At 52.4% G+C, this 56330-nt stretch overlaps 1 protein-coding gene across 5 annotated transcripts; it reads left to right on the top strand.

Moving 5' to 3' along the window:
• Positions 1–5013: 5013 nt before the first annotated feature.
• On the top strand, positions 5014–53086 carry CREB3L1 (cAMP responsive element binding protein 3 like 1). Of its 5 annotated transcripts, none has more exons than XM_075426642.1 (12): positions 5014–5184; positions 29597–29825; positions 34594–34754; positions 36983–37061; positions 37990–38147; positions 38755–38904; positions 39713–39771; positions 41474–41542; positions 43950–44049; positions 49590–49710; positions 50173–50419; positions 50820–53086. In XM_075426642.1, the coding sequence occupies exons 1-12, from the start codon at positions 5077–5079 to the stop codon at positions 50854–50856; spliced, it is 1518 nt and encodes a 505-aa protein (XP_075282757.1). In that variant the 5' UTR covers positions 5014–5076; the 3' UTR covers positions 50857–53086. The 5 variants fall into 5 exon arrangements, with proteins under 5 accessions (XP_075282757.1, XP_075282758.1, XP_075282755.1 ...); XM_075426643.1 differs by having other exon boundaries at positions 37987–38147; positions 49590–49704; XM_075426640.1 differs by having other exon boundaries at positions 37987–38147.
• The last annotated feature ends 3244 nt before the right edge of the window (positions 53087–56330 follow it).

Raw genomic sequence — 56330 nt, 5'->3', positions numbered from 1 at the left:
GAGCAACATGCACAACACAATTCATTCCCTCATTCAGCTGTGGCAGCAGATTTATGAAGATTTCACAGGTTTCCCCCCTTTCTCCGGCTTTAGCAGGGAGCTGAGATAGGTGTGATTTCCTTGCTGGCTCCCCTCCCTGTCCCACTGCTGCTGGCTGGCGGCGGGAGCAGGTGTGCTGGGTACCTGGCTGGGAGACAGCACCCAGGAGGAAGGAGGAAATGGAAAGCAGCTGAAGCTGCCTGCAAGGAGAAGCGTGTATGTGTGGGTGTGTGTGTGAGAGAGAGAGTTTAAACCAGCCGCTGGAAAGAAATCAAAGGGGAGCCGGATTTCCCGGATGAGGTGGGGCTGTGGAGGAGAGAGGGCAGAGAAAGGCTCCAGCATCTGAAAATCCTTCCTCGAAAGTTACCTTTTGCTAGAGGATGTTTTGCTGGATTCCTCCCCTTCTATCTTGACTTTTTAATGGGTTTTGAATTGTTCCCACAAAACCGAAATGAAGAAATTGCAGCCCGAGTGTTGGATATGTAACTACTTGTGCCATCACACACGGCCTGACTCCTAAGGGACTGTCTGGGGACTGCAGTGCCTCTGCTCTGAACTAGGTTGAAAGTCCTGTTCCCATCCTCACCTTGTTCTCAGTGGGACTTCAGGAGCAGAGGGGATCTACAATGCAGCAGTCGCTTCCTCTGCATCACACAAAACAGCGAGCAAAACCACCCCCGAGCAATACACCAAGAAGTAATAGAATCCACAGAAAAGCCGGAAAGAAATAAAGGCAGGACTGCTATAAAGAGCTACCAAAGGGCCTAAGTATGGAGACTGCACAGCTCCAGAAAGCTTCTGTGGCTAGGAAGATGGCTTGTGGCAGAAAGCAGCTATTCCATCCATATGAACACCAAAGCTGGAAAAATAAACAGGACAAATGGTATCTCTCGCCAGACATGAACTAAAAGCTCTTGTTTGTGGTGGCAATCCTAAAGAGCCAGCCTGACCCCCAAAGCAAGCAGCTCTAACAGCGCCAGTCATTTCCAAATTGGATCTCCAGGCTGCAAATGAGGGCAAACCCCAGGCAGACAACCCCTCCTGTAATGACGGAGCCTGCATGTGGCAAACCAAAAATCACTGACACGGGCAATTCTCCCCACATTCCTCAAGAAAGATTCATCCTCGATGAGTTTGTGAAACCTCCTGGCTCGGTCTGGTGGGGGGGAAACAAAAGCTTCAGCTTTGCAGGCCGCAAAATGGCGTGGATTGCTGTGCATGTGTCCAAGCCCAGGGGCTGCTTCCCTTGTCTCGCACGTCTTTCTCACAACGGCGCAGGGTGAGGGCAAGGTGAGGGCAAAGCGAGTGCAAGGTGGCGTGATGAGGGACTTGCAGTTCTCTCTCCATGGGTATAAAGGCAGGCAGCGGCAGCAAGACCAGGCAGGATGGAGCACAGGAGAGTGGGATCCCTTCCTCATGAGGACTGGGTTCATGATTCACTTCTCAGCACTGACAAAATGAGCTTGGTCATACACGTGCATTGGCAGTGTCAAATGTGAGGCTGGGAAGGCTTATCTGCTGTCAGTTTGAGACTTGTCCAGTCTAAACGTACTTGGTTGCTGTTTCGGTCTCCTGCTGTGAGCAGATTGCAAATAAACCTACATATAAAATCAGAGAAAATATGGCCAAAAAGGAATTTGAGTGATCATGTGATTTGGCCCCTGCCCCAAGGTTGCCTCCTGACCAGACATATGCGTGTCCCAGGAGATGGCTGCAGAACGTGGGTTTATAGACACTCCAGTGAAGGTGGCATTGCCACTTCTCAGGCACCTCATCACTCTTTGCCATTATGTAGGTTTTTCTATGACCTGCTCAAAAGTTTTCTTACTAAGGAGCAAGTCTGTTACTGCTGCTCCCCTCCAGTGTGGCGATGGAGAGCAATTCTTGCCTTCCTTTTTCCTGCAGCTCTTCGAATGCCTGAAGACTGTTGGCATGAAAGTCACCTCTTTAGACCAAAGAAGTCCAGTTCCCTCAGTCCCCCAGTTTAGGGTCCGCCTTTTCTCCAGTCATTGCCGCTGCCCTCCTCTGGACACAGGCCAGTTAGTCCCGGTCTCGCTCGAGGGGTGGCACCCCAGACGGCCATGGTGTTTTGGCTAGCACCATGTTCTGCACCGCTTCTCTGCAGAGCAGAAGGGGAACTTCACATCATAAAGGTTTTCTGGGAGGATTCTACGTTCATATCCCAGCGTGGCGTCTGCCTGTCTCACAGCCCAGTGACGCTGCTAACACCGCTCAAGTGTCGCAAGCGCTGTAGTGGCCAGGCCTCTTCTGCAGCAGTGCTGCTCAGCCCGTCCCTTCCCTCCTGCTGCAGGCAGCCCCTGCCAGCTGCAGCAGCTCGTCCAAGTCTTCCCGAATTGTGGTCACCTCCCCTCACCGCAGCAGCACTTTCCCTGTCCCTGGGTCTCCTTTGGAGCACAGAACTGGTCGCCTGCAGGAATACCTCTCCTTTTCGGCTCCAGAGGGTCAGCAGCGACGCTTGCTGAACACACAGGTAACGTTTGCATTGCCTTTAGTGGGCTGCACTCGTGCCTGACGTGGGGAAGATGTCTGTTTCAAAGCTCTACACAAGTGCTAGGGATGGGGGTCCCTGTCAGAGCTCTCTAAGACGGGACAGAGCAGCTTTGCAGTGCGATACCAAGAAGGGACATTTGTTACAATCCTTCCTTGCCTGCAGAGGTGCAGCAGTGACAGGCAGGGGAGCTGCGTCCACGGCAGTTATGTTCAGTACTAAAAGTATTAAATAGAAGCAGGGTCTCACAGCAGGCAGCTTTATTTTTTTTGAGATATTTTAATCTTCCAAATAGACTTCATAATCCCTATCTGAATGTGCCAAAGCATTTTTCCTTCAGAGTGCGGACAAACAAGGGAGGTTTGCTTTGCTTGACCTTTTCTGATGACACTGCCACCCATGCTGTGCAAACAGTCGCTGGAGCTGACACCATCTCAGGTTCCTCGGAGGACAGATGCGGCATGTGTCCTGCGAAGAGGCTGCCTTGTGTTAACGTGGGCCACGCACTGAACCAGAAACTCTTGGTTTCATCAGCGGGTCTTCGCAGTGAGGGCAGCGATACCCATGTCTGACCAGCAGCGGGAGGTGGAAGCTGCCCCTGTTGTGGCTCCATGACCCTGGGCTGTCACCCCATCGCTGTCGCAGGGCTCAGTCCTTCCACCAGCTGAGAGCCCCGCTGACTGGGATGTTAAAGGAAATACAGAATCACAGAACCACAGAATGGTAGGGGTTGGAAGGGACCTCTGTGGGTCATCTAGTCCAACCCCCCTGACGAAGCAGGGTCACCTACAGCAGGCTGCACAGGACCTTGTCCAGGCAGGTCTTGAATATCTCCAGAGAAGGAGACTCCACCACCTCCCTGGGCAGCCTGTTCCAGTGCTCCGTCACCCTCAGAGGGAAGAAGTTCTTCCTTACGTTCAGACGGAACTTCCTCTGCTTCAGTTTCTGCCCATTGCCCCTTGTCCTGTCACTGGGCACCACTGAAAAGAGTCTGGACCCATCCTCCTGACACCCACCCTTCAGATATTCATAGGCATTTACAAGGTCCCCTCTCAGCCTTCTCTTCAGGCTAAACAAGCCCAGCTCCCTCAGCCTCTCCTCATAGGAGAGATGCTCCAGTCCCCTCATCATCTTCGTAGTCCTTACGTCTTTCCCTTTGCTTGGGGATAGAGGTTTCCTTCTTGCTGCAGGGTCTGGACGTATTTCTTCTCCCCATCTCACAGTGGCGAAGGTTTCTGTGTTCCGCCCGTTAAACCTGCTGGCACCCACATCTACAGAGAGGTCTCTTCACTGTTAAGAAAGGAGTAACAGCACTGTTTTCTCAGCACAGCCCCATCCTGGCTGAATTTATGTCTCTGACCCTTTTACTCAAAGGCTCTTTACACTTGACTGAAACGTAAGGTAAAAGTAAATGTGACTGAAAGAGCCCATTGTGTGTGCAAGTATAAAGGCTTTTGTGTGCTGGAGGTAGCGGGCGGCTGCTTGTGCAATGAGCGGCCGAGGAGCGCCTCGGGTTGTGCGGCTAGTCCTGAGACTGGTGGGGAGCCTGAGGCAAGAGCCTGTGGTGGACGCACAGGTGGGAAGCCAGGCCCTGGTTCAAGCACGGGCTCCAGCCAGCCTCACGTCTGCACCTCCCCACCAGGACCCTCACTGCTGGTAACTTTCAGCTAGATTTCTTCCAGGAGAGATCCACTGCTGTTTTGTTTTTGTTTTGCTCTGAATGCCCGTGACCAAGGCGGGCACTGCTGGGCGCTGGGACTCCAGTCCGTCGCTCTGTGGAGTCATGAAAGCAGGGGCAGATTAACAAAACGTCAGGGCGTCTTCGACAGGATTATTGTAAGTGGTTTTCCTAAGTGTTGGCTGGGGTCAGGATCAGAGAGGACAGGGATCCATAATCCTGTTTATCTGAAGCCATATAATCTTCCCGAAGCTCTTTAATGGTGCCCAACTCTTTAATCGCGCAACAGCCGCGGGGGCTGCCGCGGCCGGGCCGGAGCAGGGACAGGGGGCTCTCCCGCGGCCTGCGGCTCCCCTTCGGCCGCCGACCCCTCGCACCGCCCGGACCTCCCTCCCGGCTCCGCTCCCCGCGGGCTGCGGAGGGGTCACCGCCACCCCCCTTCCGCCGGCTCCGGGCCTGGGCCCGCCGCACCGACCCCGCTCTCCCGGGGGTCACCGCCGCCCTCGGGTCCCCGCCGCGCCGGTGCCGGGGGCTGCCCGGGAGGCGGCCGCGCTGCCTTAAGGGGGTGTCGGCGAGGGAAGCCCCGCCCCGCCGGCTCCCGGTGCGCGGGCGGGGGCGTGCCGCGGGCGGCGGCTGCTGCCCGGCCCCTCGGCGGCGGGGCAGCGACAGCCTCCCGGAGCGGGCACCCGGCGCGGCGCTCCCGTCCCGGCAGGCGGCTCGCTGCCCGCTGCCGCCCCCTGGGCCGCCGCCGCCGGGGGCCGGGCCGCAGCGCGCCGGGCCGCAGCGAGCCGCCGCAGTGAGCCCGGCGGCGGAGCGGGGGGGGCGGCCGGGGCCCCGCGCCGCGGGCACCATGGACAGTATCCTGGAGCCCTTCCCCGCCGAGCGGCTCTTCCCGGCCGCCGGCACCGGCTTCTTCGACCTCGGCGACTTCAGCGAGGCGGACTTCCTCAGCAATGTGGTAAGGGACCGGCGGCAGCACCTCCCACCCTGCCCCCGCCCCGGCTGCGGGCTCGCCGCGGCCCCGGGGCTGCGGGTGCCCCGCGCCGCACCCGGCCGGCGACACCCAGGACCCCGAGGAGACCCTGCTGGGGAATCACGGCGGGCGCGGTTCGTACGATGCGCTTTTTGGAGACCGATGGCTGGGGGCGAGCGTGCGGTCCCGGCCGGGCAGTGCACAGCCTGTCGTGGCCCGGCGCAGGCAGCCCCGAGGCACGGCCGGGTGCCACCGGGAGACCTTTGGGCTCGGCGCCTCCGCTCTCCTTCGCTTTAACTCGTCCTCAGAGAGGCGTTTGGGAGGTGAAGCGTCTCCCGCTCGGCGTTAGGGCTGGCCTGGTTTACTTTGGAGAGAAGGGTGAGGGGGAAGAGTGACTTGGGAGGAAAATGTGCTGCCAGTCCCAAGAAACCAAAGGGGCATTGTCCACCTCTAGGGAACCTGCCCAGCCTCCCTGAGGAGCCGGGCGAGCCCCGACTCAGCAGCTCTCCCTGGGCAGCGAGCACGGGCTCTTTGCTCTCCTGCCCAAGCTTTCCGTGGGTGCCATGACTCCTGCAGCCCCTCCGCCAGGGAGGACCCTGCCCCGAGGCAGAAGGGGAAGGGCCCCACCACACAGGTGGTTTGGGGTGAGAGCATCACCTGGCACTGGGCAGCGGGGCACTGCCGGCACTGGAGGCTCCACCGGCCTCGGAGCAGCTGCAGCCGTGGGACAGTGTGCCTGCCCCGGACAGAGAGATCTCAGCCACAGCTTGTTACTCCCCTGTCATAGTACTGGCACCTCCTGCGTTCCCAGTGCGAGGGTCTCTGAGGACTGCCCTTGCAATGGGAGCAGGGGGGATGCCAGCGCCTTGACACAGAAGCAGGGGACAGAGAGAGGAGGGCTGTAGCCATTAAACACCTGGTGATCCCACTTCTGCTTTGCTACACCGAAGACATCCTAAGCCTTTCATGCTGCCTCCCTTGTGGAGAAGAAAGTAGAGATGCAGAATTTGCCTATGTGTTAAGTGCAGCACACTCGGTGCGCAGAGGCACACCGGGTCTGGGAAAGAGACTGTGCAGGCAGTCCCATCTCTCACAAATCTCACCAGCTCCTAATTTCCAAGATAACCGCACCTCAAGGACTGACTCTGGTCAGGCTCTACGGGAGGTAGCAGAGTCCCTCTGCGCTCAGGCAGACCTTCCAAAGGCATGTCACCCCGAGACTGAGCACCCATGCGCACTGCGAGGCCTTGCCTGCTCATATCTGAGAGACCTGTTGTTAGGAGTCTTCTGCTTTCCCTAATTCTATATACGTCCAGTGTGGATGAAGCTGTGCTGATATGAAGTGCTATATGCCAGGACCGTTTATTCCCTTACCAAAGTGAAAACTGTATGTATTGGCACCAGCCCTTTTACCTACGTGCAGCGTGGGCTGCAAGTCAGAAGTCAGGGAACCCCTAACCGATATAGGTGGTACCTCTTTATAGCTAAGTACAACTTCTGCCTGCAAGCACACCCTGTGAGAAAGAAGCTTTTGTGTAAGAGTGCCATCTGGTGCCACCTGCCAGGACAGTGTGTGTGAAGTGTGCGGTGGCCGTGTGCATGCTGGCTCCATCCTGCCTCATTTAAATGGCCTTTCTGCTTGGAAAGCTGCTTCTCAAAGTAGCCTACCCTTGCCTTCACATTAACTAGGTTGCAGTGACTCAGGCATTGTTGTGCTCAGCTTACAAGTAGAAAAAGAAATGCTTTTGTGGATTTTTTTCCCAACTGCCAGCACCACAAACTTCTGCTGGAGTGCGAGAGTCAAGCTGATACCTTCTCTTCTTGCAGATGGTAAATAGAAGAGATTCTGTAGAAACTTCTTGCCTACCAAATCTATTTGCGGTACAAGAGCCAGAACATACTACATCACCCTCTTTGTTCTCACTCCGCATGACAACATGGGGGGAAGGAATACACTTAGATTTTCTTACTAAATCCAGAAAATCCCCTGGGATCTTGAGATTTGTTAAGAAGCTCTTTTTACATGGAACTGTGCAAAGCATCACCGTGCACAATAGCTCACAAAGTTGTCAGTGCCTTTTCTTCAAAGATGGGCAAACTTTTCCAGATATTGTTCAGCAAGATTTTTTCTTAGAGCAGGCCAGGAGTTTTGGCCATAAAATACCAGTATGAAACTTCTTCTGAGGATGATTTCTTCTGTTCAGAAAGGAAGCGAAAAGAAAAGATGGATGAACCTTACTGCAGAGGCTGTGCTCCTCCAGAATTACGTGTTTCTAAACTACTCTCCTTTCCTGAACCTTGGCACTCTTCATGAGTCATCTTGGTCTTTAAAAAACAGTTCCCTGTATTATTCGTCTAAAGTTGTGGCAAAGAAGTAATGAAGGCAGATCTGTAGATGCATCTTCAAAAAGGTCTGTGTGCTTGAAACAGAAAAAAAAATTAATTAGTGTGGGGGTGCCATTCAGAAGGACCTAGACATGTGGGAGGAATGAGTCACCAGAAACCTCATGAAATTCGGCAAGGCCAAATACCATCTCCTGCCCCTGCGATGGATGGACTGACCCACCAGGGGCTCATGGAACAGTACTGTGTCCCAGTCACAAAGGTAACTAGCAGCTAGCAACAGGAGGGTGGCGTTAGATAGAGGGATGTGATCATCCCCCTTCTCTTTACAATCATAAAACTGTGTCTGAAATATAGTGTCCAGTTTTGGACTGCCTGGTATCTGAAGGACGATGATAAATCTAAGTGTGTGAAGAGGATGGTCACCAAGACATCTGGGGGCTGGAGCACTTCTCCTGTGAGGAGAGGCTGAGGGAGCTGGTCTTGTTCTGCTGGAGGAGAGGTCCTCTCTCCTTCTCCAGGAGGACCTAGCAGCAGCCTGCCTGCACTGCTGAGGAAGGTACTGAGAAGATGGAGCCAGGCTCTTTCCATAAGTGCATGGCAGGAGGATGAGTGGTCATGAATTGGAACGTGGAAGGTTTAGGCTGGGTATAAGGAAACAATTTCTCACTGTGAAGGCAATTACAAGTGGATGAGGCTGCCCAGAGACACTGTGGAAGCTCCTTGGATGTTTCCAAGACTTATCTGGACAAAGCCCTGAGCAACCTGATTTAGTGTTTGCTCTGCTCTGAGCAGGAGGTGGGGATTCGAGACCTCCTGAGATCCCACCCAGCCTGCATGAGTCTGTGATTATAGGATGGGATTGGGTTTTTTTGGAAAATCTTAAGGAGAGTGATGTCTGCTTTGTACTTGGAGGGGAAATCTCCAAGGGAAACAAAATACTTCTTTTTACTTCACTTAGCTTCTGCTAACCAGACTTACCTACAATGACTACTAACGACATTATCAGTCTCCTTTTCCTCAGGAGGCCGCCTACTGCCCTTGAACTTTGGCAACTTTGCTCATCTTTTTCTGCCAGAAAGACCCACCATAAATGAGGCTAATATTTCATGCAGTGCATGCTTATCAGTTTCACCTGTCTGTCTCCTGCCCAGTCCAGCATTTCTGGTCGTTCCTGTGAGTACTCATCTGTTCACTTACAGTCTATTACAGCTGAGAGCTCTTACTTTCTCTCTCAGCTCTTATCAGCGCTGTGAAAATTTTCAAAAGCCTTATCTTCTGAGTCAGATTCACCACTGTGCTTCACTGTATTTGTGACACTCTAGTGTCAGACTGAAGCAAGAATAAACCAGAAAAACAGGAGGCATGTGTTTCTTCTTAACCTAGTACCCCAGTGGTTTGTTTCTTCCCTATGTTTCTATATTTTATAGCATGAAAAATATCTTCAAAGATTACTTTGGGTGTTCATGTAAACACAGCTCTATTTTGACTCTATGCTTTTCAAAGCAAAATCTTTACCTCTTTCTAAAAGGGAGATATCAAGGCAAAAAAATAGCCTACATGCTAGTCGAGGTCTCCACTGTTAGAAATCGAAAAATGGCAATTCAGGCTGTCCCAGTAGTGCTAACCCAGCTCCTCTGGGGAATGCACAGTAACGTGCTCTTTCACTGTGTGATCCTATGTGCCTGGGCAACGCAACAAGCAGCATCTTCTGGAACCTACTGGGGGACTGCAGAATGGGAGAGGAACAGCTTGTCCTTGTGGGATGCTCCTTAAGTGGAGACTGGGTTTTGTGTCTACCGTGTGCTCTTTCCTTTAATATCATCCTGGCCCGCAGAAAGGATGGGAGCAGCAGGACTGTATGTGGTGAGCAGGCTGAGAGCGGTGCTGGTGCACTCATAAGGGGAGCTTCCCCTGAGGGTTAAGAGAGGTTATTCACCATGGATGACTGTTGCTCTTGCAAGAAGCCTGTACACACTTCTATTCCTCTTATGCCTACTACAGGGACATAAATAGCACTTAAGTGGTGCTTAGGTCTTTGACTGACCTTTGCTCTGAATGAGCTTCATGCTGTGTAAGATCCCTCCCACCATCTCCGCACACAGCGAGGACGAAGAGCTCAGGCAGATTTGGTCATCCACTTCTCATGCCTGGTAAAATTTGGTCAGTGACACATCCCTGGTTAGTCAGCCAAGTACTGGGCAAGGCAAGACCTTTTTCTTTAAACTTCCCTTGGAACTTGCTGGTCAGAGATTCCTGTGGGATCTGGAGCACAGATGCAGAGCGACCTGGTGGGGCCATCAGACCTGGCCTGATGGAAATGAATCCTAAAATAATAGTTCCTAGATTTCCTGTTTCATTAGTCTCTTTGGATCCATCTTGTGGTTCCTCCACTTCATGTCCATGCTGCTCCTTATCGTCTCATAGCACGACTTACAGCTGCAGAAGTGCTGGCAGCAGGATGAAACCAGAGCTGAACACAGCAGTGCACATGTCTCTGAGACTACAGCATGATCCCTGCAGGGTCATCACCAGGAAACATATTTCCATTTTGGTAACAAAGAGAGGGAGAGACTTGAACTTCCTTTGGAAGACTCTAGGTGAATACTTTATCCAGAGAGACTGGGGATCATTTGTGTGTCCCATCTAGCTGCCAAGAAACTGATAAACATTTGGGATACTCTTCCTAAATAAAAACGTTCATCTGTTGGACAACTGCCTGCACGTGCTCGGGATCCACTGGCCTAAAACTCATCTTGGCTGAAGTGGGAGAACCTTTTAACTGTGCTGGTAGGCCAGAGCTAGGGCAGTGGTTACCACTCAGAGCAGGAGCGCAGGAAGGCATGCATCCAAAACAGGGTTAAACCGTGGAGACAGAGCCATCGTCTTGGTGGGGAGCAGCAGGAAGGACTTTGGTGAAGTGCTTGCAGAGTAAACAAAGGGAGGGTTTGGCACGGGGTGGAAGCACATCTGTGCATACAGTCCGCTCCCACTGAGGGAGGGTGTCAGCAGCACCAGCTGGGAGCCGCTGGAGTCATGTACAGCTCAGTCCATGTCTGCCAGGTGATTCCCATCCCCTCTGTCATAAGGCAGTCATTCAGTGCCACCACCACTTTCAGAAAGGAGGAAACCTAAGGGTCTCATCTGTACACACCAGGCTGTAGAAGGCCTCTGAGACTCTTCCACTGGACCTCCTCCTGGCACCAGCGCAAATGCCTAAGCATGGTGCCTGTTGGCTTCTGAATCCCGTGACAAGTGTTGGGTTCGTCAATACAAAGTGCCTTCTGCTGCCCAGGAGCCCATCCCATGCTGCGCTGGTCTCGTCCGGCACTGCACTGGTCCCATCTGGCACTGTGCTGCTCTTGCTGAAGCCTGGAAAGGAGCTGTCTCTGGTGGAGAGGGGAATTTGGAAAGAACAGTGTTTTCTGAAGCAGCCCCTTAAATGGAAATTTTAAAACTAGGGATTTCATAGCCACAGATGCAGCCCCGCTACTCAAAATGTGGCCAGACTGACACCTCTGTGACATACTGCTGTGTTTCCTCTGAGAACAGTCTACTCCTGGGCTTGCTCCTTTTTTTTCTCAGCACTTCCCTGTAGGTTTTCAGACTGTAGTATTTAATTAGCCGTTAGTATATTATTTATTTACTACTTTAAAATTTCTTAGTGTTAAAGGAAGTGAATGAAAACACTTCACTCTCTGGAGTTGCCCCTGTGACGGCCACGTGGCATGTTCTCTTCTCATAGCCACAGGCAGGATTGTGCTCAATATGAAGACTTGATTCTCAAACCTGGCTTGTACCTGTGCATTTTAGGGAAGAGATGAATCAAGTCTCTGCAGCCTGTGCATCCTTGTCCTGTTTTGGACAGTCCACTGCAGGAAACCAAAAGGGACGCAAAAGCCAGTTGGTGACTCTCCTTGCTGCAGAGTTACAGGGGAACAGGTAGGGCACCAGGGATGAAGCAGACCATTACAGCTCAACTAAGAAATGGCCAAGAGCTGTCTCTTGGCCTGATTTGGCTGGGAGATATCCCAGGGAAATTCCAGGTATGTACTGCAAGGTCAGATGCAGTCACCAATGCTCCACAGGCAACCTTGTGGCCGGCGCTGTTCTTCTTCAGGAGAATTGTCTGTTGGAAAAGCCAAGTGTGTTAGTCCTTACTTCTAGGCCGGTCTCAGTCCTGGGATTACTACGTCCCACCGATCCCAGCTTTCCACTGGGGACTGTATTTATCCTCCTTTACACGTCTGAACTGCTGGGACTTCATGTCTCCACATGGGAGACGAGAAGTGAGAGCAAGGGTGGAGCCAAAGCTGTGTTTCTTAGCTGACTCCCATGCTGACACCGTGGCTGTCCCGCTGCAGCAGGTGACTTCTGGATGTGCCACTTTAATGTAGTTTAGTATCCTCTGTCTGAAATCATCGACTGTGTTTTCAGCCTGGCAATAGGACAGGGGGAGTGCTTGCATGGAGCCCTTTTCTTACTCCTTCCTGTCTTTGTAGCTCAACTTGGAAGTCGTTAGGTGTTTTCTCGGGTTAGTGCCTGCATGTTTTGCATCATCCCTCAGAGCAGAAATAGCTGAAAGGGTGTGAGGAGATGAGGGCAAGGCCAGAGCAGCAGGGGACTGCAGGTAGCGTGCTGAAAGGCAGGCTGTGTCTTTCGACGCAGTTGCTCCCCACATGTCTGCCATGCAGTGTTTACATCTGTCTAACTTATTCCTAGCTGCTCAAGAAAACTTTTTTTTTTTTAGCTTATGCTTTCCTGTAGGGTCACATCATTTAAGGTTTTGCTTTCCTGTAGTCTCCTGAGCCGATCTGAATGGTCCAGCCTTCTCCTCTCACCCATCCCTTTCTGACTTCTTTACCCATCTTCTCTTCTCTTTCTTCACATGTCTCCTTTTACTCCTGTTTTCTTAAATCTCTCCAGTGCTATCTGCCTTTGAAATCATGTGGAGCTGCTCTGCTCTGGTCAGTGTCCAGGTGATAAATGCTTGACACTGATCTTGACACGTTGTTCAGCCAGAACAAGGTCTCATGAAGATTGGAACTGCAGATATCCACACACTCTTCCACTGCTTTATTTGTCTTTGTGTTTTATCTTCTCGCTTTCTAAGATTGCAGAAATTCCTTGTACAGGATGGAAGCAACGTGCATGGCTATTCTCCCTGAAATTAGTATGTAATTTAGACTAGTGCTGGGGTAATTAGTACCATCTTTAGGGCTCAAAGGTGATGCCTTATGTGAGGTCATTCATTATGATCACTGTCCAGCCTGTTCCAGAGGAAACTCACCCCTGACTACCTCAGCAAAGTTGCTTTTGGCTTCTTTACACTGTAACTTTGTCTTGATTAGGAAAAATGTTCGTTTAGGTCAGTCTGGCTGACCTGATTAGCAAAGCCTGCTCAAAACACAGTTAACATTTTTCCTAGAATAGATGCAACGTAATGCGTTCAGCTCAGCGATTTGTGTCAGGAGTTCCCCTGCAACAGGAATGTCAGGGCTCCCTTGGGAGGAACCTGGCAGCCGAGGCTGGAGGAGAAATACAACTTGGACCTGACACCAAGCACGTTACACAGGAGGGAGCTGGATACAACATTGGTTTTGGACACTCATACTGGATTGTCAGCATCCCTCCTGCAGGTGAATTTCCTCAGACCAGTGCCCAGAGAACTTCCCCCATGCTGAGCTCCCCACCAGTGTCACGAGGGCACTGGCTTCTCCTCCCGATGCCATGGCGTGTCCAGGTGGGAGCACTGCAGCTCAAGAATAACATGTCTCTGCTGGCTGAGCACAGGGGGTCTACCTTGTGAACCTGCTCCTGGCTCTGCAGGATTTGCAGCCCTCCCTCTCCTGGGAGGAGAGCTTTTCCTTCCAGAAGGGGCAGCTGAGGCAGAGGGAGGCCAGGATGAAGACGAGGACCCAGGTCCAGAGCCTCAATAGTTAGCTGCTGCACATCAGAGCAGCTTGATGTTAAGTGAGTGCTGTAACTTCATGACAGTTGAAGGAAGGAGCTGGGCAGGTGCTTTTGGAGGAGCTCACTGCTGCCCTGGGGGAGGGACTGCAAGCCAGGCAGCTCAGGGAGGAGGAAACCAGCCCTGACATTTGTAAAGACTGTTGATGGAAGGTTTCTTTCAAAGCCTTTTCAGTCTCTCGATCTGAGAGCTCTTTGCCCAGGGAATGCTGGAAATCTGGCTCTTCTTTCCAAGCAAATGTGGCAGACGCTGAGAGTTGATGAGGTGCTGTTGAGCCGCAAATATTGAATTGCCAATTGAATGATGTTGGGTTTGGTTTTGTTGTGTTTTTTCTCTCCTTATGGACAGTGGTGCAGTGAGGTTGTCGGGAATGGGAGAACTGTATTTTAGTCCCAGCTCTGCCAGTTACTTAGCCTGTGATCTTCAGGGTGTCACTTGCGGTGATGCAGCTTTTGCTGTCTATAAAATAGTGCACATCCTTATTCTTACTGGCATGGGGCAGTGCCATCAATGGGTGAAGCATATTAATGAAACGTTAGACTGGGGCAGGGTTTTGCTAGCAGATAACTGCCCGGAAAGGTCCATAGGAGCTATTCCTTTGCTTCCCCAGTTAGAGTCTCATTGAATTACTTTGCAGCTATAGATGATATTTGCAATGTTTTCAGTTTGACAGATCCACCCTCCACTGATGTCCCAGCTATCCTTTGCCCCTCTCCTGTTCATTACCCCGGGGAACTGCACGTGTCTGATTCTGACCTCAGATACTTAAAGCTAATTCAGAGTAATCTTTCTGTGTCAGTCTGAATGGCTGTGTCGGTCAGCATCAGGTTTTAAACTGAAGTACTTGGCCCGTGCTGTTGCTGGCTTGACCTCTTTGGGCCTTACTGAAAACCAAACAATTTGCGCTTTACAAATCCATTGAATGGGCTGTACTCATACCTTATCCTCCACTGCACAACCAGATCCTGGCTGAGTTGCAAAACCTAACTTCTCCCTAGGTTTGGTGCAACTTGCTGAGAGCACCCTGTTACATTTCTGCCCGAAATTGCTGCGTAGTCAGGGCTGTGCTGAGTTCCCAGGCTCCCAAAGTATGTCGCGCCTGGTTTGCATCTGAGAAGGAGGTAACAAGCTGAAGGTACCAGCGTGCCGTGGCTTTATCAGTCCACTAGCAGGGCATTCAAGACCCATGCGAGTGCCTCCTGCTGCTCGCGCATGGTTTTGTGCTTTCCCTTCCTCTTCGGAGGTGCCTTTTCCCCACAGTAAGTTGGCCTGACCTGTTGTAAAGTTAGGATCACCAACGTCTACTGGGAAGAGCAATGCAAACGTTGCTTTCCCGTTCTCTGATGCCTCTCCTGCTCTGCAAGTTTTGTCAAATACAGTTGGCAGCAGTCCAGCAGCTGGATTAGCATTAAATAATGAGCAAATGGCCTGCAGCCCTTTTTCAGACCCAGCAAAGCACACACCTTTCATTATTTTCTTACATGTCTTTGAGCCCTGCTTTTATCACACTGGGAGACAGCTGAGCTCTGGTCAGCGCTGGGGACAGAACAGAGGGTGCTGCACTCCTTTCTTTGTTGCTAATTAGTACCAGGGTGTTAGCTAAAGGCTACTAGCTGTGACAGCAAAATGGTTTTCTCCCTCCCCCTGTAACTGCAGCCACGGCGAGCAGTCAGTGGCAGCTGTAAGCAGCTGGGGTGAGCTGCAGCAGAGCGGGAGCATTGCTCATTTCTTATTTTTTCAGCGTGTTTCAGGCTCCAGGGGAGCAGCGCTGGCAGCCTTCTCCTTTGTAGCCAAGGGCTGAAGTCCCAGGTGAGATGAAGGCACACATTACTGTGTCAACCCCAGCAGCTACACAGTGTGGTGAGGTCACCCAGCAGCCTCCATATCTATGAGTAAGTGCCAGAGACCCGTGTCCAGACCAGTGCCCCATCCACTGGTCTCAGATGCCTTTCTGATATTTGATGAAATTGGATTATGTAGAGTTGCCAGAGGATTTATTTATTTATTCTGTGAAAGGGAAGAGGGAAGGAGGCCAGAAGGGACGGAGAATAGGGAAAGAACGAGGGAAGAAAAAGCAAAGACAAGAGAGAGGTAGCTATGCAGTTAGCATTCCTGAGCCATCTGGACCTGTTGGCATGGCCCCAGCTGGACGGGCTCACAGGTTTATCCACAGCATGATGTAATCTCCATCGTCCAGCGTTTGATTTTTCTCTTTGCGCTGGATGGCCTCGTATCTGGTGCATGTCTGGAGCGGGCATTTTGATTTCCTGTTGCTATTTGAGGACTTTTCCTGGCCGATCCTCAAGAGCAGCTCGGGCAGTTTGCATTCCTCAAGCTGAAGAAGCAATGCCACCGAGCTGGCGTGGAGTCGAGGCCGGCCGTGGCCAGCCTGCCAGCCGGGGAGGGGCAGCCCGCACGGGAGGCTGGCTGTGGTTTGCACCGTGCAGTGGCTGGAAAGAGGGTGACACCTCTGCCTGGTGCTTGGGCTGCTGCAGCTGAGCTCAGGAGTCGGCTCAGCCTTCAACACCAGCACAGAGAGGGCTGGTGGGACCCCCCTTTCCGGCCACTCATGGATTTCCCTGCCCTGCTGGGCCTTGCAGCAGAACAGGAGGAAGGAGAATTTTATTTGGCCCAAGACTTAGTCCTTCCTTTGGTAGATGTGAGCAAAAAGCAACTGAAGATCTCAGTCCCTCTCCCTTGCCAGTGCGGGCACCAGGGAGCACTGGGGCTCTTGGCTGCCTGGTGAAGCAGGTGGGCGTCCCAGCACGTGGGAAGGGGAGCTGGGGAGGACGTGGTCCAACGCTGCCAAGTGCCCATTCTTGCTAGGGCAAGGCCTGTGATCTCCTGCCCTCCATCACTCAGTACCATTTCCAGGATGCAGTGTAGCCTAATGGGAGGGATTTAGACTCACATTCCCTCCATGGTCTGTGGGAGATGGCTGTGCCTCACCGAGACCAGACACCTCTTTTTTCCTGAATCCTTCCCAGCACACAAAATGGAGAGAGTTTGCATGTCCGCCTCCATAAAAGCATACTCTTTGAACATCTTTAAGCTACAGGAGCCACACAGCAGCAAAGTGGTCTTCTTCACTGCATAAATCCAGTGTGTGGAGGGACAAACCGCAGAGCGATAGGTCCCTTCCTGCCTTCAGAAACAGAGCAACCCCCACCCTCCTGCATGGCTGGAAAGGTCTGAGAATCCCAGAGGATAAAGATGGGATTTCTCTACAGTGTACCACTACTGCAAGCAAACCTTAAACCCAGCGATATGAGACGCCTGCTTCAGAGTACGCTGTTCTCCGCTCTGACTCAAGAGATGTGGGCAGCTGTGTGATAAGCCATTAGGCAACAGTTTGACATGAGCACACAGTACTCCCTCCCTCACAATGCCTCATCCTGCCCACATGCCTCTCTTTGCTTTGTTTCCTCCAAGGGCCTGGGAACGGGGAAGTTGAGTGCAGTGACCCCCAGGGAGCAAAATCTTGTTCTGCGGAGAATCCCACCGCCGGGTTCAGAAGTTGCCCTGGTTGCACCCAGAGGGAGCAGGGCTCTGCTTTTGTAATACCCCAGGGATGGTCTGTCCACCACGGATGGACTCACTGGAACCACAGAGCTGAGCTTTTCCACCCGACTCAGCTCTGCTGAGCGAGAGAGCAGCTGGGGAAAACGATGGCCTCTTTATAAACCGACTGGCAAAACTCTTGCATCTCTCCTGGGAGCGGGCCAGGGATTCTGAGTCACTGCTCAAGTGGGTCGCAGCCAAGGTAGTCTTACCCAAGGCATTAAGCGAGAGCGGAGAGATCCACCCAGCAGTGCCAGCAGAAAGAGAAATAGTCATCACCATAATTAATAATAATATAATGATGAAAAGATTCAGAAACACACTGCCCACTCCAAAAATAAAGTATGAGGACAATTCAAATGTTGTACAGAAAACAGAAGAGAGGAAAGAGTCGAGAAAGACCGCCAAAGCCTGCATGTCAGCTGCAATGCAAGGAGTCCCATCCAGCTGGCCTGGGTTCAAAGAGCTCCTATTGTCCAACAGCATTTCCAAGACACCATTCAAAACTTTCAGAAAATGAACCCAAGATGCAGGGTGAGATTTATCACACAGTAAAGGCAAGCCAGATGTGTGCACCGTTTCAGAGAGAGGAGACGGGAGGAAGGCAATGCAGGAGTGAAGCAGGGGAGAATCGGGCCGCAGAGGCGTGAGGGAAGAGGGTGGCATGAGAAGGTCTGATTTCGTATGTACAGAGAACTCCATACTTCGGAAAAGTCGTTCAGCATTGGGATTAAGGATGGAAGGGGAAGATCTCACTGATGCTTTTTCTCTTTTGTTGCACATAAAACCACAACAGATACTAAGAATTTATTGTTGCTTTTGGTCCTGGAACATGTACCTGCATAATAAGGCCTTGTCTGAAAGGATGCCCAGAAGCCAAACCTCTATGGATTTTATCTTGATTTTCTCGGGCTCCCACAGCCTTCAGTATCTCTTTGTAGCACTGGCCACCATGGCAGGGCTGTAACTTCTTTTGCTACAGGAATCACTCACTTCCACCTGTGATTTTATTGTGTTAAAATCTAGCAATTAATTACACAGAAAGATAAATTAATCTTTGAATCTGCCGCTAACATGGAGTTACATGACTGCAACCTGCCCTCATTGAATAAATCCTCAAGTTCTCCCTGCCTGCAATGAGGCCGATGTTGTGTCTGCTGTCTGCAGAACAACCTACCCAGTAGAGCCGCCATGCCGTGCCACACTCCAGAGGTTATAACGTGACTTTGTTTTGTTCTCAGGAAAACCTCTGGTAGTAAGGACTTGTTCATCTAAGAGCAAAAAGCCTGAGAAAACACTTTGGAGGCTTAAGCTAGAGAGTCCCTCTTTGTCATGACTCATATGTTTGGTGACTGTAATTAGCTTCTACGATGGTTGGGGATTTTTTAGAAATGAGCGGATTTAACTGAAGCCTTTAAACAGAGGTAAGATGTTTCTTTCTGTGAAGCTCAGTTGCAGCTGACGAGTCTGGAGCAGGAGGCATGAATATAGCTCTTGCACTCAGCTATGTAAGGAACCATATTTGATTACCAGACTGGTTCCTCCAGGCCCTAAACCCCATTAAACCATCCATCGTCTCCTTGCACCGTGCCAGGGATGTCCAGAGAATGGATTCCCAAATGCACTGGTTTCTGCAGACACCCCTCCGATGCTGGGGTACAGATGCCTGCTTCATCTCAGACACAGGAGCCTTCAGGGCAGGTTTTCAGGGCATGATAGGTTTCCTGTCTTCAAATGAACATGGGATCTTTTTTTCCCAGAAGCTTCTAACTTTACTTGAGCACATGATGCTAGGCATCTTCACGTTTCTACTTTTCTCTGATGTCATGAAGAAGTTCTGCTTGGAGAGGGGATGGCTGGGGAGACAGATGTTGGGAAAGGGTTTGCTTAGGCTGCTTTTCTCCTTCAGCCTTGATTTTCATCCCATGGTTGAAGTGACTGCATTATCTCTGACCAGTCAGATCTCCATTCTTGTCTTTGGAACACAGGGCTTTGACCCCTTGTTCACCAACATCACACCTTCGTTCTCCCCTGGGATGGTGTTAATCCAGGCTGCCCCAGGAGTGCTGAATGGTCTGAGAGGTGTTGCTGCCTTCAGTAGGAATGGGAAGGATTTCCCCATTCTCCAGAGACTCTGGTTTCTGCAGCTCCACCGCTGAGGTGAAAATGATACCCTTGGCGTTGGAGCTGAAGTTTAATTTCCTATCTGCTGCTCAGGGCACAGATTTTCCACTGGGATATTGGCAGCAGGTCAGAAATCTGCATTCCAAGCTGAATTGCTTTGAAAACAGTCCTGGTGCAGGACCCCATTCAGTCTGCTGGTTGGAAAACTCAGCTCTTGCCCGGCCTGGCCACTGAAGAGAGTCCCAGCTCTTGCTCTCTCAAGATTTTGGGTGAAAATCCCTCACATCCTTGAGTCACAGATCAGCTGGTCCAGACTTACTTGCTCTGTAATTGCCCTTTACAAAGGCCCAAGGAATGAAAGCCACCAGTAATGTTTGGTATTAGCTGCATGCCGCAGCTTTTGGACTTGAACAGAGTACAGCTATCTTCCTCCTCCAAGGCCTGCTTTTCTTTACGGGTCTCCAGGGACGTGCCAGGGGACAAAATGTGAATTATCTCTGATTTTGCTCTCTGAGCACAAAAGAGAAACAGTTTCAATGAGACAAATGAAGCTGATTGTAAAGATAATACAGACCTTTCCTCCTCCTCCAGTTATCTCCCAAAGCAGATTTCCTCTGTCTCCCAGGGTGCCTTTCTCGTTCTTACATTGCCTTTCTTGCAAGATACAAGAAAAAAGGCCCATAATGGCAGGGAGGTGACAAGCCGTGTCAGAGCAGAGCTCTGCCAACTCTGGTGGCTTAAACCCCTTACGGGGCAGGGCCAGAAGCTTCTAAGAAAGATGGAAGAAATGGCGCAGTGGTGTTTATTCCAGTTTATTTTGGTTATTAATTAAACTTCCCCATCCCACTGACTGGTGACTGGCTTGAGCAGTTGCACCTAATTTATTTTTAATTGTATTGAACATTCATGCTGTATTTCGTGTCTTTTGGTGATGCTGTGACCCGACTTCACTGCAGCATGGCAGTGTGGTTCACAGAGAGTCACACAGAATAAACCAGTATCTTCTTTCATTTGCCCTGCCTGCTGCCTTTCATTGCACCGTGCGTCCCTCTCCGTCAAGCAGATTTTTTCCCTAAACTGTCCAGGCAGACGTGCCATACACAATGAAGTCCATGTAGGCTTTTTCAGGGTAGATTTGCCTCTGGATTTGCGGGGCTGGGCCGGAGCTGCATCCTTAGGTTGCGCAGGGGTGCCGCAAGCAAACAGGCACGGCTATGGAAACCCAGTTGTGTTCTGGATGCTGTGCTGCTGTGGGGACTGATGGATGCATTTGGGCTGTGCAAAGGGCACGCTGGGGTGGAGGTGGATTGGGGTAATATAGCAGACAGGGCCTTCCCGAAGATGATGGATTTTATTTTCACACATAAGGAGATAAAGTTCACATGAACCCACTCCCTCTGACGCTACAGCAGCTGAAAGACTCCCGGCCCCCCATCACGGTGGGGAGTTAGGGTGTCGCTGGGAGCCTGCTGCAAACTCCGCTGAGGCTGCCAAGTTAACATAAAGAGGTAAAGCACCAATTCAGACAAGAGGGCAGAGACCTGGGGGCAGTGATGATGATACAGCTTCTTTCTCTCAGAGCAACTGCTCGTGTGAAATCTCTTCCCCAAGACTGTGCTGACCTGGGCTTGGGAAGAAGCAAAGAAGAGGAAGAGACCCCTGCCAGCTTGCCCAGGGGTACCTGAAATCCCACAGAGAACACCTCCCACGCATTTCCATTCAAATGCAGCCCAGCTGCCACCACAACGGCTCAGAAATAAAGGCAGCTTTGTTTTGTAGCAAGGAGGTGTCTTCAGTTCTCCAAGCTCAAGAAAGGCCTTGAAGGACAACCTTTTTATTCACCTTTCATGGACTCCTAGAAATAGCCCCCAGATCTTGTCAAATGAGGGTTAAGAGCAGCTGATCGAAACGTTTAATCCTGAGAGGGTTGTGTCCACTTCTGCATATGGTTTAAGTCCTGTTCTAGTTTTTTTTATCAGAGTTGGCTGCAAGCGAGTTGTAAGCCAAAGGAAATTTGGGACGTTTGTTGCATATGTAGCATACACACAGCAAAAGCTCACTGGAAAGCAGAGGCATTCCTCTTTATCCTCGAGGGTGCTGCTGCTGGGAGGAGAGGTGCTCCTGTCTCTGCAGACTCAGCAAGTCTTGTGCAAGAGGCAAAGTGTGTACTGTAGCTGCTTTCCATGCTGGGCCAGTGGAGCCTGGTTTGCCCAAGTGGAATCTGACATGTTCCCCTTCCTCCCAAACACATACATCGCTGCTCTGCACCCTGGCATTCACCACTGTGGCCACACTGTGATGCCACTTGTCTTTTGATTCGCTTCACCCTGGGCTCTGCCCTGCTCCACAGTCATTCCCCTTGCAGGGCGCTTCCAGTCCCTCCTGCATCACCACTGCCTGCGCCAGCTGCTAATCCAATGTATGCTGAGCACACTAAACCCAGGTGTGGGTACACCAGTGTGCAGGACTCCTCTGCCACAGCAGCAGCAGGTGTCTTCGGTGTCTCCTTTGGGGCCGCTGGGCATCTGTCAGGCTTGGAGATTTCAACTTTCCACTTAACTTTCTCCTCTCGTGTTTTTTTTTTCTTTCAGGGGCAAAACCATTTAAGTTAAATCTTTAACTCACCCGCTGTCCAACCCCCCTACCCGCGCCTGGGTGCCTCCCAACATTCCTCCCCAGTGAACAGCAGGCTCGCAAAGCCTGAGCTGGGTATTACACGGCCGCGACCACGGACACAAAATTCTGATGCAGTCTGCGTTGCGCGTGTGCTTTTAACATCACCCGTCCCGCCAGATGACATTTCGTTTTCCCCCTGCTGGGGCTGTGGGGGAAGAGGCGGGGGGACGGGGGAACCCCCAAAACCTTTATGCCTGCCCCAGAAGCGGCTGCAAAACGTGGGAGCGGTACCTACGCGCGCGTCTCCCGGAGAGGCTGGGGCCGTCTCCTCTGAGGCACTCGTTAAGACATCCAGGATGAGAACGCGCCAAAGGCGAGGCCTCCTCGAGGGGCAGAGGCCGCGGGGGGGAGTAGGGCGGGAGGGGGGCTTCCCCCCTCGGCCTCAGCGTCCCCTCAGCGTCCCGCCGCGCAGCGCGGAGGAACGAGGCAGGGCCGCGAGGCGCTGCGGGCCCCGGGCCGCTCCGTCCTAACCCTGCACTCCTCCCGCCCGCCTCAGCGCGGCTCCGCTGGCAGCCGCCTCCCATTGGCCGCCGCTCGGCGGCGTCGGCCAATGGGCGGCCACGGCTGCCGGCCGCTGGAAGCGTGCCGCGGCGGCCGTTAACGGCCGGCTCTCCGCAGCCGCCCGGCGGCCTCGGGGGAGGCGCGGGGCGCCCGCTCCCCCGGAGCTTCGGGCCGTTCCCCCTGACTGGGTGGCGGGGGCGAAGCGGCTGCGGGCACCCGGGGCCCAGGCGAGGACCTCGGCGGCCCGGAGTGCTGCTGCTTCCTCGCCCCTTGCCTTGGCGCCGCTCCCTCAGTCGCCTTCCCCCAGTTGTGCCTTGAGCCTCTGTCGTCTCTCCTAGGCCTTGTGGCGCCTAGCGCTGGAAATGGTGAATCCAGGTCCTTGGCACGGCCGTGCGGCAGAAGGAGGTTTCCACAGCCAGCCATGCCTCAGCCTCACTGGGCCTTCGCAGGGAGCCGGGGACAGGGCCACGGTTGGGCTGAGGGGCTGCAGTCTCCAGCTGATGGCACAGCTGGCCTGGGGGGAAGTGGGTCACCCACCTTACTTTCAGCGGCCTGAACGCACCCCTCTTCTGTCATGCTGCAGTGTACCACAGACAGCAACAAACCCTGGGCCCAGCTCCAGACCAGGTTCGGTCAAACTCCACCCTACCTGGAGGCTGGGTGTCAGGGGAAGCGTCTGGCTCACCTGTATGGTGACTGTATGTCCAAGGCTGTGATGCTGAAAATAATCATGAGTGACTTGGGCGCTGCCAGGGAAAAACTGAGGGGTGCTGCTGGTCGGGGTGCTGTCCTGCAGCTGGAGGGAAATAGCCGCGGGGTTTGCAGGCGTTTTGGTCTGAAGCGCTTCAGCTGCACGACGAAGCAGGAGCAACGAGGGGGTAGCAGGTCAGTGGCACGCTATCCAGGCAGACCGGTGGCCCAGGCAGACCAGGCATGGCGCAGCAAGGAGCTGCGGTACGTGAGGGGAGAGACTGAGAGCTCCATGGGTCAGGATGGAGAGGCACCAGAGGGGTTTGAGAGAGCCGAGAGGTGGATGGATGATCACTTGTGCCCCTCGGGGTACACATGCACCGACCAGGCTGTGAGGAGAAGTGTGCGCAGCATCTGTCCATCCTGGCTGGATCTTGTTAATGCTGTCAAGACCTTCACTTTCATAAGATCTAAAATTCACTGCATTTTAAAGAGAGCAGGACTGTCTGGAGTGTACGGGCTCTGCTTTCCTGGAATGTAAAGGAAACCTCAGCTGTGAAGCTGGAGTGCAGGGGGCTTCATTCCTTACTGAAAGCAGAGAAGGGAAATGCAGATGTCACAGCTGGGACAGGAGATTTATGTTGGCAAGCAAAGAGGAAAAATGCTTTCAAAAAGAAAAGAGAAAACTCAGAAGAATCCCCTCCCCATCTGCACTGCCTGCCAGCACGAGCAGAACCTCCAACCTGCAAAGGCCCTTCGTCTCCCGGGCCTGGGCTGCCGCCCAGCTGGATTAGCCCCTTGCCGCTTTCTCTTTGGAGCGAGACGATTGTGGTGGGAGCAGGAAGGCTGTGAGAACCAGGCTGATCCTGAAGGGAGACTGTCTCCAAACAGCTCAGCTGGAGGTGGGAAGGGGAAAGTCAGGCAAAGGATGGAAGCGTGAAAGGGAAAAGGAGGGACAGATGTAGCCAAGGTGACCACAGAGGAGAAGTGGATCCAGGGAGAGGAAACCGTCCCCTCCTCAGCCGTGCGTGGTGCCACTTGGCTACAAGAGTGGCACCTTAAGGCATCCCATGCGCAACCGGGCAGGGGAAAAGGCTTAATGCCTCGGTCTCTGCTAGGGGTCCCCAGAGGTCGAACACCAGCCCTGGGTGGGGGGAAGTAGAGTGCTAGCATTTGGATGCCTGGTTGCCTTACATTAGCTCCCCAGATAACTGTTGTACAACAGGAAAGGGTGTTTGAATGAGAAGCGCACGCACGCACATACAGTGTGCTATTTAGACAACCCTAAGCATGAGGTCAGGATGAAAACATGTGGTGGAAATATGTTTGGAAGAGCCTATGTCGGTCACCAGGAGTGGGAGGGAGCAGGGGCCAGCAGCGGACAGATTCGCACTCTCTCCCCGCGGCTGAGGTGGCCTTGGCCCGAGCAGATTCTCCTGTGGCACCAAAGCAGCTTAAGGCTCTCTGTTGGGCCTGGAGATGAGGTGGTCATTGCCTCCCCTGTACCTGTGCACGCTGGCTCGTCCCCTTCAGGCTCTGCCTCCCTGTCCTCCCAGAACTGTGGTGGGGGGACGGGCAGCCAGAAATTGGGCTTGGATCAGGAAATCCAGCACATCCTCGCCATTGCGTTTCTGTCCCTTGGCTGCCCCCTCCCTGACCGCTCACTGGTAATACAGCTTTGGAAACACATCTCGTGCTATTTCTTGGCTTTGGAACATAGTTAGAAGAAGAAAGGAGGGTGTGAAAGGGAGGGGGAGATAGCAGGAGCGAATAATGCAAAATGAGACTGTGCTGTGAGCTTCATATCCCATCTGGAAGCTGTTTTCCCCCAGTACACTTCACACCCGCTCCCTCTGGGCCAGGATGGTAAGGATCACGTTTCCCAGTTGACTGGTTCCCCTTGCTCAAGCCAGGCCCATGTGCATGAAAGCCACTTCAGATATCTTAAACCAGACTCTCAGCAGAGCTGCAGAGTCCTTCATTGTAACAATTAGAAATTCTTGGTCAATTTCCTGAGGCTAGGGGGCTGGCAGATTTCAGCCTGGCTGGAAGGTAGGTGGTCTCGAGGAGAGACTCTAGGCCTTGGAGGCTGTGAGAGAATGAGCCTGCTCTACTTGTGCATCTCTGTCTATCCCACCTTCATTCACACCCATGTCCTGTAGACCTTACACCAACACATGCCTCTGGTGTGCTGAGGTCTTTGTTGCCATGGCATCAGCAAAAGTCTCCCCGAAGCCCAGCACAGTTGTTTCATTTAGTGGCAGCACACGAAGGCCCTCAGCTGTGCTGGCCCCAGTCTGGGTGGGAAGGGAGGGCTAGTGGCTGCCCAGCACCTCTTCTGGCATGTGAACTTCCATGCTACCATCCATTTGGTCAGGTGATAAACCTGCTTCTGTTTGTCACTCAGAAACTCAGAGCACTGACCCTGCCGCGATCCACACAGCCCTGAGACACCGTACCCTGGGGCCTGCAGTTCCCTGGAGCCTTCTCTCACATGTGTTAAGGAAGAGTCTGGCTGAAGCCTTCTCTGAGTTCTGCCAGATAGGTGCAGCTCCCCCAGTGAGGCTGGGCGGGACAGAGTTTGCATATTCTGGGTTAGCAGGCTCAATCTAAACTAATTAGCAGAGGTTTTGGTGGCATCTGTCCAAAATAAACTCTGGGCTGCTCCTCACTATGGCCATCACAGTTGGATCTGGACATTTTTTCCTACCACCATGTGGTTGCGTGCGTGGCTGTCTTTACTAATCAGAGATCTAAAGTTAACAATACCTGCTGGCGTCAGGAGAGAACAGAGCCAACCCAAGAGACACAGCAGTCTTCCTGGGACGTGGTGGCTTAGCTTCCTGCTTGTCCTGTAGCTTCCGTTGTGGATATAGCCAGCTACAAAGCTGTGTCGTTGTTTGCTTTAGCGTTCCTTCTTCTGCTTTCCTCTGCCTCTTGCCACATTCTTTGAGTCAAAGAGCAATCTCCAGCTCTGTGACAGCTCTAGGTGCTTTCGACCTTTGAGGGTGTCTGATCCTTGGTGCTTCCTTTGATAATAACCGTAGTTATTCCCAATCTCATAGGCTAGCTCCCTTCTCTCCACCGCCTGTGTCTGGAGATGTTTAACTGGTATAATTGGTGAGAGGTGGAAGGGGACTGCTTTGATGAGAAGGTTTTGCCAGTATTTTGTTGTGCTGCAGGAGAAGACCCAGGAGCCCAGAGAGGCGTATGTGCCCCAGCATTTCTGGATTGCCAGGTAGGGTGGGAGTTTCATTCTCTGCCTGTCACCCACGTTTTTCACATACTGTGCAGCAGGTCTCTGTCTCTTGGGAGAGAGTGGGCTCCTGGGGACCTGAACTCCTGCATCTCTGGGAGAACAGTGTTGCCTTCATCCTCACTTCCAAGCAGCGAGGTCCTCCAGCAAGCCTGCTGTGTGGTCTCTAAAACTAGAACCAGAAATCTGCAGTTACTCCTGCCAATGTTGGTGCCCGTGTTAAGGCTCTGTTACTTGGCCCCTTGCACTCGTTATTCATCTGTCACCCCTTAGCCACTGCTGGGGAAATGATTTAGTTTCAGAATAAAACCAGAGGGACATCTCCACCACTTCCCTCCATGTAGGTTTGTTCCACAATGGGGAGACTGTTGACTGACCAAGAGATCCTTGTTCTGAGCATGGGTGGGATGCCGGTAAAAGATAGTGTGTGGAACTACTGCATAAATGCATCTTCTTAACTCTCTTCACTCCCACCTCTGCCTTTGTCAATGCACAGTTGTGAAAGAAATTTGAAGAGCGTGGCAGAGTTGCAGATAGCTCTCCTTGCAGCTGTCCATGCAGCCCTGCTTCTCTTCCAGGGTTACGTGGTGGTTCTGATGGTTACAACAGTACATATGATTTGAGTACCTCTTGTTGGATCCTGGCTCTGCTGTGCTGTCGTGGTGTGCTGGCAGCCAGAGCTCTGAATCCCTTGACTTTTCTGTGGTTACGTTCTCACCCTTACCGTAAGGCTGTCATGTTCATATCCTGTGTTTGCTTGTGTTGTTTAGAGAAAGCAAGACAAAGAACAGCTGTTACGTGAGCAGGCGCTCTCTGGGGTTAATGCTCAAGACTCCAAACTCTTTACCCCTCCGTGCTGTAGGATAGGACAAAACCTGGTTTTCCAGTGCTTTTTAGATAAATATCTAACCCAATTCAACCTGCTGACTCAGCTCCCTCTGAAGAACGGTTATGCTCAGCTCAGACAGGAGGTGTTTTCTGTCGCTTGATTCAAGTGCAGAAATGCTTCTAAGCAACTTGGAAATGGCTGGGTAGATTTTACCAAGCTACCCCGTCAACTCGGCCTCCGGTATGGGAGCAAGTGAAGAAAACTTCAGCCCAGACATCCCAGGGAGGGCCTCAACACTGGGATTTAGCATGAGTACTGGGATTTAGCATGAGTGTGCCTTCACCTTACCTTCCACCTCACCTGCCCATGCAGTGCCTGCCCTCCCAGGGGAGCCTCTGGTGGTGGTGCGCCAGGCTGTCACTCCAGGCAGGGAGAGGACAGGACAGGTAGGAAGGAAGCAAAGGGAGAGAAACCTCCTGTCAGGCAGAATGCTTGCGGCAGAGACTCCCCCCCACTTCCAGCATGCTCTGTGGGCCTCTGATTTTTTAAATTGGGTGGCTGAGGGATGGTGTTGGAGGGTGAAGGGCACTGGCATGTTGGAGATTGCTGCAGCTCACCATCTCCCTCCCCCAGTTGGTGGGAAGCATGGATCTGTTCAGCTGGAGCCTACTTCACTCCCCAGCCTCACCCCAACCCTCTGACAGCCAGCATAATGTTGACAGAGTGATATTGTGCTCAGCTAAAACAAACAGACCTTCCTGTAGGAACAGGAACCTGCAGGCTCCAGCATCCGGGGTCCTCCGGCCAGCTCCTCCCTCCGTCCTGGTGCTGGGGAAAGAAAGGACGTCACGCACCTCATGCTCCTCTGGGAGCCGGGCGCTTTCCTGAGCTCAGCTCTCACGCTGGAATTCGTTGGCATTCATGTCTGTGCTCCAGGACCTGCGCGCTCTCTCCCAGTACCCTGTTGTCCTGGGTTCGGCTAGGACAGGGTTAATTTTCACCAGAATCCAGGAAGGGGCACAGCCGGGTGGGCTGGCCCAACCCCGACCTGGCCAAACAGAGCCGGGTATTCCGCACCATGGGCCGTCATGCGGGGTTCCGGTGGGGGGTGCGGCGCGGCGGGAACTCACGCGCGGCTCGGCAGCGCGCGGCGCCGGTTGTGGAGGGCGGGCTGTGCGGGTTGTGCGGTTCATGTCGTGTGTTCTCCTTATCTGTACCGTTGTTGTTGCTGTTCCCTCTGTTTGCTGTTCTGTTAAACTGCCCTTATCCCGACCCACCAGTTCCTGCCTGTTTCTTTCCAGTCTCCTCCGCACCGCGGCGGGGGGAGGGGCCGCCGCCTGGCGCTTTTGTTACCGGCCGCACCAAACCAAAACACCTGTTGTTCTTGGTATTTCAATATGCTGCTTTCAATGCCTTTCTGCCCACCCAGATGCTTTTCCAGGCGGGGGGGGACCCAGTCTGACTCTGCTGAGCTCTCTCCAGTTCATTTAAGTTGCACAGTTCCGTCTGTGTAATATAGTCACTTGAATGTATCTGTCTTTTCTTTCCTCTCCCTGAGCCAGAAGCCTCAATCTGCCAACAAATGGGATAATTTTTCAGCTGGTGTTTGGCAACCATCATTTTTCTCCCTGCCCAACCAATGCTTTGTTGTAGCAAATGGAAAAGTTAGTGATTTGACTTCTGAATAGGAGGATATGGCTCAAAGGAAACAGGTTCCCTGTAGCATCAGGAGCCCAGCTCTGCAGCAGCACTGGCCAGATTTACTGACTGTTACTGGAATGATTAGTGAAATGATTGTTTGTTGTTAACAGCCCATCTGCAGTGTTTAAACTTCATTGAGGAGCAGAATTTCACAGGCATTATCTGGCTGGAGGACAGCCTCATATGGTCCACAGAGGGGCTGTGAAATCCCAGAGGAAATTAAATACAACGGGGGGGGCCTTCCTGTTATGTGGATCCAACTCTTTTCTCTGATAGAAATCAGCAGCTGGGTTGATGTTCTCTGGGGCATCAGAGTGCCTATTGCTGCTGGCAGACGACATGAGAAAGTGTCTGCCACCAAGGACAGGTGCTGAAGACCGTGGTTTGCTGCCATATTTGCATTTTGTCATCACGGGGATTTCTTGCCTTGTGCTCTCTTGAGCTCGTTGTCACAGTGGGATGATGGTAGGAAGCTGAAGATATGTACCCACAGAGGAAGAGGGAGATGTGAGAATATAGAAGAGTTTGTGGTGTATATAAACAGGCAGAGAAGATGTACAGCACTATGGCCCTTTCTATCTTACTTCAAGGTGTTTTTAACAAACTGATGCAGGCAAGGGATAGGAACTGCTTTTTCCCATCCAAAAAGGGCTATTGCGGAGGTTTGGCTCTCAGAGCAGGGGAAGGCTCTCAGATTCTTCTTGGAGTTGACACTAACACTCTCTCTCCCTTTGCCTTTCCTCAGCATTTCTCAGAGAACCTGGATCACTTCTCCGACAACATGGAGGACTTCTCCAATGACCTCTTCAGCAGTTTCTTTGATGACCCAGTACTGGCTGAGAAGAACCCACTGCTGGACATGGACCTGGATCCGCCCACTCCAGGCATCCAGGCAGAGCACAGCTACTCCCTCAGTGGAGACTCTGCTCCCCAGAGCCCCCTTGTCTCTGTCAAGACTGAAGATAATGCTAACGGTGAGCATGAGACGTGCACGCTGCACAGCTTCGGGCACATCTGTTAGCAGAAGCTCTGGCTGGCTTCCATGTATAAGGACAAACTGGCCATTCCTTGGGATTGCGCATGGCTAATCCAGGGAAGAATCTGATCTGCCGTTGTCAAATACAGCCCACATTTTTTCCTTCAGTTTGTGCTCGGAGAGTCACATTGCTCCTTTGCCGGTCTAACTGTTATTTACGAGGATGATAACTGGTTGTGGTTCAGTGTGCTGCCAGCTTCTGGCAAGCAATAGGGAATGTCTCTTTAGGACCCTGCAGGCCTGGGTGTGGATGCCCTTACATCCAGGTCTGTTTTGGCATCGGGCAGGAGGGTTTTGGCTTGAATATAGGAAGCATGAGTCTCTGGCTGCAACCAGTGCTGGTACATGTGGAAAGCTAAGTGGCTTCTTTACCAGCAGATATTTTAACAGGAGACAGAGAGGAACAGTCATTTCAAAAGCTATTTTTAAAACAATTCATTTCAGGATAATTTATGATGGCTGGATATTTTTAGAGCCGTCCTTGCAGAGAGTCCTGTAATTTGCGGGACTGTGTGGGTGTCCCAACAGCTGATGGACACCAGGCTGCCTGAAAAAGCAGTGGCACAGGCTCAGTATACACAGAAGAAAGCCATTCCTTTGCGCAAAAGTGAGACCCGGGACAGAGGCTTCCCTCTCATGGCCAGGAATGATCCCAGGTCTCTGGTAAAAACGCCAAGGCAGGAGGAGAGGAGCTGGCCTCCACTGCCTCTTTGGTCTCTGCAAAGGGCACTGACATCTGTGCCATGTTCCTTAGGGGCCACTCAGAGAGGTGCTGGGAGAGAGGCTTATGGCAGGCCAAGCAAGCTTTGCCTTAGTATCAAAATAACTTCCCATTTACATTTCTTTTTCCTTAACTTTAACCCCAGTATAGTCTTGGAGGGCACTCAGCCCAAACAGGCAGCTGGGCGACTTACAAAAAACAACCCAGCATGAGCACATAAACACAGCTTTATTTTGTCCCTGCAAATGAATAGGAGGAGATGAGGCTTGGGAATGAGAGAAGCAAAAAGCATGAGTTTGTAGAAAGCAGTGAAAAAAGTCTGCCTGCATGAAGCTACCTCAGGAACTCCTCTCTGAGACACTTGTCGCCAGTTCTGCTCCTCTCCTTTGTCTGGACATGCCCCTGCTTCAGCTGCAGTGTCTCCGAGGCAAGACCAGGACTCTGCTGAATGGAGTGTCACACTGATGCTTGGGCAGAGGCCAGCACAGGGTGTACAGTGCATAACCCAGGAGAGCTTCAGGTGGACCTGGCACTTGCTCTCTGAGAGCGCAGATCAGCTCTATACAGGGAGTAAGGCCTAGTGTTAATGTGGCAGGTATAGGGGTATCTGTGCACTCAGTCCTGCAGTGGGATAATTCAACTCATCTTTCCAGGGCTATCTTGGCTCGTAATTGAATGTGAATCATATTCCACTGTAGCCCTGAGTCAGGTCCAGTATTTGCAACACTGTGCAGTCCTTTTGGCACAGCTCCATCCAGTCTCAGTCCTTTTAGACATTCACTTCAAATTAATTACCCAGGAATGGCTTTTCTTTAACATTAAGCAAGCTCTGCTTGATCTGCAGAGCTCCTCGGGAATGCCCAGGCTCTGTCTAGGCTTGGAGCTGGCTGAGGCTTGCTATTTATCAGCTTTCTCCCAGCTTTTCTGCAGAACTCCAAAACACTTCCAAATCCTGCCCCTTTCCACATGGTTCCCACTAACAGAGGTCAGCTAGGGCAAGCCGCCGGGTGCGTTGTGACCCTGCTTATCAGTGGAGTCTGCTTTCCAGATGGTTTGCGCATACAGACTGGCTGCTTTGGTTCTCAGTACCAGCCCTCAGTTCTGCAGGGCGTGATTCCATGTCAGGCGCCAGGGTTATGCAGAACAGCGGGTGGTGGACCAGCCTCGGGCTAGTGCCCGCACTCCTGTACAGGTCCTGGTTCCTCAGTGCTCTTTGCCTCACTTCCTCAACCCAGGGCAGCTGTGGATATCACTCAGCCATACTTGTTCCCATTATATACTGGGTATCTAGAGCAGAGGATGAGCTTCCTGGCATGCCTCACCCAGCAACATACAGTGATTTCTGCAGTGGGTACAGACTGGCCATACCTCTGAAATGGCCTCTGAGGCAGTAGAAGATAGATGTGTCCAGACAAAATGCCTTCTCCTCAGTTCCTCGTTGACCCTCTGATGGCTTATGTGGTTCTGATCCTGTAACCCAGTTGCTCCCCAGATAGATATCCAAGGGTGGGAAAGAAAGCAGGGCCAGAATGTAGACAGGAAATGGGAGGACAGCGCGTACTTATTTGGGTGTCTGCTCCTTAGACTGTCTGGACTGACAGTACTGGGGGCTGCCCTCTCCCTGAGTGAAGTCTGAACGGGGAGAGCCCTTGGTGGTCCGCTCTCCCTTGTCTAGTAACTTGCCTCAGCAGCAGCCCTCCCAGACAGAGGAGGCCCCACGTCTCTGAGAAAAAGAGAAATGCAGAGCTTTGCAACAGAAAGGGAGGATGAGGAAGATGAGGCTTAAAATCACAGTAAGGGAACTTCTGATTAGCCAGTAGGCAAAACTTTCCCATAGTGGGCATAGTGAAACTGTAGAAGAGCTCCAGTGGGGGAAGCTGTGGACTCTTCATCACTTTGAACGGGGATAAGATCAAGTCAGACAACCATCTGTCAGAACTGACACAGGTTTAGTTGAACTTGCCCAGAGCAGTGGGATAGACTGGAAGACCTCTCAAGGTCCCTCATCTCTGTGACAGGCAGAAGAAGTCAGTCCAAGTTTTCTGGCTGCAAATACTGGTGGCTGTGTAACACCTTGTCTCCTTCCATCAGAACGGGCTTGTCTGCATACCAGGGGTCACTGGGTCTTCACTACCAGCTGTGTGTTTGGTGTCCTTAGCAGGACAGAGAAGTCGCCGTTCAGTCTGTCTGCTCGGCAGCCTCTCCGTTGTCACGGCTGTGCAGTGCACCCCTGCCTGAGACGCTGCCTGACGACGTTGGCCTCGCTGCATTGTGGGAAGCTCTAGCAAGCGATCCAGCAGCACTGAGAGCACCGCACGCAGCTGATACACTCACGGAGCAGCCACAGGAACTCCTGGCTGTGCTTGAAGATGTTCGGTCGCACAGGGAGCTGGAACGCACGAGCCTCTGCTAGACTTATCTAGGCAGCAAAATAAGAGGTGCTAGACCAAAGGCGGGAAGACAACATATTCCACTGGCAAGGGCAACATTGTGTTCACTGACATAACTCTTGCCCAAGCTTTAACACCACTGTGTCCAGGCGGAAGTCAGGGGCAGGATTCTGCCCTGTGCTCTCCTGAAGGCAACAGAGACTGAGTTGAGCAAAGATGATTTTGAGCTACCTTTAAGTTTAGTTCAGATGGTAGCTCCCACATGAACAGCTGCTTGCTTGTACTCTGCTTTGTGCAGGGTTTTCTGGATCTGAGAAGGACCTTTCTCCCCCTCTCCTCTTGGCAGGACATCTCTCAGACTGAGACCTGCACGGCAGAGCTGCTTTGGGCAGCAGACAGCTAGGCAACACCCCTGGGTCTGTGAGTGCTGTATGCAGAGAGCAGTGCAGAGGGGTCAGGGAGTGAGCCTGACTGTGGCCTCATGTTGAGCCATCCGGGGCACTATCTGGTGACACACTTAGCAATAATCTGTCCTTTGTCAAGGCAAATGTGTTTCTGGTTGTCAGATAAAAAGGGGAAGGGATGAGGATTAGGGAGCAAGATGCGGGCTTCAGCCCAGCTAGAAGTAGCTTTTTGGCAGGCTAAAGTGTTTGAAGAGCAATGAGGGGACTAAAACTTCAGAGCAGAGCCCAGGAAGCTTTCCTGCCTAGCAGTTTTTTTTCCCATCTGAGCTACAGCTTATCCACCACTGCCTGAATCCCAGCTCCTGTGATCTCTGCTTCCAGTGACCAGCCAGGCTCACGCCACTGATGTGCACGGGACAGAGCAGGCAAGGGGTGAGGCGAGCATCCCTACACAGCTCCACTGCAGACACTTCCCTTCCCTCACTGCCGCTTCTGTCCGTGCCAGCAATGGCAGCGGGGCATGGCCGTAGGCACCAGTGCCCCTGAGCAGAGCGGCACAGGGTGGAGGAGGGAGCCTCAGAGGTGAGGCTGAGGGGAGCAGCCGTGGGAGCAGCCTCACAACCAGGTGCCACATTGGACTTCCTTCCACGGAAATGAACCTTCCTCCTTGCCTGTTGTGCAACAAAGCTCTGGTACTTGGCACAATGTTGGCAGGAGGCCAAAGCAGCACTGTCAGCCTTTCACTGTCATCGTGCTTGCCCTCTCACCAGCTCTCTAGTGCTGTTCTTGGTGACACACCTGGCAGCTCTGTGATGCTGGCCGTGCTGCCTAAGGAGCAACGGCCCAGCATCCTCCTCTCATTGAGCTCTAAATATAAATAAGCTCCAGAGGATGAGACCGAGACACCATTGAGGGAAGAAACCCCGCAGCTGTCCTCCAGCACTCCGGCTGCACAGTCAGAGCAGAGCAGAGCAGAGACACAATCCCTCTAGCTCTGTCCTGTCTGCTCCCTGCACACTGGGGGTTCATTCCCTTTTGTACTCTGTGTTGTGGGCCTGCACAAGCTTGTGTGGTGACAGCGCTAAACTTGGAAAGGCAGCCTTCCCAGCTGGGGGGAAGCTGTCTGCATGGCTTTTTTTTTTCTTGTCCTGTTCTTGCTGGAGTTTGACTCTCACGTTGTGCATGTTTCAGAGCTGGAGAATGGAGTGTGGTCGCTGGGGCCCAAGCTCTGCTCCATCATGGTGAAACAGGAACAGAACCTGGCTCTAGACCTGCCTGAGTCCCAGCTAGCTGCCAGCTCCATACCAGTGCTGAACCTCAACCCTCTGCAGAGACTGCCAGTCCCCGAGGAGGTGAGCCCATCTAATCATAGAAATCATAGAACCGTAGAATCTTTAAGGTTGGAAAAGACCTCTAAGATCATTACGTCCAACCGTCAACCCAACACCACCATGACTACTAAACCGTGTCCCAAAGTGCCATATCTACACGTTTTTTGAACACCTCCAGGGATGGTGACTCTACCACTTCCCTGGGCAGCCTGTTCCAATGCTTGACCACTCTTTCAGTAAACAATTTTTTCCTAATATCCAATCTAAACTTCCCCTGGCGCAACTTGAAGCCATTTCCTCTCATCCTATCGCTAGTTACTTGGGAGAAGAGACCAACACCTGCCTCACTACAGCCTCCTTTCAGGTAGTTGTAGAGAGCGATAAGGTCTCCCTCAGCCTCCTTTTCTCCAGACTGAACAGCCCCAGCTCCCTCAGCCGCTCCTCGTAAGACTTGTTCTCTAGACCCCTCACCAGCCTCGTTGCCCTTCTCTGGACACGCTCCAGCACGTCAATGACCTTCTTGTACTGAGGGGCCCAAAACTGAACACAGTAGTCGAGGTGCGGCCTCACCAGTGCCAGGATCTAAGATCCGTCAGGAACTCGGGCTCTCACACAGGGGCACTGCTGGTGATGCAGACCCAGCCATGTGACTGCAGGGTCCTGCTGGGTGATTTAGACAGGAGAAGGTGATACAAAGCCCAGATACTTCATTACTTGTCATTCTCCTCTTGAAATGGCAGTCAGAGGAGCGGCACACTTGATGCTAGCTAGAACTGTGTTCTTGATTCCTGCAGTGAAGCTACAAGACAGTTTATCCTTCCAGAGAAAACGATGGAAGGAGGATTTTCTCCAGCACAGGAGGCTTTACAATCTTGGTTAAATACAAGTGTGTTTCCTTGGCACAAAATCCAAAGGCTTTTAAGCTTTCATGTGATGGAGGCCTGTCCCCTCTAATCTGCCAGCATTTCTATAGCCACTCTTGGTTCATTTTCCTTTTTCAGAGAACAGTGTCAATTCATGTGATGCCAGTGACCCCACTACTTGTGAGTATAGGCCCCTGCTCTGCCACTGTCTTTCTCATGGCCTTGGGCTTATCATATGGCCTCTCACTTTGCTCAGCCGCTCACTGGAAATGGAGGTCTCTCTTCAGGTCCTGCTTGCTTTTTCCTATGGAGCAGCGGGAAGTATTATTTCTAAGAAACACGGGGCCAAGTCTTTTGGTCATGTCTAAGTTCTTAAGAAGTCTGTTTGTCTGAAGAAGGCTCACTTATGCCACTGGTACATGGGTGTAAGCTGGGGGTTGAGTTTGGCTGGCCTTGAGTCCAGCCGTGTTGGATGGGAAGGTCTGACCAGTCTCACACAGACTTTGGCTATCTTGTAGCAGCTCAGCAGATAACAGTAGAGCATCTCTGGAGTTCACTTCCTTTTTTCACTCATGCTGAGCATCTTCCCATTTAAACAACCATCCAAAACAAATGGGAACTTCCAGCCAAAACTGTGCACAAACGTCCTCCATTATTTACACAGCTTGAACTTGCTGTGCCCTCAAAGCTCTGCTGTGTGTGCTCAGCAGCCATACCATGGTGCTCTCTCAGCTGTGTTTACAGTCTGGAGAAGTTTGCAATGTGTCTGTTTAGCGTAAAAACTCCCCCAGCCTATATATGGTTGGATGGGGGCTGGTGAGCCAGGGAGCTGAGGGGCAGCATAGCCCAGACGGGAATAAATCTACTCTTTATTTAACTCCCAGTCGCCTCCGATTAGAAACAGCTGCCCCAGTGGCCCTGGTGAAAATCATGTGAGCAGGACAGGAGGTTTGTTCTGTTTCTGTTTCTGTACAACCTCTGTACTCCCATTTCTAATGAAGGCAGATCAAAGAGGGACTTCCCATGGTAATGCAGAGGTTGGTTTAAATTGCACTGTCTGGGTCTAGCAAGGGACGAATTGCCAAGGATGAAAGTCATCTCCCTTCTGGTGGTGCTCAGTACACTGCCTGGCAACATACCCATCTGCCACTGCCTCTTCCTCTGCAAACATGTGTTTACACTCTGTGTGTCCAGCGACACAGACTTCAAGGGGCTTATGGTTGGACTCTGGTTTCTGTTATGTGTGGTGGGAGGCTGCTTTGGGGCAGAGCTGTGAGATAGGGCAGTACAGAGAGCAGGGGAGCAGCAGCTGAGCACAACTGGTGGGAGCCCTCTGGGCAGGGCAGCTGACAGTGCTGAAGAGCTCTTTCTGCTTCTTTTCCACAGACTCCCATAGAAATGACTCCAGCACCTGTAATCAAAGTTGAACCCAAAGAGGAGAACCAGTTTCTAAATGTACCTGCAGGTAAGAAGATAGAATTTGCTGGTTGACTTACATCCCTCTATATTACTCAGATATAGATAATTACTCTACAGGGAGCAAAGACAACACCTGAGAGCAGAGCCATGCATTCAAGGTAGCCCTGAGGCACAGACCAATAGAGTAGTGAGCGCTGCACTGTTCCAGCTCAGATCAATGTCTGGACCAGCAGCCACACACAAAATTGTTCAGACAGGGACTCCCAGGCAAAACAGGCTGCTTCAGAGCTGGAAATGTGAAAGAGTGCCTTTAAAATCCTCAGAGGGACATTAGTGTGATCCAAAAACAACCATCTGAAAGTCAGGAAATTCAGGATCCAGTTTAATTTGAAAGAAACCCAAGCATCTGAAAATCTGCCGATGCACAAATGAAAGCACTATAGGAGCTCCCACTGCCCCAGAGAGACATTCCTTAGGCATATTTCCACCTCCATTAAGGCCCCCAGGGCTCTCCAGTACAAAGTGGGGACAGTTTTCAAGTGCTTGGCAATCAGCTGAGTGACCAGAGTCACTTTGGATCAAGTGTGCTGGCAAGTGTGTGAGCCCTGTGGTGCGTTTGGAAGAGCTCGTCTCTTCCTGTACTTGTGAACAGGCTAAGGAGCAAAACATCATGGGCTTTGTACTCCATTTTGGTTGACACCGGAGTACCTTATTGCTTTGTAAATACCTTCAGTGTCTTGGCAAAGCCCCTGCCAGCTCTCTGACTCCTGCAGTTCCTAGTTTAGCACATTTGAGGTCAGCCTCATGTCTGTCTTGGGCAGTGCTCCGTCCAGCCTTGTTCTCAGACCCACCCTGTCTTGTGAGACTCATTATCCTCTCCTTTCAGTCCTGTGTTCTGGCAGTGCCTTTTCCTTGTGCTTGTACCAACAGGCTGACATGAGAGCCATTAACTTGATCTCCTCATTTCTCAGTAGATGACCTGGTGCAGATGCCTCCAACTCCACCCAGCAGCCATGGCAGTGACAGCGATGGATCTCAGAGCCCTCGGTCCCTGCCTCCCTCCAGCCCAGCTCGACCTGCTGCTCGCTCTTCTACTGCCATCTCCTCCTCACCTCTCCTCACAGCACCACATGTAAGCAGGCAGCAGGACGTCACTGGGACACAGGGCTTCTTGGTGCTCAGAGGGGGCTGGAGGCTTTCCAATGCTTGTGTGGGGGATCCTGCCCTTGTTAAAGTCTCCAAGCTGAAATGCTCTGGCAAGGCAATGCGGTGTCCTAGCATAGGGGTGTGGGGAAAGCAGTGCTCACAGGAGTGAGGAGAGGCGCAATGAGTCTTGCACAATGCCTACCAGCAGCTACTTTGGTTTAGCGAGTGCTGTCTTTCACCCCATACTTTGGGAAGTGGCCTATGCACTGGAGGACTTTCTGCAGAGGTTAATGGAAGACAAGGAAATAACGGAGAATTCCCACAACCGGACTGTGTTTTAACCATCGTCCAAAAGTTCTTTAGTGGGGTCCTGCAGTGCAAGGGTCTAGCCAGCCTCACATGAAGGAGGAGATGCCCTTCCAATAAACGAGGAAGGCAGCTGCTAAGCTGTGCCCAGAGGATCAGGTTGAGAGCAGGAAAGAGAACTGCCCTGCACCTATTTGTACTGAGCCCCTAGCTGCTCTGCAAGGCTTTTAGGAAGGTCACTGGGATAGAACTTGCTGACGCTGACGGCTGCTTTCTGTGTGTTTCAGAAGTTACAAGGGACCTCTGGCCCATTGCTCTTGACTGAAGAGGAGAAACGCACCTTGATTGCTGAGGGCTACCCCATTCCTACCAAGCTGCCCCTCAGCAAAGCAGAAGAGAAAGCACTGAAGAGGGTCAGGAGGAAAATCAAGAACAAGGTGACTGTTCACAATAACCATAATCATACAGTTCCCATGATTCCAGAGCACCCTCAGCTGACCAGTGCTCCAGTTACCCTGGCCTCCTCAGCTGCAGTGCAGCTCAGAAGAGGTGGGATTCTGCCTTTGCTGAATTGGCATGAGCCTTCCAACCCACAGAAATGGTGCCATGGGGCATCTCTGCACAAACGCTGTGCACGCAGCTGTATCTGGGGAGTGTGTCTTCCAGCCCAGCACCTGGGAGTGCGTGGCCTGCGGTGGGGTCCACAAGCTAAGGCATCACAGATCAGACAAACTGGCCTGGGCAGGCCTTGCTGTGGGGGCAGGCAAACAAGAGCCATTGCATGGTGCAGGATGGACGATGCACAGAGCTCATTAGCCAGGCAGAGGCTGTGAGACTTTAGAATGTGATTAGAAAGCATCCCATGAGAGAAATGATGAGACCCTGAATTAGTCACTCGGTGACTCAGAGGTGGTCTGGGGCAGAATCTGCCCAGATGGCCACAGCACGTACCCATGTGAGTCAGAGGAGTTCAAAGCAACCCTAAAAATGCTCTCAGCAGCAAGGGGCTCAGGCATACTGCAACAAATGGTTGTGGCCTACAGGCCAAAGAAGGCTGCATACTTACAGCATCCATCCCTCGCAGTTTTGGCCTGGAGATCAGTGGGAATGGCAGATGAGAATGTGACTTTGCCATTTACCTTCAGGGTGCTGTGCGTGCAGGGAACAGACAAGATGAGGGAGCCACGAAGAAGTGTCTGGAGGCTTATGATACTGACTCCTCTCTGATGGTTGTCCCTCTCACAGATCTCTGCTCAGGAGAGTCGCAGAAAGAAGAAAGAATACGTAGAGTGTCTGGAGAAAAAGTAAGTTTTTTCTTCTCCGTCTTACCTTTGAAAAAGGACCCCTGTCCCTGCACAGCGCCCCTTTCTAGTGCTTTTGTTTCTGAATTGCTTGCAAGGCTGGCTGCACAGAAGTTTGGTTTGGGATCCTGCCCCTACTCCTCTCCCTCCTAGAAATCTTCTTGCAGGATAGAGATTGCTCTAGAAACCTTGTGTTTCCAACTGCTTAGTTTGGCTGGTCCCCTGCAGAACACAGGCCATTCTGGCTGCCAGCAAGGTGGGATTTTGGGTGAGAGTCATGTTTCCCCACTAGAAGTTGCTTCTATTTTGTCTGTCCCGTAAGCAGCAGGCCCTCTGAGGGCACTGAACCATGGCTTTTCCCCCTCTCTTCCTATCAGGGTGGACACACAAGCATTTGATAGGAAGAAAAACCTTGCATCACAGTTATTCACCACACTCCCTCTCCTTCCACAGTTCCCTGCACGTGCCTTGTTTTTCTCCTTGCAACCCTGAGGTCCTGTGTGTATGGCAGGCATAAACTGAAGGTGACATCACATGACACTGGCAGGGCAGAAAATTACTCTTGAGGACCCAATCTTGTGGTCCCCTCTGTACTAGCAGCCCCTGACGGGCATTCCCAGGCAAAGAAGAATGCTGGTATCCAGGTGCAAATTTGCATTTCTGTTTAAATACCATCTTCTTCCCCGTGATTAACACCACCTGAGGTCCGCAAAATGGAAAAAAACAGCCCCCAAACCCAACCTTCATTAACTCTTCTGCCCGATGCTGTTTATGTTCTCTAAGCGCGTAGTAATGCTGAACAAAAACAGAGGGCTCCATGCACCTTCCCGTTCCCATGCCCTCCCATGAGCAGCACCTCGGCGCGCAGGCGTATGCCGGGGGGGTCAGAGCACATCACCTCCAGCTAGGGTCCCAGGCTGACACCCAGATCCCCCAGCCGGCCCCGTCCAGGCTGCGGTGCCCGTACGCACTCAGCAGATTGTTCCGCGGGCGTGTGGCTGCGACAGATGCCTTTCGAACGATGCCAGCTTTAAATGCGAACCAAAAGTTGCACTCGGTGATTTTTTTCTTTTTTTACGCAACGATTCTTTGGTCCGCTTGGCTTTCCGTAAGAGCCGGTTTGTCAGAACCTGTGTGGGGCCCACCACCGCCCAGCTCCACGCCATCGCCGCCAGCCCGGTGTGGGCACAGCCAGCCCGGTTCGGCGGGATCCGCGCCCCGGGGCCCGCAGAGCCCGCGGCTCGCTGCTGCCCTCCGCTGCCTGCAGCCGGAGCGGGCCCGGCGCTTGCAGCTGGCCGGTTTTCACGGGCCGGGCGCGCTGCCGGGGCGGGTCCTCTGTCTGAGCGGGACAGGTCGGAGGTTGCTCCCTTTCCATGCTGCTTAGCGGGGTTTGGAAGTGACGGACATGCCTGCGTAACCTGGAGTCTGTCCCGGTTTGACCTGCCCGTAACCAGCCACTACTGGTCTCCCAGCCCTCGGGAAAGCCTGAACTGGGAACCATCGCACCTAACTGTCCACCTGAGATCTCATCCTGGGCTGCCGGGGCTGGCCGCAGCCAGATGGGCGAGGGACATTTGGCTTCAGGACCACACCTTCAGGTGATGGATGGGGCCACTGAGCCTGCGCACCTGGGGAGGGGCAAGGACTACGTGTGCTTCATCTGCCTGGCCCTTGTAACCAGCCGGCTGTGGGTTTTATCCCACAGGGTTGAGACATACACGACAGAAAACAATGAACTCTGGAAAAAAGTGGAGACCTTGGAAAACGCCAACAGGTAAGAGGGGCTAGAGCTGACCCTCTGTGGGTGGGGCGGCGTGGGCAGGAAGGGGAGCCGGGGGAGCACTGGGGCAAGGGGGTGAGAAGAGAAAGGCAGGCTCCCCCAGCTCCTGGCGGGATGGGCGCTGCTCAGCAAGGCCCTGGTTTTTGGCCCGTGGCAGCAGCGAGGCAGCTGGGTTTGGTTAGCGAGCCTGGAATGTTTGTGTTGGGACAGCCAGGCCGCGCCGCAGCGAGGAGAGGGAGGGAAGGCGCGTTGCTCACATCTCTTCCTCCTCCTCCCTGCAAGCCTTTGGGCTCATGCTGCCCTCCCCATTGCCCTCTGGGCCTCTGGCTATCTCCAGGGCAGCTGCACTGAGCGAGGCTCCTCGCACCAGCTCCCAGACCCACTGTTGCTGGTTTTGGGCTCTTTGGAGGAATACAAGGCCCTGGGCATAAAGTGACTGTTTCAGGTTTCTCTGGAGAAAGAGATGAACAGACTTGGTGAATACAGGGAAAGCCCATTCCTCTAATAAAGGCAGAGATCCCAGCTCCCACCAAATCCAGAGCAACTCCCTGTGCATGTGGTACTGCAGCCCTTGCCCTGCCTCTTCCCCTTGCAAAGCAAGCCTGAAGGATCTCCCTACCATCTGCTGCTGCTCACCTGAAAGGGGCAAGCTGTTCCCACAGCGCCAAAGCAGGCCCCTGGCTCCCTCTCGCAAGAATCTGGTGAGCGCTTGTGTTCCTAATACGCAGAGCTGGCTGACTGATCACCAGGGGAATTTGCTTCCCTGGAAGCAAATAAAGAAGACTCCCACCCTTGCAGTGCGGATGGGCAGCAGGAGCTGGAGAAGGGCCCAGCTCTGCTCCCTCTTACTGAATGCAATAGGTGTGAGCAAGGGCAGGGTCAGCTGCAGGGCTGGTGAGAGGGAAGCTCATTTCTATAGCCCTATTTCTATCATCCCGAGCTCAGACTGAAGGGGAGAACCACAGCCGGAGAGCCAGTCCCCCGACCCACCCCTCTGCTGCCACTACAGCTCATGGAGTACTCCCTGAGGCTCGGCCGCGCTCCTTCCTCCCATCCACGACACGAGTGCTGTAGCCCCGGCTTCCAGGCCAGCCACTGATGCCAGGACCAGGGACTGTCAGGCATGGTCTGGCTGAGGTGTGCGAGTGGCCGGAGCCTCCCACCTGCCGGAGACACGGCTGCCCAGCTGCTCTCATCTGTGGGGCAGAGCCTGCAGCCCAGCCTGGCTGGGGGTGCAGGCAGCCCCTGATGCTGAAAAAGCATGAGCCCCACCCTGCAAGATCAGGAGACTGGCCTAAAAGCCAGGAGATATTTTTTTTTTCAAAATACACATTGTGTTCTTTCTAATTGGGTTTGGTTTTGAGCACTGCCAGTGGGACGCTCTGTGCTTCTCTCCACATGTACAAGGAGCAGAAGAGGATTTGGAAAGAGATAAAGCTGGGATTCTCCTGCAATCTCCTAGCTCCAGGACCTGGCATTTTATCAAAGCTCAAACATATTTGTGTAAAACAGTCAGTGCTCCCAGAGGGAGACACTCAGTAGTCTGCATTTCAGTAATTTGCAGCCATTGGGAACTGTGTGCTCTGTAGTCTTCCTCATCCCAGATTTCTTCACCAGCCCAGTGAGGGGTTTGGTGGCTCTTAGTAACACACCTACCACTGTTCTGTGCTTACCTGTGCCGATGCCTGTGTTTAGTTAAATGGGGCAGAGAGACCTTAGCACGTGTTCTAGCTGGGGCAGCCAGACAATTAATTAGTTGCTGAACTCAAGATTTGGCTTTGCCCACATCCCTCTGCAGACTTTGCCAAGACTGAAGAAGCTGGAGGGGGTCAAAACTGTTTTTTCTTTCTCTCTCCACCATATGGTTCAGGTCACAGGTCAAGCTGCAAAGCGTGTGTCTGAGTGAAGTGGGAGCAGGCAGGCCTGTGCTTGGTGTCTGACCTGACTACAAAGTTCAGCCCTCATCCCAGAGCCTGATTTTCCTGGTAGCTCACCTCTCCATTGCTTTGGGAGATGACTGGCTGGGCTTTGAGACACCCAGGACTCCTAAATGAATGGGACGTTCATAATGGTGGGTAGCTGCAGTGAAGGTTGTGGTGGACCTACTGGTGAGGAGACTGAGGGAGCGTGCTGCAGGGAGTTACTACAGCGTAATGGCACCTCGGGGCCGTATCTCTCACAGCTCCTGCACACTTTATATCTCAAACTCACCCTTTTTTGTTTCGTGCTTCCCAAGCCTGTTTGGTCAGAGAACTTGGGCAAGATACAGCAAGGGGGAGACGTTTGTTTTCATAAGAAGGGAAAATCAGGGTAAAATATGAAGGGGGTAGTGGTATTCTTGCATCACTTACTAGCTGTTACTTCTTTATCAAGTTGTGATTTGGGTTGTTTCCTGTCCTAGGACTCTGCTCCAGCAGTTACAGAAGCTGCAGGCTCTGGTAGCTGGGAAAGTCTCCAGACCTTACAAAATGGCTTCCACACAGACTGGGACCTGCCTAATGGTATGAGCTTCATTTCCATTTTCCTTATTGGCCATGCTTCCCCATACAGCTTTGTTGATTGCCTGTCTCTGCCCTCTTCCCTGCTGCCCGGCTCTGTTGCCAGTTACATCTGCTCTCTTGCTTTTGTGTTACAGTCACCAGAACTGGGCCCTGTGACAGAGATACATCGGTAGTGTCAGTTGTTCATGCAAAAGCATTAGAAGAATTCCTGCCCTTTCACTGTATTGTTCTTTGGGCAAAACGGCACTTTGTTTTCTTTTCATTAGCTATCGGACATTCAGCAAAAATCTTCAATGAACTTCCATCGTAATGGGTAGAGTTTTCTTTCGCTGAGTTGGTAATGCTTAATGTTTAGCTCAGCAGGGCAGACAAACAGTTCAAGAATTCCTCCCGGTGGGCATTACACCTTGTGTTTATCAGGAAGAAATGGCATCTGTTCTTGCTATAGGCAAGCACATCAGGCTTTGTTAAATCCAGCTGGACTTCTCTTCATTTGGCCTTTTGACTAACCAAAATGATTTGGGGTTTTCTGCTGGTTGTAGCAATCCCTGTTTTCCTCTTGTTTCTCATGGTGGAGGATCATGATTAAGCAATATTGTCTTCACTGTGGAGCTTTGGGGCATGCCAGCATGTGGCCATAGAGTCAATTGCTTATTCTTCATCTCGTTTTTTGCGAGAGGGAAAGTTTCTGATCCATGATAAAAATATAAAACCTTCAGCCCTGTGATGTCTTTGCAGGATTGTCGTAGTAGCTGCTTGAGACAAATTTGTCAAAGTTAGTTATCCGTATCTAATTATCACTTCTGTACTGTTAACAGTCATGAAACACAAACAGATGGTGAGGTGCTTGCCCCACTTTCTCAGCACTCTTAGTGTCCTGAGAGGCTTTTTTTTGCTCTTGGTTCAATCAGGTTCCCTGGTTCCAGAGCCCCTGCTCTGTAATCTTCAGCACTTTATCCTTTCAAAATCTGCTCAAACTTTTGCTACTCTTTGCTGCCCCCATGTCAGACCAAATTTTAACGACTAACTGTCTTTTCTGTTGGCTGCTCTGTGGCTTCATTCCCGAGTTCTTTCCACATTTTCGGGTGTGACCCAGCTGGGCCCAGTGACTCATTTCTCCTTAATGCAGCAGCTCATCAGAGCACCCCTGGCTCCGGCAGTTCTTCATCGCTGCTGCCTGGAATGAGCAAGTCTAGGAGAGGTGCCTTCCAGCACATCCCCTGTGCTGTAGGCTGATAAAATACCTAATTTAGCTTCCCAGCAATGTCTTATCTCTCCTTGCTGCTCCTTTTGTTCCACAGCATCCCAGCCCACACACCAACTCTCTCAGGCTTCCGAGCTTTGAAGCATTTCAAGAATTTGTGATTTACTCTTCTGTCTTTGGCCAGTTCTTCTCATAGGCCTCCGAGTTCCCAGTTTCCATTTTCAAATACAGCACTCCTTATCATGACAGATATGTAGAATCATCATGCCTTGCAGCATGGGAGTGAAGCAGAGTACCCTTCTTTTTTAGCCCTGCCTCATTCCTGCTGGATGTTTGTCCAGCCAGTTCTTGAAGGCGTCTAATGATGAGCAGTCCTCAGCCTCCTCAGTCAGACCATTCCTGCGCTTCGTTATCTTTACCAGATAAAGCTTTCTCACTATCTCATCTCAATCTTCCTTGCAACAGCATAAGCCTATTACAACTTCTTCTTCCCACTGTAAGCAAGATCAGTCTATCCTCCCTTTCTGCAGCTGCATTTTATATATTTGAAAACTATTGCTTTTGAGCAACTCCCTTCAGTTTGCTCTGCGAAATCACCACCATTTCTTCATTCTTCCCTTGCAGGCCGAGTTACTAAATCACTACTTGTTCCCAGAGCTCTCTTACAGACTTTCTCTGATCGCCCTGCATTTTTTCGGAAGTACAAGGCCCAAAGCTGGACACCGTATTCCACCTGAAGGCTGGTACAGAGCCAGGGCACCAGCCAGAAAGCCTGTTCATACTGCCCGGGCTATTTGCCCTTTGCAAAGTGACACTGACCTGTGCTCACATTGCTGTCCATTTTCCTAGATCTTCTTCTGTAGAACAGCTGCCTGGCCAGGTAGTCACTGACGTGTTTCCCCTGTTGATCAGTCCTTCCACCCTGCAGGTCTCAGCAGGTCTCGGCGTTTGTCTGTGTTGATCTGCCTGCTGTTCTCTTGGACCGCTTCTCCCTATGGTCAAGATCATTCTGAATTTGAATCCTGACCAAAAGCCAGTCTGCTTGTAGGCTCTCCCATCTGCAGATTTGATACAGTCCATCATCCAAGTCAATCTTAAAAATGTTGAATCTTGCCAGAGCCGTAACGGATCTCTCTGCTACTCCATCTGCTACTTCCTCCTAGTTTGACAGTGAACCATCTGATAACTATGCTCTCAGGATGTCTTTTTCTGATTAATTTTGCCTCCACTTTTTCAGCTGGTTTTGCAGTAGTTTCCTTTAGCTTAGTTTCCCTTGCTTTTTAAGAGGTCAAAATGGTGATATGGTCAAAAGTTGTGAGATGAATGGTACTCAGAGTCAAACCAAGAGCTGTTGTTATGAAGTGTTACAGAGTTTCAACTGGAACTTTATCAGAGAGTTAATCAGAGCTAACCTGAAACAAAGCAGAGTAAAACCAATGCTCATTTGCAAAGCCCTAGCTGAAAGCCATTTTAAAGCAAGATGTTAAGTATACTGCTCTTTCCCAGCCCATAAAGCCTGTTTCATTTTAGCAGAGAAGAACAGGCTGCACAGGGCTGGCTCCCCTTTCTGGAAATTGTGTGTTTGTCTGTGATAATTCCAAGCAACATCTATACAGAATTTATTTTTTCCCCTGTTTTTGTCCAATAAGGGTTCTAAATGCCTTGTGTGCCTGATATGATGTACTTAGACAGTGTCTATGCTGTCCACATTTAATTTCCTTAATTTAAAGCCAGCCGTGGAGAGTCTGGACAATTAAAATACCTCTTTACATACTGTAGTATCTCCATGCTATTATTTGATCTTCCACATCTCCTGGAATCCACCAGCGGTCAAAAATACCTTGATGTATGAGCTTCTGTTTGTTACTTAGGCACGGCTATTCCGAAATAGGTGGCTATTCTGAAAATCAGTCAAGCAATTGACACACATCCATGGGCCCCGATGGAATGCACCCACGAGTGCTGAGGGAGCTGGCGCATGTCATTGCTGAGCCACTCTCCATCATCTTTGAGAGGTCCTGGAGGACAGGAGAGGTGCCTGAGGACTGGAGAAAGGCCAATGTCACTCCAGTCTTCAAAAAGGGCAAGAAGGAGGACCCAGGGAACTACAGGCCGGTCAGCCTCACCTCCACCCCGGGAAAGGTGATGGAGCAGCTCATCCTGGAGGTCATCATCAAGCAAGTGGAGGAAAAGAAGGTTATCAGGAATAGTCAGCATGGATTCACCAAGAGGAAATCATGCTTGACCAATCTGATAGCTTTCTACGATGGCATGACCGGCTGGGTAGGTGAGGGGAGAGCTGTGGATGTTGTCTACCTAGACTTCAGCAAGGCTTTTGACACTGTCTCCCATAACATCCTCCTAGGGAAGCTGAGGAAGTGTGGGCTGGATGAGTGGTCAGTGAGGTGGATTGAGACCTGGCTGAATGGCAGAACTCAGAGGGTTGTCATCAGCGGCACGGAGTCTAGTTGGAGGCCTGTAACTAGTGGTGTCCCCCAGGGGTCAGTACTGGGCCCAGTCTTGTTCAACTTCTTCATTAGTGACCTGGATGAAGAGTTAGAATGTAACCTCAGCAAGTTTGCTGATGACACCAGACTGGGAGGAGTGGTAGATACACCAGAAGGCTGTGCTGCCATTCAGCATGACCTGGACAGGCTGGAAAGTTGGGCAGAGAGGAACCTGATGAAGTTGAACAAGGACAAGTGCAGGGTCCTGCACCTGGGGAGGAACAACCCCATGCACCAGTACAGGCTTGGGGCGGACCTGCTGGAGAGCAGCTCTGTGGAGAGGGACCTGGGTGTCCTGGTGGACGACAGGTTGACCATGAGCCAGCAGTGTGCCCTGGCTGCCAAGAAGGCCAATGGCATCCTGGGGTGCATTAAGAGGAGTGTGGCCAGCAGGTCGAGGGAGGTTCTCCTTCCCCTCTACACTGCCCTAGTGAGGCCCCATCTGGAGTACGAGGATGGTGAGGGGACTGGAGCGTCTCTCCTACGAGGAAAGGCTGAGGGAGCTGGGCTTGTTCAGCCTGAAGAAGAGAAGGCTGCGAGGGGACCTAATATATGCTTATAAATATCTGAAGGGTGGGTGTCAGGAGGACGGGGCCAAGCTCTTTTCAGTGGTGCCCAGTGACAGGACAAGGGGCAATGGGCACAAACTGAAGAAGAGGAAGTTCCGTCTGAACATGAGGAAGAACTTCTTCCCTCTGAGGGTGACAGAGCACTGGAACAGGCTGCCCAGGGAGGTTGTGGATTCTCCTTCTCTGGAGATATTCAAGACCTGCCTGGACAAGGTCCTGTGCAGCCTGCTGTAGGTGACCCTGCTTTGGCAGGGGGTTGGACTAGGTGACCCACAGAGGTCCCTTCCAACCCCTACCATTCTGTTATTCTGTGATTCTGCAATTGCTGGCTGTCCCCAGACGTTTCCCCACAGGTCAAACTTTGCTAGTTTATACATAGGTAGTAGAAATCACCAACAGATGCATTGCCTCTTTGACGTGGCAGCAGCTAGCTGTATACCACCCATGGCACATAGGTATTCAGGTAATAAGGATTTGGCTCTGAATCGTGTCCCGTGTGTCCCCTCTTGCTCTGTGCTAGTAGTTCCCTAAACTCTGTAGAGTCCTTATGATCAGCACTGGCATCTCACCCTGAAGCTTTACTGTTATGGCAGAATTTACAGACAGGTGCAGACATACCAGAGGGGGATTTTCAGGGAGCTTTCATCTGCCTCTCTCCTTTTATCACTGCCCAGTAGCTCTGACTGGTCTGCCCGACTGCAGAAGGCATGGACACGTGGTCCCACATAGGTGCATGTCAAGCATAAAGTTAACCCTTTCCTTGGACTCTCCATCCCTGCTATCAGGTATTAGGCGGCTGCAGTTCTGCTGTCGTTTCTGCCCTCACATGGACAGTAGCTTCACTTTGCTATGTGCTGTGGGACCTCACAGATTTCTCCCAGTGAGCTGGTTTTCTTGCAGCCCACTACAGCTCCTGCTGAGCCAATGGTCAGGTTCCCTTTGGTCAAGGCTGTTGAGTTTCCCTCTTTCTCAGCGTGTTCCCCAGCTATGCCTTCCACCATCTCTTATGAATTGGACAGGCAAGTTCTCACCCAATGAACCGGAAATACTTCAAATAAAGGAACAGGAGGAAGCTTCTGACTTCCCTTCTTAGATTTGCAGCAGAGATTAGCAGAACAAGCCCTTTCCCTCCCTGGGAGATCACAGCGACCCCGTTGTCAGCCTGACCACATGTTCTCACACAGCCTCATGTCTTTGTGCTGCGGGAGGAGTGTTTCCTCATGGCTAGCAGCGCTAACTCTGTGCTGATCTCCTCTCTAGGTGCTGGCACTCTGCTTCGTTCTGATCCTGGGATCCGTGATGCCCTGTCTCCCTGAGTTCTCTTCAGCATCACAGACAGTGAAAGCAACACCAGCACCAGACATTTACACAACTAGTAAGAGTGAGTCTAACATGGTTCCTCCATTTCACCCTGTCAAACCATTTCCAGCTGTTCTCTTGACACTCCCAGTTCGTGGGCAGTGTCCTCCCCTCAGTGTCTACCCTGTGTGCTGGGGCTCTGGCGAGGGGAGATTCCTGGCCTGTCAGTGGTACAAACTGATCACAGCACCTTGTTTGGCCTGTTGTCGTTCTCTGCTAACCATTGTCCCAAAACGTGACGGGTGTCAAAGGAAGGAACATGAGGGAAAAGCCCCAGGCTTCAAAGACTGATTGTCTTCTGAAGAGGCTGTGTGTCCAGGGGGACGTTTGCCTTCTGCGGCTGGGGGGAGGCAGGTATCCTGCAGAGCAGGCCTCCTGCACAGTTACACATGGACAAGGCCGTGTGCTGAAACCACCATTGTGACCCACAGCCACTGCAAGACACCTTGTCCTCGTTGTTAACCAATGCTCTCCTTTTTTCCAGTTCAGTCACGGAGCCTCCTTTTCTATGATGAGGGTGCTGGCTCCTTAGAAGAGAGCTATAGCTCCTTCCTAACCATGGACCATCCTGAGGGGTGGGAGGCCGAAAAAGGGCAGTCTGAGGAGGGAAGGCCTCATCTGGCCAGGACACATGAAACATCCAAATATCTGAGCAAATCACAGCTGGAGGGTCCTGACCAGAACCGAACTGACCCAACTCTCTCCCATCTCAAAGAGCAATTCCATGAGAGGTAAGCAGGTGGGGGCCACCCTCCGAGCCCCAAAACACAACGTGGTGTCTGGGAGTGAGCAGCAGGCATGTCCTCTCTGCTGCAAGCTAAGGACAGCTGAGCTGGCCGGGACAGGCAGTGAGCTAAGGAGCAGTGGCTGGAGGAGGCCATTGCTGGCAGATCGTGTAAGATCAAGTTATTTTCTAGAGCATAAGTTTGGGACTCCGTAAAGCAGTGTACCTCTGGCCTAGAGCTGAGGAGGACTGGCTGATTCAGGTGGTCCCAGGCTTGCTGGTCATTCAGTGCCCTGGGGAAGGGCTCCATCCTGGTCAGAGCAAAGCAGCTGGGCACACAGACAGGTGAATTTACGTAGCAGGCTGCAGTGAACCTTGACTGATGCCTTGTCTTTTCTTTTCCTCAGGGAGACAAGCTCCAGTGAGACAGCTGAATACTTGTAGCAGCTGCTGGACCTCAAGGCCTCATCTGTCTGATTGCAGGATTCCCTCCTCACTGAGCAACTGAGGGGACTTGGTGGGAGAGGACGCTGCATTCAGACACTCCTAACCTGGCCTTGAGTTCAGCTCTTCCCCTTCCCCATGACCCCTGTTAGTACTGATCTCTCTGAGGGGAGTCGCAGGACTACCAGAACCAGCAATAAATGTCTGGCAAAGCCCTGAGACGCCCTCTTCTTCTGGCCTTACCTCTTGCTTAAATGAGCACTGCCCTATGGGTGTGGGCTCACCTTGAAGTGGAGGGAGATCAGGGGAAGCCCCCAGACTATTCAGCTCACTCCCCAAAGCCTCCAGACCAAGGGGGCTGTCCCCAGGCATGTACCCCTTGGCTACATCAGATGCATCTGAAGGAGAGAGAGAGAGTGCTGGATTTACTGCCCTGCCTGGGGGGGCTTAGGAGTGGGTGATGCTGGTGCTGGAGAGATGGCTCTGGAGAGTTTGAGCTCATTCCTTCCCTCCATCTGTTAGTATACTTCTGCCTCTGTTGAGAGAAAACCTAGTTCTTCCTTGCTCTAGTTTTCTCTTGATGGACATGCCTACATAAATTCCATACCAACTATCTGCAGAGATCTACACACAACGGTGTGGGGGGAGACAGATCCCAGACAGACAAAACACCGTGAAAATTACCTAGCAGCTTCTGGGCAACCAGAGGTCTGAAATAGAGAATAATTTTCCCCCATAACCCACTGCTCCCCACCCTCAGCACCCTTGCTTCAGCAGTGGTGGTATTTCCCTTTCTGTTCCCAGCTTGGGCCCTGCAGTGCAGTGCTAAACAGATGAGTGGCCTTTTCACTTTCCATTCTGCAGGCCTCCCCCTTTGAGACTAGGTGAGAGAAACCCGCTCCCGTAACCTGACCCGCATCCCAGCTCTCCATCCCCAATTCTGCTTCATGCCAAAAGGGGTCTTCCTAGGAACCACCAAGAAGAGCTCTGCAGCCCATTGGAGAGCTGTCAGATAGCCATCATTCCCCTCACATCCTCTGTGTGCACAGCCACCGAGGACATACTGGCATCTCTGGTGACAGGTACATCTGTCAGGAAAGAGGTGGCACATTGGAATTGGCCAGGGTCACCAAAGACTGTTTTAGACCTCTTCCTTCTAAATGCTGGCACCAAAGGTAGCAGACTCTTGCCATAACACCCTTCAGGCCAGACTTGCCAAGTTTGGTGTTGAAATGACCTCATCTCAAGCCTATGCCATCCTCTTTAGCGCCCAGGCACCCACTTCTGTCCCTTCTTCCTCCCCAGCAAAAGCCCTGCTGAAAGGCTCAAGCGTCTCCTCGCTTTGTTCCCTCAGCTTCCATTTGGTGGAAGGACAATGTGGGACACAAGTGTTGGAGATCTGGGGTGTGGCAGGTTTGCATGGGAGTCTCACAGCAGGCTCCCCTTTGGCTTGTTTCTCTTCAAGCACCCTGGACTCGCTCTGCACTGCCCCAGCCTCTCCTCTCCCCCCAGGCTGGGAGTGGAGAGGGCTCCCGGGAGAGGAAGGGTGGGATGGCTCTTGCTCAAGGCCTGGGAGAAGTGAGGGAAGGGCCCTCACATCCCTCTTTTTTCCCTTTTGAAAACTGTTTTTTCCCCTTGAAGCCATTTAGGATGAATTTGGACACAGCTAACTGCAACCGTACATGCGTGGCCAGTGGGGTGAGGAAGAGAAAGGCCTTCAGCATAGCTCTGCTCTTCTCGAGGTTCACACGGGACCCGCTGGTCACCAGATACCACTGCATCCCCTGTCCTCTGCCTCCACCCCAGCACAGAGAACCACTGCCGGGTCCAAGCACGCCCTCCTCCACCCCAACACTTCCACTGAGCATGTCCCCGTGCCTCCCACTCCCACCGTTGTACAGAGACCAAGAGCAGAACTCGTTTGTACATAATGAACCTTATTTTGTATTATTGCCGATCCCTTAAGATATTGTATTTTGGAGACTCTCAGATCCTATTTTCAGTATTGTATTTTATTAAGAATTAGTGCGGGCTTGGCATCTATGAACTTCTCTCTTGTTAGCAGCTCACTTTCCCCTTATACTCCAGCAGCTGCCTCTTCCCTCCTGTTTGGTTTTTTGTTTTGTTTTGTTTTGTTTTTTTTCGAGCCAGCTTTTCCCCTCCTCCTATCACTTGCTCTGCATTTGCTTAGTGAAGCAAAATAAAAATAAAATAAAAAGATGCAGCATCAGCCCTGGGTTGGCGGGTCCTTTCATTCAGGCATGGTTGTCACGCCAGCCCACACACACCGCTTCTCACCGCCCGCTCCCTGACTGTCCCGTTCCCTGGCCACATGCAGAGCTGGTTCGGTGGTGGGACCTTGTGCTCGGTGTTGGGGGCTAGGGGCAAACACGCATGTTTTATTTCCATCAGCGCTGCGATTTCTTCTGCAGTTCTGGGCAAGTCAGAACTGTTCTGCCTCAGTTTCCTCTCCCCCTCCAAAAGATTGCTACCATCGTCCTCTCAGAAGGAGAGAGATCATGGAAGAAAGTTTATGAGATGCAATGAGCTCCTCTGATGAAGGGGCTGCACAGGGGTCCGTACAACAAGTAGCACCGTGGCTCTGGTCCCATCCCATCTGAAAAAATACTGAAATCCTTCAGTTCACGGTGAAAGCAGAGCAGCTGTGCTCAGATCGGTAACGACTGGGGATCTGCCTGTCTGTCAGCCTGTACCTCTGATGGTCCGTTTACGTCTGTGGGAACGGATAGATTTCATCGTGACTTTGTGTGAAACGCAAGGCAACAGGGGGTCTGGAAAACGAATCCTCATTTTCTAGAAAGCTCCAATTGGGTTCGTTAGAATTTGGCCATCGCAACGACTTCTTGTGGCGATCAGGCCCCCCAGGCTGGAAGGCCGCCCACGCAGGAGCCCCTCTCAGAGGTGCTAGAAGGCGGCTCTGTCTCCGGCTGCTGCTGGGGCTGGCACAGCAGGGCTCTGGCTTTGCCACCAGAGGAGGATATGAGGCTTGGGGCTTGTGAAGATCGCTGTCTGCAGATCACAAGAGGAGCAGAGTGCTGAGCTGTTGCCACCTGGTTGTGACAGGGCTGGCCATCGAACAGTGGCTGGGAGAGAGGAGCTCTCTCTTCTCAGCTGGGTCTGTATCGCTAAGAGGGGGTTTGGTGTGGTCCGCGCTGGGTTAGTCCGACATGGGTTTTACAGACCCCTAACACACCCGTGGATGCAAGGTGATGCCTGACCTTGCCCTGCAGCTTGTGCCCTGGGCCAGAACTATCTCTGAGTCAAGGATCTGGCGTTTTCCCTGTGGCACCTCATCCAAAAGCAGCCTCCTACCCCTGCACTGGTGTGATGCACCTTCCCCCGCCGCATGACCAGGCTTCTCCCTGCACCCACCAGATTTCACCCAAGGGAAGGGCTCCTGCCTTGCTCACACCGTGAAACATCACCCAGCTCTCCGGGTGCTGCCTTCCAGGGACATTCTGGCCTGCGCCCTTCGTGCATGCTCCAGAACCTCAAGGGAAATGGGTCCAAGAGGGGAGCTCTTAAAAGGACGAGTTCTCAGGCTTTGGCTCCTTCAACGCTGATGCAGCCGGAGTGACCAGAACCTCTGTCCGTCAGGAGTAAAATTTCCCTTCATCTCACCAAATCCTCCTGACGCTGCAGTCTACCGGATAACTCTGAGCTGCTCGGAACAGGGACGTTTTGATCCCAGCTATGCCTCCCGAAACGCAGCCAGCCGAGCACACCTACCAGTTTGGCTACAGCAACTAATTAGAGCAGAACAAGAGAATTCACAAAGCGAGAGAGCACCTGCTCTGCAAGTCACCTTCAGCCTCACCCGGTTACGCTGGGTCTGCTCCAGATGCCCCCAGCCAAGCTCCGCCAAACCAAGCCGGGCCGTTGTCCCATTTAGGGTCACATTTCTAGCAAGTCTCTGCACTGTCAATACGTAGAAGCCCTGAACAAAAGAATGCTAGCAGAGCACGGGCTGCATTTTTCAAAGACAAATTATTCCCAACTGTTCTCTGTTACCAGGCCAACTTGAAAAAAAAAAGAGAAAAGAATTGGCTTTTGCAGCTCGCCGCCGCTGAGCGGGCCACTGGCGGTGCGTGGCAGCAGCCTAGTGGGTACACTGGGCTGGCTACAGAAGGACACGTGCTATCAGGGCTCTCGGGAGAGCATCCCTGCTCTCCGAGCCTGGTGTGGTGCCTCTTGCTGTCACCGTTTGCGACTGTGCTACCACTTCTCACATGGATCCATCACGGGATCGGCAGGCTTTGTTCCCGCTTCCTGGCAAGGAGCCTGGGCTTTTGGATGCTTTCTGGGGAGAATGGCACCTCCTGACACCCCCAGGTGCTGAGGGCTTGTTAATAGCGATGGCACCTTGCCCGCATCAGCCTCAACAAATCCATGCTGATTTTCTAACCTGGTGGCTGAAACGGGGCTCAGAGGTGAGCAGGGTGGAGGTTCCTCTGCTCGTGCCCAGGGAGGAGACTGTGCCCTCCCAGAGCTTTCCTCCCTAGAAGCGCCGCTTCCCAGTAAGCCCATGCCCTGCCTGTGCCTGCGGAAGTGAGGATGGGGTCTGCATGGCAACAGCGGGCTGCCCTTCCACCGTCCCACGTGCCCACATGGAAAGAGATCCCTGCCATCTCCTGCCTGCACCTCAGAGAAGCGGGCGACACAGCCCGCTGCAGAGTGCCTCAGGTGCTGGGAGGACGGGACCGACCCATCCCCACCGCCCAGCCACGCAACCCCCAGCCAGCGTCTGCCTGCTCTGCCCAGGTCCTCGGGGAGCTCTGACAGCATCCTCCAAGGGAAAGGTGACCCCAGCGGTGACTGACGTGTGAAACGTCCTGCAGAGACCGGTGGGCAGAGAGAGATGCAGAAGCCTGAGCAAACCTTTACCTCCCCTCACGCAGGCATGTCCTGTGATGTGTCCTCTTCTCCAGACACACAAAATCTGGACGTGCTGCCTGTGTGACAGCCAAACAGTTCGGGTAGGAAAGGGGAAAGTCCTCGGCTGGCTGCTCCTCCCCCCACAGAGGCTTTCTGCAGCGCAGGATCAGCTCCCGTGGGAAGGCAGGAGGCACCCACCGCCCTGCCCCTCTCTCTGCCTCAGCCAGGGACACTGCGACCCGCCAGGGACACTGCCTCTGGGGAGGCTTCCTGCGATAACGGCCCCTGCTCTCCTCCCTGAAGCTCCTTTCCTTCGGCGCCAATGCAGCCATCAGTGAGAAGCCTCCCCAGGTGGCTCTCCCCTCCTTCCCGCACCCGGACCCACAGTCCCCCAGCCTCCAACATATCTCCACCCCATCCTGGCCATCCCCTTTGCTAGCACAGCGGCCACTGACTCCGTCAACCGTGAGGGATGAGACAGCTGTTTGCCAAAATCTCCCGGCAGCAGAAGTGGACCCGTGTCCTGCAGTCCCAGCAGGCAAGGGTGAAGCCACTTCCACGGGGCCAGCTCTGCCCTT

The sequence above is a fragment of the Opisthocomus hoazin genome, chromosome 7, assembly GCF_030867145.1.
Source record: "Opisthocomus hoazin isolate bOpiHoa1 chromosome 7, bOpiHoa1.hap1, whole genome shotgun sequence".
Taxonomy (NCBI): domain Eukaryota; kingdom Metazoa; phylum Chordata; class Aves; order Opisthocomiformes; family Opisthocomidae; genus Opisthocomus; species Opisthocomus hoazin.
Note: the sequence above shows the minus strand (reverse complement) of the source record. Positions and strands in the feature narration are given on the sequence as shown.

What these genes read in the sequence shown, in the direction of transcription:
- CREB3L1 (XM_075426640.1), top strand. Translation starts at nt 5,077, where the DNA reads ATGGACAGTATCCTGGAGCCCTTCCCCGCCGAGCGGCTCTTCCCGGCC. An exon ending in GACTGCCAGTCCCCGAGGAG is followed by an intron (nt 34,755 to 36,982) that starts GTGAGCCCATCT and finishes TCTTTTCCACAG; the next exon opens with ACTCCCATAGAAATGACTCC. An exon ending in CATTTACACAACTAGTAAGA is followed by an intron (nt 49,711 to 50,172) that starts GTGAGTCTAACA and finishes CCTTTTTTCCAG; the next exon opens with TTCAGTCACGGAGCCTCCTT.